The sequence below is a fragment of the Rhineura floridana genome, chromosome 2, assembly GCF_030035675.1.
Source record: "Rhineura floridana isolate rRhiFlo1 chromosome 2, rRhiFlo1.hap2, whole genome shotgun sequence".
Classification (NCBI taxonomy): domain Eukaryota; kingdom Metazoa; phylum Chordata; class Lepidosauria; order Squamata; family Rhineuridae; genus Rhineura; species Rhineura floridana.
Window position 1 is genome coordinate 37,825,078 of NC_084481.1, and position 66,389 is coordinate 37,891,466.

General features: G+C 41.5%; 1 protein-coding gene across 2 annotated transcripts; it reads left to right on the forward strand.

The window, feature by feature from the left end:
• Nucleotides 1-11,479: 11,479 nt before the first annotated feature.
• On the forward strand, nt 11,480-55,915 carry CWC22 (CWC22 spliceosome associated protein homolog). 2 transcript variants are annotated; one of them, XM_061608300.1, is made up of 21 exons: nt 11,480-12,005; nt 12,211-12,351; nt 14,934-15,057; nt 17,034-17,101; nt 18,828-18,944; nt 19,127-19,360; nt 20,398-20,526; nt 23,959-24,127; nt 25,690-25,743; nt 29,250-29,385; nt 29,473-29,679; nt 29,783-29,845; nt 30,685-30,792; nt 33,127-33,208; nt 37,129-37,189; nt 43,064-43,141; nt 44,205-44,357; nt 45,214-45,341; nt 48,555-48,656; nt 49,276-49,460; nt 53,751-55,915. In XM_061608300.1, exons 3-21 carry the CDS (start codon nt 15,031-15,033, stop codon nt 54,296-54,298), a joined length of 2,649 nt encoding a protein of 882 aa, XP_061464284.1. In that variant the 5' UTR covers nt 11,480-12,005; nt 12,211-12,351; nt 14,934-15,030; the 3' UTR covers nt 54,299-55,915. The 2 variants fall into 2 exon arrangements, with proteins under 2 accessions (XP_061464284.1, XP_061464283.1); XM_061608299.1 differs by lacking the exon at nt 12,211-12,351.
• Nucleotides 55,916-66,389: the final 10,474 nt, after the last annotated feature.

The window sequence follows — 66,389 nt, forward strand, 5'->3', positions numbered from 1 at the left end:
CAACCCTGGACTTAATCCTCAGTGGGGACCGGGACCTGGTGCGAGATGTAAGTGTTGTTGAACCGATTGGAAGCAGTGACCACAGTGCTATTAAATTAAACATACATGTAACTGGCCAATTGCCAAGAAAATCCAACACGGTCACATTTGACTTCAAAAGAGGAAACTTCACAAAAATGAGGGGATTGGTAAAAAGAAAGCTGAAAAACAAAGTCCAGAGGGTCACATCACTCGAAAATGCTTGGAAGTTGTTTAAAAACACTATATTAGAAGCTCAACTGGAGTGCATACCACAGATCAGAAAAGGTACCAAGGGCCAAGAAGATGCCAGCATGGTTAACGAGCAAAGTCAAGGAAGCTCTTAGAGGCAAAAAGTCTTCCTTCAAAAAATGGAAGTCTTGGTGGACTTCCGGGAAGGGTGACTTCGCTTGTGCCTGCTTTTGAGACGGGCTCCCGCCTCAGAAGAAGCTTATTCAGATATAAATCAGTCAGAACATTTTTTTTTTGACTGATGAAATTTCTCCCGGGCAGGGAGAAACGTAGAGATCAACCTCAAAAGCCTGTTTTTGTTGGGAGGACTGGATTTCATTAATTTATGAGAAAAGGTCCAGCCAGCAATGCCGGACGGACTTCCGAACAAGCTCTATCTGATTAATGCGACACGTTTATCTTTTCTTCAAAGAGAAAACGGACTAACAGGCAAGCACCCTTCTTTCTATTCTTTTTTTTACTTGGTTTAAATTGTTGCAGCAAAAAGAGATTTGTCAAATGAATCAGCTTTAAAGAACTTCTGGGTGAGCTATAACTCTTCTCTGTTATTCACGAAATTAACAGCTTATCTCTGTTTCTATTGCAAAAAGCTGTCCTGGAAGTGCATTCTAAAGATATAAACAGAAGAGGGATTTCTATTCCGAGGAACATTATATTGTCTGGGACTATTCTCTTTTTGGTCTATTTTATTTTGACGAATCTGCTTCTTCACGACGCCACTAACTGTTTTGATGGTGGGAACTAAATTTGTTTTGTATTCTTGAACATAGAGAGATAAGGCAGGCTGCTCTGTTTATACTGTGATGTCATCAAGCCTGGAATATTAACCCAATTGTTGCTGAAATAAGAAGTGGTTCTTCTTTATTTTTGTTTTGTTTTGTTTTCGTGGTTTTAAAAATGGCAATCAAGAAAGTGGCTGAGAATCTGGAAGTAATTATGTTTCAGAAAATAATGGATGAGATTGAGATAACGAAACAAACCCTGCGACAGGGCAGTAAGGAGCTGAAAATTGAACTGAGCAAAATGACGCAGGAGCTTAAAGAAATAGGGGATCCTGTGAGAGAGGAGAATGAGATCAGAGATGAGAAAAGAAAAAATAAAGGGAAGATACAAGCCCTGGAGATTGGAACAAATGTGGAATTGGAAAAAGATCTGGAGTTTATGGATATTAGAAATAAAATCTACTGTTTGGAATTTAACGTTATCTCTGAAGAAATTAATGAAGATATTAGAGATAAAGTTATCAATGGCTTGGATAATCTTCTGGACTGGAATGACGTGATGGAGCTTGATATAGAGAAAATCTATGGAATTAACTGCAGCCATGTGACAATGGAAAAACTCTCAAGAGATGAGCCAGTGCATTTTGTAAAAAAGAAGAACAGAGATATGACTTTACAACAATATTTCAGCAACTTATTCAGAATTGATGGCAAGAAAATATTTGGGATAGAGGAAATTCCCATCAGACTCTTATTATATGACTATGGTTATGACAGCAAGATTATTATGGAATACTGATAATGGAAGATTGGACACTGAAATTACTGGACTTAACAGGACTATTGAAGATGGAAGATGGAATTAATATGGATAATGGAATAATGGCTATTGAAATTATTGGACCTAACAGATTTTGATGAGATGGATTAATCAATATGTTTATTTGGACTATGGTTATGACAATAAGATTATTATTATTATTAACGAGATGTATTAATCGACATGTTTATTAGGAGAAAAATTGATAGATATATTTCTTAAAGAATTGAAACCTCTCTTTGACTTTTTGTGGAAAGAATAAAGTAATGTTTATGAGATTTGATGATTAATTAAGATAACTACTGGAGGAAAGTGATTTTATAATATAATTTAAGAGACAGGATTGTTATATATTGTAGACCTATAACTGATTTGATCTGCAAGAAATGGGAAGTCAACATTTTATTTTTTTTGTTTAATCATTTTGTTTTGTTTTGTTTTTTGTCTTTGAATGTTTTATGATTTTGTTTTGTATGTTTTATGAAAATTTGAATAAAAATTATTGTAAACAAACAAACAAACAAACAAACCAGGGCATGTGATTAAGCTCTCTCCTCACTAACCATGAACTGAAATCAAGGTTTGTTCTTGGTTATACTATTTGTTCACATGAACTGTTGCCTCCTGGGTTCGAATCCACGTCTCCACTCACCAAGCTACATTGGCTCTATTTAAAAATAACATCCTGTAGTTGGTTAAAACAAATTTGGCTAACAGAATACCCTAAAAGCCTGATAGATAGTATTCACCCAAAACAAAGGTGTGCTGCTGTTCTGGAACAGAAAAGCCTGGATTGTCCCAATGCTTCTTACGTTGCTGCTGCAAAGGGGTTTATTGCTGCTTGCACCAAGCTCCTTATATAAGCACCCAGTACAACACCACCCATGGGTGCTGAAGCATCAAAATCAATAGTCTTTGGCAGAGTGACCAGTGGTATTTTTACACCATCACATGGGACCCTTGTTTTATTTACTTATTTCTCACATTTATATCCCACCTGTCTTTCATCACAAAAACCAAGGCGTGGTTCTCAGACAGTCTTCCCTCCAGACACTGATCAGATCCAAACTTGCTTAGCTTCAGCAAGGTGGTGGCCTCATATGTCTTCAGACCATGCCCTGGAACTGGTCTTAAGATCCTTATGTGTCATCCCTGCTTGCTCATAAGCTCCCATTTAATTCAACAAGAGTGAACCCTTTATACAGAATTACGGATACTTGTTTATCCATTTACAGTCTTTATCACATTCTCTGTAACTGCCCCTGTGGCATATGTGATTTCCCATTTTATAGATGTGGTGCTGTAACCTCCCTGCTTCCTGCTACAAGAGATGTTATTCAGCCACCCAAAGCTATTTTAAAATTACACAGAAGCGCTCTCTTCCTTTTAAAAATGCACAAGTCAGTTCTGCCTTGAGTTACATCATCATAAATCAGGGGTAAGGGCATTACTCTGGTAAGTCAGCAGAACTACTCTGGTATAAAATCAGCAGAAAGAAAGGTCCGAAACACTGGGATTAAATGACTCAAAGGACTGAAGATAAAGAATTGTTTTAATTCCAGGGCACCATTTCAAAACTAGGCCATCAACCATCTAACTGCAGTTCCACAAGCCCATGGGAGTGACCTGATATTTCATGAAGGACAAGCAAAGTCATTTAGGTGCATTTCAAATTTATTTCAAACAATTTTGGTTAAAGCATCACAGTTAAATACAGTACTGAGAAACAAAGTAGCAGAATGTTACATTTGATGCTGGATATGGAAATGGACTGCCTTCAAGTAGATTGCGACTTATGGTGACCCTATGAATAGGGTTTTCATGGTGAGCGGTATTCAGAGGGGGTTTACCATTGCCTTTCTCTGAGGCTGAGAGGCAGTGATTGGCCCAAGGTCACCCAGTGTGCTTCATGGCTGTGTGGGGATTCGAACCCTGGTCTCCCAGGTGTTAGTCCAACACCTTAACCACTACACCACACTGGCTCTCTTACATTTGATGTTACAGAATGTTATTTTAATCTGTTCCAAAAACATCTGTCTATGCTGAGTAACATTATGTCCTGTCAGTACATTTGATTTGACATGACAGAGTATCAGGTGGTAGGATCAAACTTAATACAACATGATTTAAATAGGACATAAAATTAATAACCTACTCACTCCATAGAAGCTTTGACAGCAGATAGCAATGTTATAAAGAAGCAACATAGTAGTATAGATGTTAGTAACATGAGATGAAAAATTTAAATTTTGTTGCAAAGAACTATACAGCTGATTGGAACATAGACACGTAGTAGATGGAAGCCCCCATACTAAGAAATGGGCGCATACACCTTGTCTCTAGAACACCTACATCTGAACTGGAGATGGGGAACTTGTAGTCCTCCAGAGTTGGACTATGGCTCCCATAGTCTCTGACCATTGGCCATGTTGATAGGAGCTTATGAATCCAACAACATGTGGAGAGCCACAGGTTCACCATCCCTACTCTCAATGTGCGTACATGGTATCTTATGGTGCACAGCTTGTCATTTCACATACTGCTGTGGCTGAGATATATATTTTCGCTAATGATGATGTACTGTGGAATAATTACATTTTTCTAGTATTCCTTTAGACCAATGAAGAAACACCCTTTTGGCTTTTACATCAATGGAGGCCAGGTTTTTACAGAAGAAAAGAATCCAACATACAGCAGAAAGAATAGGGCCTTCAGCAATTAAGAATGTTAGGGGTTTGGGCTGTGATTCTCACTTTATGCTTGAAAGGTCAGAAGGCATGACTAGCAGAAAAGCTCGTGTAGGTTTAAAAACAAACAAACCCAGAGCTTATTAAAATATGTGGTTAAGCAAGACCTGTACACTTCTAGGTGCTGGAAAACATTTTGCTGGTGCTGACCTCAGTAAAGTGAATAGTGCTTGTACTGGTAAAATGATATTAGGACATAGGAATATAAGGAAATGCACATTTTAGGCCATCTGCTGCAGCAAAAGAATTTTGCAAACAAATCTTTCCTCTCTCTAAACCATATCTCTATAGATGGTTATTGTATCTACCCACAGCATCTTTGGTCTCACTTTTCAGAAAGAAAATGCAAGGGATAGCATTCCTGCAGTGAAAGTGCTTGCCGCTTACTCAGCAAAATGGGTTATAGCTATAGCATCCAAGGACGTATGTGTTACATTTCCTCCTGTGTGATAGGTTTTAAAACAGTTAGTACTTCTGAGGCTATTGAATTGGGGTAATTTCATCAACATCTCACTGCCTTCAAATGAACTAGCAACTCCAGCATATTCACCAAAGACAAGTGTTGTGTGAAAAATAACTCCCTGAAAGGACATACAGTTATCATTGTTTTACTATCATACTTTTATATTCCTGTTGCTTTTCAGATGCGATTTGGGACAGACCAGCAGTCTGGTTGCAAAATGTTAAGATGACAAACTTTTAGCTTTTTTACTTGAAATATATATATTATTATAAGTAGGAAACTTCTTAAAAAGGAGACTGCTGATCTCCTTGTTAATCCAAATCCCACCCCTGGAAGGTTTTACATGCTGCCTAAAATCCACAAAGCCAACAATCCTGGTCGCCCAATTGTCTCAGGTAACAACAGAGCTGCTGAAAGGATTTCTCTGTACACTGACTTAAATTTACAAAACATGGTGCAAAACCTCTAATCATATATCAAAGACACCAAGGACTTCTCGCTTAAAATTGAGTCTTTAAACAAGCAGTATCAATTCCACAACAATACTATACTAGCTACTTTAGATGTCACATCTCTTTACACCAATATACCATATAATGATGGAATTCAGGCTTTAAATGAGTTCCTTAACACCAGGAATATGAACAATCCTCCAGCAGAGGTTATCTCAACTTTAGCTGCACTAGTCCTGACTTGCAACAACTTTACATTCAATGGAGAACACTGCCTGCAACTACAACAGCTTTGGGATCTCATGGCTCCATCATATGCGAATCTCTTTATGGGTAAACTGGATTACTGGCGATACATTGATGACATCTTTATGGTGTGGACAAATGGCAAAGAGAGTTTAGAACAATTTAAAAATTACGTCAACCCTATCCATCCATTAAGTTTACATTTAATAGTACAAATGACAATCTGCACATCCCTTTTCTTGATGTCCTTCTCACCACTGAAAACAACAAAATAGCCACTGATCTCTACAGCAAACCCAGTGATGCCCACACCTATTTAAACTGAAAATCCTGCCATCCTATGCATATAAAGAAAAACATTGCGTATAGCTTAGCTCTGAGAATCAAACTTATTTGCAACATTGAAGATAAATACCAGAGAAGGATCAGTGAACTTAAAGAACATCTTCTTCCGAGAGGATATCCTCCACATATCGATTGCAACATCCACTGAGCCTCCGTTCTGTCCAGAGAAAACCTCCTCCTTCATACTGAGGTGTCAAAGAGCAGAGGGCAACGGATTCCATTTGTGGTGGATTTCCATCCAGCATCTCCTATCACCGAGCAACCAGGGAAAGCTACCCATTGCTGGCAAACTCTGAACATCTTGCTAGAGCCATCAGCAGGCCTCCTCTTGTAGCATTTCGCCAGCCTCCTAATTTGCGCAGACTGTTAGTGAGAGCTGTGCTTAAGCCACCTATCACCAATCCAGGGTCTCATCCTTGTCACTCCAAATGCTGTATCACCTGTGTGTACCTCAGGGAGACAGCTACTTTTACAAGCACTAGGACAGGCAGGACATATTACATTAGGGCCCCACTAATACAGTGAGTTAGCTTCCAGACCCCCACTGAAAAGCGAAAATCGCCGTAAAGCAGAACATAGCCTTTGCTTACTGACAGGCCCCTCTCTTGCTATTCAGAGATCACCTTTACCTCAGGAGGTAGCCGGGAGTTGTCCCTGGCCCCTCCTTTGCTCCCCAGTGGCGGCAGACAACAGTTCCTCAGTGGAGAAGGTAAGAACGGTGATCAGGCGGGAGGTAGCTGAGAGGCGTCCCAGGCTCCTCTGTTGCCTAGGCATGGTGCTGACATCTCAGCTGGCAGCGGTGACACACAGCTATTATTATTATTATTATTATTATTATCATCTTTATTTATACCCCGCCCTTTTTCCAAACTAGAACTCAAGGCGGCTTCCAGAGAAAAAGTACACATAACTAAGAACATACAATAATCTGCATTAAAATATAATTAAACTATTGAAATATTAAAACCATTTAACAACATTTAAAATACTGCAAACTCAGTTTAAATAGCCATGCAGGTAAAACAATGACAGTACAGCACCCACTTCAAGCCCTGTCCTTAAGACCTTCAGGTCCCAAAGCCTGTAGGAAGAGAAAAGTCTTTACCTGCCAACGGAAGGACAATTTGAAGAAGGCACGAGGCTTCACAGTGCCATCGCACCAGCCATCCCCTTTATCACCACAGCTCTTGGTCTTCGATGGGGGGATAGCCGGGAACTGTGCCAGCCCCCCCCCCGCCCCGGTCGCCTCGTAGCAGTGGTAGGAGTGAGTCAATTGGACAGATTGCCTCAGGCGTCGAGCACCCGGTGAGGTGCCAGAAACTGTCCTTGGCCCCTCATGGGGCGTGTGTGTTGTTTTCCCGCCTTGTCAGCCATGCCCGCCCCCTGCTCCTGGGGAAGCTTCTTTTTCTGCTACCACGTGTGTGTGAGTCTGGGCCACTGACACCCAGTGGGGACGGCCTCACTGCACCAGCCACAGCCCACCCATCCCAGGCCTATGGGGAGATGTTTTTTTCCCCGCCATCGGTGCTCTTTCTCAGAGGCGGGAAGGTACTCCTCTATTTAGGCAGGAAAGGAGAGAAAGGACTGCAGCAGGCTGCAGCTTTCCCACCGATTTCCCCAGGAACACAGGCACAGAGCGTGTTAAGGGGTCTTGACCTTGCCCACCTTGCCCCCCCTGGGGGCGAGAGGGATAGAAACCACCACCACCACAAACTCCAAACTGAATCAAAAATGGCGCCCAACGCCCTTATTGGACACCGTATTAGCGGAATGCCAAAAAGCGGGGTGCCGAAAAGTGGATCCCTACTGTACATCAAACAGAACATTGCAGGTCCTGCAATATAATTTATGTCATTGAATGCAAAAGACCAGGATGTCATATCCAGTACGTAGGAAAAACCACAACTGGCCTACACACATGCTTCAGAAACCACAAATCGGCAATCTTAACAAAAAAAAGTGGAGTAACCAGTTGCAAAACATTTCAACATTGAGGGTCACAGCCTGTTGGACTTTTCTGTAACAGCTATAGAGATGCCAACAGATCCAGCAGCATTGACTAAATGGGAGAACTTTTGGATATACTCTCTAAACACATTGGCACCACATGGCCTGAACCTGGAGGACAGTACCAGCACTACTTAGCTTGTGCAAAGGAAGTTCCTCTGAGTATTCCATCCTCAAAGCTCTATAACTGCCACCTTGGTAACAACATTTGTATGTTAGCAGCTGATGAAGGCAGAAGCTGAAGCGCTTTGGTATTACAATAAAAACCTCTGTTTTGTTAATCACAATTACGTGTGTGTGTGTGTGTGTGTGTGTGTCTGTAAAGAGCAAAAGCAAAGACAGAAGTTGTAACATCGACTAACTTTACTTTTAAACATTTCTACAGCCCAGTGTTGTACAACATCTCTGTGAGGTAGGAAGATTTCTGCTATTCCAATTTCACAAATAGGAGAGCAAAACTCTGAGGTTGCTGTCCTTCCTAACAGTGCAATCTTTAAATGGGAGTAAGCCCTATTGAATGCAAGGGGTCTTACTTTTAAGTTTGGGGTTGCCAATGTGATGTCGGTGGGCACCCTTGAGGACTTTCTCTGGTACCTACAAACCACACATTCATTGCTCCCTTTTGACACAAGGTAGTGAAGGTAGTTGAGAGCCAGTGTGGTGTAGTGGTTAAGGTGTTGGACTATGACCTGGGAGACCAGGGTTTGAATTCCCACACAGCCATGAAGCTCACTGGGCCAGTCACTGCCTCAGAGGAAGGCAATGGTAAACCCCCTCTGAATACCGCCTACCATGAAAACCCTATTCATAGGGTCACCATAAGTCGGGATCAACTTGAAGGCACTCCCTCCCCCCAGTGAAGGTGGTTACCTTTCCTCCCCTCTTGAAATATCCATATAGCTGGGGAAGGGCTGTAGCTCAGTAACAGAGCATCTGCCTTGCACATAGAAGGTCCCATGTTCAATCCTTGGCATCTCCAGGAAGGACTAGGAGAGAATCTTGTCTGAAACCCTGGACAGCCACTGTCAGTCAGCGTAGACAATGCTGAGCTAGATGGACAAAAGGTTTGACTCAGTATAAGGTAGCTTCCTATCCTATGATGAAGTTGGAATAATGAAGCAACTGATGGGAGAGAAATAGGAGTGACTGGGGGAGGAATTGCAGTCCATAGACGTCAGGGGAAAGAGATAATAAGGGGTGCTGGTGAGAAAGTACACATGTACACACACAAACATCAAATCCAATAGATCCCCTTGAAATTACAGTTTTGTCATAGGTTTCCCCCACCACCACCAAATCACAGATCACATTTGTCTCTATTAGCCATAAAGTCATAGATCTGGTGCTTTCCAGCACTGCCATGACACAAAAACACGCACCTGTAGCACAGATCCTTATGAATAATTTTTACAAGGAATCCCCTCAAAACCACCATCAAGCTGTAAGTTGTCTCTATGTCTACAGACATATTCTGTAATTTGCTGGTGGCTTGCCATCCTGTATAAAAATCATGAAGATCCATGATTTGGATCAATGTTTTTGTGGTGGTAGGAAGCACCAGATCTGTGATTTTTACTGTGCAGTCTACTCATGTAAGCTTTAATTTGATAGTGTTGGAGGGGAGACAGACCCACGGGAGGGGGGGAGTAATCTGGGGAAGGAGAAAGAGGGGATAGCTCCCACAGCACTCTTTTAAAATTCCAGATGTGCCCATAAAGGTTGGCGACTTCTGCATAAACATGCATAGGATTGCACTGCATACATTTACCTTGAAATACATCCAATTTAAATCAACAGGGAATTTCCCAATTAACATATCGAGTCTGAGATCTTCCAAGCCCAATAATCAACCTCTGAAGCACACTGGTTGAATACAGTCAACTATTTTGCTTGCCATTTAAATGTTTGAAAACATGGATTTTTTTTAAAGAGAGAGAGAGCCATTTAGTCATTTTCCACTCAAAAATATTTAGGGAACTATTAACTATTCAATGACCATGATGTTTAATTTCCAATGGTCAAGATTTATGCTAATTAATGGAGTGTACTCCTGAAGCCAGTTATTTCAGCATTTTAAAGCTCATGGTTTAGCCTAACATTCCTTAGAAGCAAGTCCACAGGTGTCAAGGAAACAGATTTTCCTGTAATGTTTACAACTGGAGTGCTGGAATGGATCATCCAGGAATGGATCATCCAGGAATGGATGAGAAAACAGTTGAAGATGCAGAGATGGTTAACCACTGAAACTGAAGGAGACAAAGATCCAGGAACTGATGGCAGAGCTGGACTGGAATCAAGAGGTGAACTTCTAGGAGAATATCACTTTCTTGGGTACTTTAGCAATGATTTACAACAAAGCTTTGAATTCTTAAAAGGAAGCTGTCCCAAGCAGGGTTAGGTGTTTTGTTCTGGAATTATACCTCCACAACCAGTTTCATGTCCAATAAAATTTTAAGTTTTGTAAAGTTTGAGAAATAGTGGCACATAGCAAAGTGTTGTAGAAAAGATAGCATAATGAACAAAAAAGGGCAAGAGGAACGTCAGGAAATATAGAATTCAGTTGTGTGCCATATAAGAAAAACATAGTTGGAGGCAACAGCCCTCAGGCATTCGTTTATGTATTTTATTATTAATCATAAATCTGTCTAACCGCACAATCCAACTCAGTTTCTCCTAGGCTGGGTGGAGCTGGATGCAGCAGACCTCTGGCTGAGTGGGCAGGCTCCTTGCGATGCCGGGCTCTGCCAGCAGAAGTCCTACGTGAGGGTGCCGCCAGGACCCTGCGAACAGAGAACTTGTGGAAACCTCAAAAATGGGGTGTTCCGGGGGCGTGGCGGGGAGGAGCCACGGGGGGGTTTCCGCGACTTCCAAGCCCCCCTCGGAGCACTCTCCCAGGTCCCGATCCCCACAATAATTCCGCCGGTAATAGGCTGACGCAATAAAAAAATTACAACGGTGGCTTACTCTCTGGTAGACCTTTTGTGGGCGCCGGCTCTTCGATGGAGGTGGTGCTCAGCCAGGCTAGCGGCTCCCAGATGGTAAGTGGATGCCGCGGAGCTTTCCACCGGTTCCTTCTTCGCCGGCTCCTTACCATTTGGATTGCTCCGTGAGCTGCGTGCACTGCTTGCTGCAGTATTATGTGTGTGCTATTTTGTTTTGGCCATAGCTTCCGTGTATTTAAAAGTCGTGTTAAGGCAGAAATTCAACAGGCTAAGCTATGCATCCCTGCATTGCTGTTTTTTTAAAAAAATCATTAATAGATTTTAGTGTCATAAAATGTTAAGAAAAATCCCGAGTCCTGCCAAGAAAAAAAAACACCCTCAGCAACCTTATTCCGCACTTGTACAAGGCTTTACTGTCATAGGTAACCAATCTCTGCTTACCCCTGCTGTACAGGTCTGGATTTATTATTATTATTTATTACATTTGTATACCGCCCCATAGCCGAACCTCACTGAGCGGTTTACAACAATTTAAAACATTAAAAACAAATATACAAATTTAAAAACACATGCTAAAATGCCTGGAAGAAGAGGAACTGGCTATTTAGTCACTTCGTGGGTAACAACCCAAGGAACGCTGGGAAACGTGGTCTATTTTGGCGGCAAGGAACGCCGGGAAATGTAGTTTGTTAAGAATCAAGCACAACCCTTATCACCATTAGCCGCCGTTTTTGATGACGTCAGAGGGCGCTCTCCCCTCTCTCCCGACGGCTACCGCGCAGAGTGGGAACATTTCCTGAGAAACACGGCGCTCTGATTAAACGTTCGCTTGTTTGAGAACAGGACTCGAAGGAAATTAATAATCTTTAGAAGAAAAAGGATAGCCGGACGGCACACATCTTTCCGGAAGTCTCATCTCGGATTGGGGCGCGAAGTAGCGGAAGTGGCGTCGTAGCCGTATATGGGCGCATGCTATGGCGGAACTCGGGAGGTGAGTTAGAAAGGGAACGGAACAGGAGGGAGTCGGACTTCTATTTCGAATCTTTGGGTCTACTCCTTTTCCCCCTCCCATTCGATTTCTCCTGCGGGGGGGGGCGGTCTTCTTGGTCGCCTGGAGAGGAGCGCAGCTGCTGCTCCTTTGGCCTTCCTGTTTGATGTTGTAATATGAGGGTGCTTTCTCCTCCCTTCGACTCCAGGCGGTGGCCTCTCCAGTTGAAGGTGGTGGAAAGCACTTGGAATTTGCGGGCTTGCTTGATCTTTGCAACACGTGTATACACAGGAACATGGCCGGGAAATTGGGCCAGGCCTCCTGCCCAACGAGGCTGGATTCTGGTCCTGTGAGTAGGTGCTACCTGCCTGTCTTGTCTCCTTTATCCCTGGCTCAATAAATTGTTTTCGTAGCGCCTCCCTCTTTCTTGTGTTCCCTGCCTCCCCCATTTTCCCCTCTTCTGTGGGCTTCTAGACTGCTGGACTCTCAATTCCGATCAGCCCTGATCAGGGGTGATGGGAGTTGTAGCCTGCCAACATCTGGAAGTCTGAGGGCTACAGGCTTGCCCCTATCCCGGACATACAGCCCCCCCCTGCCAGTTCTGCGTACTAGCTGAGAATGAACTGTAAGTTGCTTTGGGGGGGGGGGATACAGCGGTTGGTTATAAAGAGAGACCTTCAGCAAAAGCTGGGCCAGCAACAAAAGCATCATTCACTGGAGAATGGCTTCCCAAGAGTCAGTATCCCACCTACCCTGCTCCACCAGCCACAGGAAACCCATGCTTGCTAACTTTGTTTTGATCACTTTGCTGAGTTTAATGACTGTTCTTAATGGCTGCTTCTGTTATTTTGCAAAAGTTATATACACAACACAAACAATTTCATTGTTTTATATTTTATTGTACTTGCTATTTATTATTCATAGGAGGCCTACAACATACAAAGGCATAAAATATGAAAATGATAAAAATATACTTAAAAACGATAATAAAAGCATCCGTAATACAGTAGGGCCCTACTCATATGGCAGGTTAGGTTCCAGACCCCCGTCCAAAAGCGGAAACTGCCCAAAAGCAGATCAGCTGTAGCGCGGAGGTCTGGAACCTAACCCACTGATCGCACCCGAGGAGGAGAAGATCAGATCTTCCCCTCCTCGGGCGCGATCAGCTCGAGTGGAAGTCTGATCGCGCCAGAAGAGGAAAAGATCAGCTGTAGCACGCTACAGCTGATCTTCCCCTCCTTGGGCGCAGTCGGGAAGCTCTAGCTCCCCCTCCAGCTGATTGCCCCGCTGGCACCGCATTAGCGGAATGCCAAAAAGCGGGGCGCCAAGAAGTGGGGCCCTACTGTACTGTATTAGTTTGGGGGGGCGGTCATGTTAAAAAGCCAGTTTAAAACTTTGGTTTTCAGGAGACACCTGAAAGAAAAGAAGGATGGTTTTTGTTGAACCTCTGTTGGTAAGGAATTCTACAGGGCAGGGCCTGCCACACTAAAGGCTCGGTTCCTGATGGAGGCAAACCAAACCGCAGGGGCGTGGGAAACCACGCAAAATGTCCCATCAGAAGATCTCAGTGACTGAAATGGAGCATAAGGGAATCAGGCGGTCCTTAAGGTACATAGGGCTCAAATTGTTTAGGGCTTTGTGAATTAACACAAGTAACTTGAACTTGGCCCAGTAGCGAATTGGCAAGCAGTGCAGCACTTTCTGCAGTGGGGTTATTTCAGACTTTTATGTTGTCTTAGGCCTCTTGTATGGAAAGGTGGCTTATAAATGGACCAAATAAATACAACTTTAGTTCAGTGCATACCTCATCTTAGAGTTAGCTCTAAGAGTCTTGTTGTGGCAGTAAAAAACAGTATTTTTTTGGCAGAGACTTTTAATGATCTCATCTGCAGTGTTCAGGCATTCTTTCTGTCCTCTTTCCACTTGGTCCCCAGATCCTGAATTCCAAAAGGAAGCCTGGGGCAGCCTTGGGACTCATAACTGTTAGGCATAATTATTGTGGCAAAATATCTAAATTTAGGGGAGACTTTTTTGCTGTTTGTGTGTGTCTGAAATAACTTGTGTGGGACATGGCATACACATTAGTGATCTAAATAAGAAATGTTCCGCTAAAATGATGAGTGACTGCTTGCTAGGGAGGGAGTTTGTTACCAAGGAAATTGGAGAGTGATATGCTTTTTTAAGTGTTTAATTGTTGTGGTTTTTAATAGGCTTCTTTTGTTGTATATTTTAAATATGGGCATTTTTAATGTTTTGATGGAATTGTTTTATTGTGTATTTTAATTATGCATGGATCTTATCGATTTTGTGCTTATAAACTGCTTATAAGCCATTATAATATGTAAGAGGTATATACATCAAATAATAATATTGAACGATGAGCCACCTTTCTTGATTTGTCCTGATGTTTTCTTGATGTAGTTTTTCGTGGTGGTGACTTTTAACAATATTTTCTTTGAAATATCATAAAATTTTTAAAATGGTAGTGTCTTGGGAGGCAGTAGTTACGATTCTGATTCTGGATTCTGAAAATTTGCATCTTCCAAATCTATATGTACTGATAAGAATAGTTGATATGGCTTTGTGCTCTGTGTGTTAACATGTGGCCAAGCATGTCCCATTCCAGTCATTCTCATTCTACTCAGGTAGCATGTAATAATGGGGGTGACTAGTGGAATAATCTCTGTTGTCATAATTTCCTGTAGGTTAGTTACCCAGAATAATTGTTTAGAAGATACACATCATCTGAGAAAACTTTGCTAAGTGATAATGCTAGATTTAAAAAAGACACTAACCAAATTCAGTAGCCATATAAAGCAGGTTGTTTCATTTTTGTTAATAGAAATATTAGCTTGTTGTGGCTGCTTTATTTTCAAAATTTTCTTTTTCAAAAAGCAATTTCAGAAAGTCTTGTTTTTTTTTTCTTTATAGATGAGCTATTTTTGTTGGAAGACTAGCAACATATCCCCAGATTTATTTCTGTACATTGATATTAGTAATTCAGAGCTTGAAGTGGATTAAGGAAAAAATGAAGAGTGGAGTAGCACAGATGAATGTAAGTATTTTTAAATAAATATTCTGTGCTGGCTCCAGGATTTTGGGGATTCTCAGGCCTGACACTCTCAGGGAGCCCCCATCTCTTAGTCTGCATGGTGATAATAAAAAAATGACTGCCTTCAAGTTGATTCGGACTTATGGCGACCCTATGAATAGGGTTTTCATGGTAAGCGGTATTCAGAGGTGGCTTACCATTGCCTTCTTCTGAGGCTGAGAGGTGGTGACTGGCCCAAGGTCACCCAGTGAGCTTCATGGCTGTGTGGGGATTGAACCCTAGTCTCCCAGGTTGTAGTCCAACACTCTAGCCACTACACCACACTTTCTCTCTTAGTGATAATAACTCCTCCCTATATCACCCAGGAAACTGCCATGAACCAAGTCAGAACATTTAGTAAAGCATTGTTTGTGCTGACTGGCAGTTATTCCAGCCCTACATAGATGTCAGGGATTGAACCTGGGACCTTTCGCCTGCAAAGCATGTGTTCTGCCACTGAGCCTGGTGCTACTGAGCTGTGGCTCTTTCCCCCCAAAAGAGCCACATGTATATGTAGCCAATACACATTCTACTTTCACACTTAATGGTGTGAATGTTTTCACCTACACTAGCATATTCCTCTGTATGTAAATGGTCCTGTGTGAAGCTGTCTGGGCCAATGAAGGGATGCAGCATAGGAACAAAAATCCAACCATTAAGTATTTTCTCTGCAAAGGAGTCACATGGTTGGGCCCAGACCTTTGTCACTTTGCAGAATACAAACATGGCATTTTGTGTGTATAATATGAAAAGATATTTTGTGGAGAACAGTTAAAATCCTCAAGGGGGTATCCAGGTGCAGGGGAGAAGGGGAAATCACAAAAAATTGCCTCCATCCCCTGTTCCATTGAAGGTTTCCTTTTGTCAACAGGTGGACAGCAGTGGATACTGCCCTTTCTGTTTGGGACTTGGTGAATTGTGAGAATACAGTTGATTTCAGATATTGTCAATACCTGAGTGTGGGGAAAAATAGGCTGGTACCCATGCATCCCCAAAATCTGTTCTTGGGGTTCCTCCACTCTGCAGAGCAGTTTGGGGGCGGGTATAGGGAGAGGAGAGGAAGGAGAAGTTTCATGGCACAAACAGAAATCCTTTCGCTAACAGAACTACTGTGTTGGATACTGTCCATAGATGTTTTGCAGAAACTGGAAACAATGTGTCCTGCGTACCACCACATGTTTTAACGTAGTGGCTAGAATCCAGACAGCTCTGTATGTGAGTGGAAAGTGCATCTGTCTCACAATGGCAGGAACTGCCAGTTTTCTTTTCTAGCTGAAATCCTTTGGCAGCCTTCACATCTTCCTCCAGAGCATCCCCCAGTTGTCAAGAGCAGATTTACAGTAGGGCCCCGCTTATACGGCAGGTTAGAGACCAGGCCCCTGCCGTAAAGCGAAACCCCATTGATTATAATGGGGTGCGTCGCACAAAAATGCCGCAAAATTGCAAAAACGGCTTTAAAATGGGGAATTTCCTGCCGCCGCATTAGTGGAACGCCAGAATGCGAAGCGCCGATAAGCGGGGCCCTACTGTATTAGGATGTTGAATATGGAAAAGCTTTGTTCGGTATACAGAAGTTGCATATATATTTGTTTAGTTTATATGCAAATTAAGGTTTTTAGTGCAGTGGCACCAGCACTTTGGGACACTGTTCCCATTGACATCAGATGGGCACTAGAATGTTGAGATTTCATTGCCCACCTAAAATGTGTTTTTTTTGCCAAGCATTTTTAGAAAATTAATTTGATTCAGTGTTAGTTGTTCCGTATTTTATAATTTTACTGTATTCTCATGGTTTTATTGTACACTGCTATGATTTTTTTAATGAATTGATAGTTTAGAAATGCACTTATAACTATGTAAAATATTGTTATTTGCATCCTGACTGGTATCTTTTTTTCTTGAAATATCTAATTTTATGTGTACTATCTTTGCATTTAAAGTCTGGTTCTAGTTATGAAAGAAAGGAAGCTTACAGTCCTCGCCAAAGAAGTTCCTCTCCAGAAGACAGGTAGAAACTATTTTTATGATTAGCTATGTAGTTAACATTCAGTATAAACTGCAACATATTGGGGTATTTTCATTTATTAGAAGAGTTGTGGCCTTCATAAAACGATAGCAATATTTGGTCAGTGGACTCTTTTGGGAATGAGTATCAAATGTGTTCTGTTTTAACTAGTAAAAACTTAAAATTGCTACCTCAACAGGCAAATAATTTGTAGAAAGTCAATTGTATGTTGCCTATATAGGACCTCCCTCCTGTCACACTGTCTTAGGAACCATGAGAGCAGCAGAAGTGGGCTGCATCTCTTGTTGCAACATACACAGAGACCTTTCCTGCTGACCAGATGATCAACACCAGTCACCTTGTGGGAGAGAGGGAGGAGCAATGCCTTCACAGCAAGTGTTAAGAGATGACAGCAGCAGAGCAGTTGCAAACTCAGACAGTAGATGTTGGGAGTCTTTTCTCTCTCTTCCCAACTCCCCCCCCCCCGGAATAGCCTTACGCATGTGCGCTTTAGCAGGATCTATGTGTAAAAAGCTGTGTCCATGCACAGCTCCTCCTCACTGAGCCACAGCTTGTACTGTGATGTTTACGCATCTGCGGGAGGAGGAGATATGTTTATCGTCCAGTTAGGCATTTATTCTGTGGCATGAAAAAACAGTGGCTACAGGATATATATATATAGTGCACGGGTGGTCTCCAGACACTGTTGGCTTACAGCTCCCATCATGTGTTAGGTTTTATTATTGGTTGAGATTTTAATATTTTAATGTAACTATATGTTTTAATTTTGTACGTTGCCCAGAGTGGCTGGATTGCCAGCCAGATGGGCGACTAATAAATTTAATAAATAAATAAATAAATAATATTCTCTATCCAGGCTTCACATGCACCCATTTAAATCAATTTCTATTTTTTTAAAAAAAGAAAGCACAGAGAAAGTGTCCAGCTTAATGCAGTAGATCTGTTATGTATGTCCATCCGTTTGTGGACATCATTTTCTCTTCATCCTAGGTAAAGTTCTTGTTAATAAAATTAGATAGGCTTGCTGAATTTACATCTGGCTGATGCAAAGTTTGGATTTTTTTTCTTTCTTACAAGGCTTGAGTGGGAAGGGCTGGATTGAATGGCAGGATTGGGCTTTGAGGGCACTTAAGACCAGGTTGAGGAACCAAGGGGTGACTTAAGAAGATACACAGAAGCTCCAGTGTTTGAACGCTAAAAGCCCTCTGTTATGGTCAGTCTTTCTCCAATGGCTTTTGTACCACAGCTAGACACTGCCCTCATTTTCAGATTGTTCTACAGAACAAAGAAGTTTAGAAAAGATGGAATATACAAATACAGCATATGTATTTGATGAAAGTTTATTTATTTATTTATTTATTTAGAGATTTGGCATCAAAGCATAGCTCCCAAAGTTTGTTTATTTCTTTATTAAAATATTTATAAGTCACAGTTTTCTAAAAAGTATATCATGGCAGCATTGCAACATATTAAAAGGCCTGTTTTAAAAGTTCAATTTTCAGGAGACTCTTGAAAGAAAGACGAGATGGTTCCTTCCAAACCTCTATTGGTAGGGAGTTCCACAGGGCAGGGCCACCTACGCTAAAGGCTCGGTCCCTGTTGGAGGCCAACTAAACATCCACCAGGGCCAACAAATACCATGAGGTGTGAATGAGCTTTATATTTAAAAGTAGTTACTAACAAAATGTTGCTCTCAATCTTGACATAGGTACGTGGAGCGTAGAAGATCTCGGTCACCAAAAAGCAAAGGTAACTCAGATCATAGCAGATCTGACCGAAAACATTCAGAAAAGGGACATTATGGAGACAGATACCCAGCATCAAGGTGAATGTCAAGTGCTGCCAAAAATAAATAACTCATTCATATAGGAGTTGGTTGTTTTTGTTCTTTCTTTTTTTACTTGCGCTTAAAAATGAGTAACATACTTCATGCTTACATTGATGATTGGCAACTTTTTCTGTGCTTAATAAATCTTGTAATAAGTGTCATTTTCTTTTCTTGAGCAGGAGAGAGAGACAGGAAAGAGAAAGGGAGTCTGACTGGAGAAAGTACAGAAAGTCCCCTTCACCCAACAGAAGAAGTGCAGAGAGAGCAACAACACAGAGCTCTCTTTCTCATGATGAACCCCCTTCAAAGAAGAAGAAAGAGGATTTGGATCCAATTCTTACCCGCACTGGGGGTGCATACATTCCTCCAGCAAAGCTTCGGATGATGCAAGCACAGATCACTGATAGAAATAGGTGGGTCATATTTCACATCTGTCATTAACTGATAAATAGCATTTGGCAAGATGTTACACAAAGGGGAGGGGCAAGGGAAAAAAACAAAAAGTACAATAATTAGAACTTTTCTGTTGGTTTTGGCTCCCCGTCCCTTTCTTGGGGGTGACATCTTGCCCAATGAAAAGTTCTGGAGAATTCAAAAGTTTACTACAATTTTGTGACATTTTGATTGGTCCTAATAAAGATATTGCTTGCTGTGGATTGGGGAATTTTTAATAAAACAACCTGCATAAATAACTTGTAGAATTGGCTTGCCAGAAGCTGGAAGAGACGCATTTGGGATACAGGGTTGGATCCAGATTTGGTGATTCTCAGAGCAGACCCACTGAAATTAATGAGGCTTAAGTTAGCCATGAGTAACTTTTGTCCCATTGACTTCAGTGGGTCTGCTCTAAGTAAGTCTGGATCCAGCCCTCAGGAGTGAGTGAGGTGTGAACCTAGCTACAGGTTGGCATGAGTGGTGACAGAAAAGTTTACTGTGTAGACTCTTGAAGTGCAAAACATTGCTAAGGCAGTGTGGGTTTATTTGAAGATGACTTCAGAGTTAAATCTCTGTATCTCCAAAATTGTCATGCTTTGGTTGATGTGTCATCTTGACATTCTTCACATGAGAGTATAACCAATTGCTTAATCAGGTTTGGGAGCCCTAGATTTGTTCTGGACATGCCATCCTTCTGTGAGGGATGCTGGAGCGAGATGTAAATAGAAAAAGCTGCCCTTCCTGGTTATTTCTCTTGTGGTGGTGGTGATTGCAAAAAACAGATTGCTAATTCAGTGTTAATTTGTTTGGTGTCGAAACTATTCTGAAAGTCATTTGCTCTTGTAAACCTGAAGCTGGAAGAGGCAGGTAGATGTGCTTTTACACACTATTCTCTGAATACATTTCCAGAAAAGTGCTATAGTGTGTTTAGTATTCAAGCTGACTGAGCAGTATATTTCTATCTAGTTCTTTTTTATTTTTATCCATAAGTAAATTTGTAATATTTTAAAAACAGTTTAGCATATCAAAGGATGAATTGGGAAGCACTGAAGAAATCCATCAATGGTCTCATCAATAAAGTGAATGTTTCAAATATCGAGAATATTATCCATGAGCTCCTTCAAGAAAATATTGTCAGGGGAAGGTAAGCATTAAGTTTTTTAAAATACAGTCTTCTGCTCATATGATAATTATGGATTAAATCTCAAGCCACTTGTTAGAAATGGTCTATTATTCTCTTGATCAGATTGAGACGTGTTAAGATTTTCAGTTTAAATAAGAATGACTTGTTTAGGGTTTTGAGGGTCTGCAAAAAGATTAAGGTGTAATCCTATGCAGACTTATCTGGGACCAAGCCCCACTGAACTCAGAAGGTTTTGATCATGCTTGTTTTATACCCTTTTAAATTTGTGTAAAATTGGCGTATGGTTGAAACTAGGCCTTCCAAAGCAAACACAGTAAGCAGTTTCTATTTGTGTAGTGCATAATTATAAGAAAATGATTTTTTGGGTTGGGGAAGACTAGAGGGGTCTGCACACTTCACATGGATCTAGAACTGGCAAACATGTCTACAAGAATAGGCTACAGCAGTCTGGGCTTTTAGTTAAGAATATAATAAGCTGCCTTACATCAAGTCATCCTATTCGTTTGTTGAGCCCATGGTTGTCTGTTCTGAGTGGCAGCGGTCTCAGGCAGGGTCTTTCACATCACCGGTTACAAAAAGAAAGAAAAGTGGAGTTGCCAAAAATGAACCTTTGACCTTTGGCATGCGAAACATGTGCTCTGCCATTTAACTGTGTCATCTTGGGGCATAATCCACTGCAAAGTTTGCTTTTGAAATTACTTTTGTTAAAATGCTTTGAGGCTTCTTTTAATATAAGCAATCTATTACTACTACTAATACATAAACAGAAGTTTTCCTCCCCAAAAGCATGATAGTGCTTTTGCACAGCTTTTTTTCATTTAATGGGGCTTACATGGGCAAAGTTCCCGGTGCGCTGTTTCAGAAGACAACCAAGTGCAACTTTTGGGCCAGAGCCACAGTAATAACTTGTAGCCTGAAAGAGCCCAGCTTTGGTAAAGCTTTTCTGCATAGAAGCAACTCTTAGTTACTGCAGCCACCCATGTAAGTGAATATTTACAAAGTTGGTTTTGCTGGATTCTGTCTGTCATAACCATCTTTTTCCAATAGTCATTAGGCACCTGTGCATGGGTTGATAAAAGCAGCATGTTAGGGACTTCACTTGAATCACTACAGATTTTTGTACTTTATCCTACAGAGACCAACTGGTAGTATGCATGTGTAAGAGAGAGAGTGGAGGATCACGGTAGAGGATGGATTGAATGTAGGCAAGAGTGCTGAAATGTATGGATATTTTTTCTCTTGTATGTCAGCCTAAGGTTTTAAAATAGGTCTCCTAACAAAAGCCCTTGTTAATTTGCATGTCTTCAGGTCCATTTAAGAAATTGTTGCTCATACATCTGAATTGCAGCCTTGCAGAGAAAGGAGGCTTGTCCTCTGGTGCAGCCACTCCACTCTTTACTTCTGTATGGCTTTACCCAGAAGGTAGTGATAGCAGAAGGGAGCCAGTCCCTTGCACACTTCTCCCTTCAGAGAGAGTGTCAGATACCAAAACTGGTTCCCGGCCGCAGCCTGCCTTGAACCTCCACCAATTGAAAGGCTGCTGTGCTACATACAAAACTCCGCTCTTTGCAGCTCCTCAGCAGAGCAAGTGTGGTATAATGACTACAATGGCCATAGAGCAGGGGTCGCCAACCTGTTGCCCTTCAGTGGTGCCCCAGTGGGTAGCCCAGAATCTGATCTTTCATTTTTTTTGAAAAAGTAAGTCTGTAGGCTATCTAGAAAGAAGGTTATGGAACAAAAATGTGAAGGTACCCTTAAGCGATTTATGTGAAATGAGCCAGCCTGGCTGCTCCTGCTTGTCAGTGTCATTACCCAATGAATGAAACCAGAGCTGTGATTGATAAGTGAGTTGTTTGGCAGCATAGGGTTTGGTTTAGAGTTGGCATTGGGGAAAAGTTCTTGTGCCTTTAACAGCTATATGCTAGGCAGAAGTTCAACAGGTCAAGGCTATTTTCTAGTCTAGAAATACAGTTATGGGAAAAGCTTCACCATGGCTACTTTCTAATTTTTTGCCATGCCACACAACCCATGGCAGCCATTTTGTGTTACGGCACATCCCCATGGCAGCCAGTTTGTGACTGGTACCCACACACTCTGTCAAAATTTGAAATGTGCCCTCTGGTCCAAAAGATTGGAAAGCCCTGCTCAACCATGAAACTGCCTGGATAATCTTGGGCCAGTCATCCTCAGGCTAATTACATTCTCAGGTTTGGGTTCCTTGGAGGAAGAGTAAAATACAAATCTGAAAAACAGAACTTCTGATGAAATTGTCTGTCTCGTGTTCTCAAAAAATCCTTCCACTGTTTTTTCCAGGCAGTGACAATTGAATTGAAATAAGACCCATGTTCCATAACATTTGCTCCTATAATGTGACAGTTGGCCATTTGAGCTCTTGCTCTCTTTTAAATCATGATTTAGCAGTAAGGGGAGGTCACTGTTCTGTCAGAGTTATTGCTTCTGTACAGGAGTAAACAGTGGCATCAAATGAACTCCTAATCCGTGAAGATTCTCTTGTGACATGTTTCCTAAGTACTGTAATTTATACATAATTGTCAACAAACATGTTTCTAAACAGTGTCAGTGGCTTTGTAAATATCTAAGATTTAAATACAGTCATGAAAATAACTTTATGGTTGAAATAGGGAGCAAATTATATTTGTTGTAATTAATTTACTCTTGCATCTTTAACATTCATGCAAACTGGCTTTCAGATTTCATAGTTCTCTGAGAAGCTGTGTGTGTGTGCGTGCACACTGTTTTTTAATGGATCCATAGAGCTGGATTATATCATTACAAGGGCAGTAATTTGTTCTTTTTATTACCTTTAATTTTAAAGAGAATATTTTAAACTGTTTTTCTCCAGTGGAATAGTGATCATGTTTTTACAATGGTCTTGCTCCAGTTGGCCTTTACTAGGTTTGTATTTCTGAAAAATGCAATAGATTGTGACACAAACACAATCTGCTAAATGGGAACACTAATGTACTCTTGACAGACAAGAGAGCAGTTATCAAGTGATTAGGGAATACTTTCCACTAGGATTTCCTTGTCACTTTGGTTAGGACTTGCTTATGAGGGTGTTTTTTCTTTTTAAAGCAAAAGCTGTTTGTTGCTGTTACTTTCTAAAACAACCTTGTAGATTAATCAGACCTACTCAAAGAATAACAATTGAGCCTTTGAAAGGTTAATTGCAATACAGACATTCAAGAGTGATAGTGGAGCAGAAAAGAAGGAAAGCCAAGAACATTATTAGTGATTATTCTGTAGTTATACATAGTGGTTCACTGTTGATCATGTAGGGTTCCAAAATAATGATGTCTAGAAAAATCACTGGTCATCCTCAAGGTGTTGGGATGTATGCTGCCATATGAATCATATAGTAAGGGGTTTTTTTGTAAATGTGCTTCAGAATGTCTGTATTTTCATTTATAGGGGATTGTTAGCAAGATCTATTTTGCAAGCCCAGAGTGCTTCACCTATCTTCACTCATGTTTATGCAGCAGTTGTATCAATCATCAATTCAAAGTTTCCAAATATCGGAGAATTGATTCTCAAGAGGCTTATTTTAAACTTTCGCAAAGGATATAGAAGAAATGATAAGGTGCGTATTATTAATGTGCAACTGATACGGTTTTTTTGTATTTCTCTCTTGCTTATATCCTTAATACTGTTATGGGGAAGTGTCATTGTGTTCAATGAGATTAATTTTTATATCAGTGTGTTTAGGAATTGGGTACACGTTATGTGGGCATCAAGAGAGCAGAGAATCATAAAATTACTGGAAATTTTGAAGTCATGGGGGGGAAAGGTCCTATTTGGGGGAGAAATAAATGGAAATTTTGGGGAAACCTGACATGCAGTACTTGTTTCCTTACTGGTTCTAAGTTTACTGCTTTAAGAACATAAAATTGATTGGCTTGGGTCCAAAGGTGCCTTGCACTAACAGAAAGGTACTTACACTTGTGCAAAACAGATTCTTAGAGGATGTTTGCCAGAAGAGCTGGAGGCTATAATGAGGTGTGCAGAGGAGCCAAGAAGGTTCTGTTACATTAATGGAGTTCTATACCCTTTTTTTCTGGATTCAAGCCATTATGTATGACATGGCACAACTGTTTTTACTTTTTGCTATATTTGTTACATTTTAAATGATAAATGCCTTGATTTTATTCAAAATCATTGCAAATACACCCAGTGTAGAGATGGAGTAGCAAGCTCCTTCAGTTAGCATTAGCCAGAAGCAAAAGAAGCCATACAACCCGTTTCCCCCCCCCATAATTTGATGAGATGACAGTGGGATGACTATTCCCACTGCAAGCAACAACTCTACTTTCAAACTGTTTCCAAGTCTCTCATAATAAGTAATCTCTAGCCTAACAGATCTGTAATTGTATTAGGCATGTCAACCATAGATTGTAATGTCCTCATGCTGATGATTCTCTTGCACAGTTATTTTAGAAAACATTTTGAGGGAGTAAAGGAAAAACAGTATTTGAAAAGCCTGCATTAACCCTAGCTTTCCTCTACATCTAGCAAAAAAGGTTTTCTGACATCGTGCCTACATAGCACAATTGCAACTGACTCTATCCTGATAACAGAAAGAAGTGATTTTCAAAACACGGCAACTTTTATTCAACGAGTAAAGATGCTTTCACCATAACATTTTTATTGTGTGGATAGGGAAGGTCTCTACGTTCTGTGTAGCATGTCTTCTGTCTCAAAATTGCTATTTCATTTGGTCTACTGAATAGTGAGAATTCAATTGTACTAAATCATCTAAACATTTCCTGGGCCCTCATCTGCAGCAAGCTAAATTCTTGCAGCTTCCCCACAACTTGGTGGCAGATGAGATGTTGCCTGGTAAATATCCTGAAACAACTTACTTCCACTTAATCTTCATAACCTGTTCATTGCAAAGTAATCATGTATTTGGAGGAAGAGAACCAGTCATTAGATCCAAGTGAATGGTGCAAATTGTAACCTACCCCGAGAAAGAAGGTTTGTTTCTGGCACATCTCTTCCTCCCCCCCAAAAAAAAAGATTAACAGCAAGAGAAAGACCTTTTAAATATTTATACAAGTAATGTGGAACCTTTGGGGTAGTGTCAGATGTAAAGTAATAGAAATAGAAATTACTTGCAGTAATATGTAGCTTTATGTTTTGCAGCAACTTTGCCTGACAGCTTCCAAGTTTGTGGCACATCTTATGAATCAGAATGTGGTAAGATACTCTGTCCTACTAATAGCATACTTGCAGGAATTCCAGCTTTTGATATTAAAGAACATGTAATGGAACGTTGCACTCGTATATCTAAGAAATGTGATGTTGTGATTGGTTTGCATTGTAGCATTTGTATGCTGTCCCATAACGTCAAGTTGTCTGGGCAGCTTACAATAAATAAATAAGAAAACAATATAATTACAAAAAGAAAAAATGCCCAACTCATTGCACTCCCAAAGCTGTAGCACATTTAAAAACAAGAGACCCAAATGATGTCATCTACTTAGATGCCTGGAGTAGACATTAGTATTCAAGAACACAATCTTGTAGCAAATCCTCCGTTTAGTGTCTACATATGTGCACACATGGGTAAGCTAAAGACTGGGCCCTTTAGTTATCATGGCAGAGCCAGACCTAGTAAGACTTTTAAGTATTGCACTTTAGCAATCAACTGTCAAACATAATCATGTTATTTGGTAGGGTGACTGATAATGACTGTTTTCATAGAATAGTAGAGTTTAGAGGGCCTATAAGGTCACCAACTCCAACCCCCTGCTCGGTGCAGAAATCCAACTTAAAGCATACCCAACAGGTGGTTGTCCATCTGCCTCTTGAATGCCTCCGGGGTTGGAGAGCCACGCCCTAAGTGATTGGTTCCATTGTCGTACCACTCTTAACAGAACTCTGGGATGATCGATAAGAGATCCTGGCCCTCCTCTGTGTGACAACCTTTCAAGTACTTGAAGAGTGCTATCATATCTCCCTTCAGTCTTCTTTCTGAAGACTAAACATGCCCAGTTCTTTCAGTCTCTCCTCATAGGGCTTTGTTTCCAGTCCCCTAATCATCCTTATTGCCCTCCTCTGAACCTGTTCCAGTTTGTCTGCATCCTTCTTAAAGTGTAGTGTCTAGACTACTTTACATCTTTTTACCTGTCAAGGTTTCTGAGGCTACTGTTAATGAAACTGTGAAATGACCTGTATTCTTGGTTTAATACATATTATCAATTAAAGCTATTTCTGATTTCAATTGAATAGATTAGAATAGTCCTGCTCTTGTGCACAAGCAAATGGCAACTTTTTAGAGAAGCTCTAGGCAAGAGGAGGCAGGGCACTTAATCTCGCATCTCCAGGGTTGGTCATCTGGCCTCTGATTCCAAGGGCCACCTCCTCTTTCATCATGCCCCCCCCGAACATCCATTGCTTGCTCCTGGGTTGAGACCCAGGGCTCCTTAATTCTCACATTCTAGTGTGAACAACAAAGGTGCATCTCCCCTTATGCACCTCAAAAGCCGATCCTTTTGTGCGAGTCCAGTTACTTGCATGTAGCAGTGTACAATTTAGGTGCACAATGGAAGAACTCTTCCAAAACCACTGGAGAAGGAGGGGTTAAGGGAGCCTTTTACCTTTATCTTTGTTATGTGAGAATGACTTAGTGAATAGAGTCGATGTTGCTGGCTCCAGACCTCACTTCAAACTATAGCTGTTGCTAAAAAATTACCTGCCAGTTATTGATCCACAGCAGCCTTGCCCAACTTGGTGCCCTTCCAATGTTTTTGAACCCCCTCCAACTCGCCTCAGTCAGCTTGACCAATGGACAGGGACTATTATTATTATTTATTAATTTATATACCGCTTAATCACCAAGATGACTTCTAAGTAGTTTACAATAACAATTATACTCCAACAATATCTAGAGGACACCAAGTTAAGCAAGGCTTGTCTAGAGAACTATTTCAGGCACACCCAAATGCCCATTGAGGACTAGCATTGAAAAGTAAATTATTTACCCAGAAGTGCTCTTATAACTCACCTGAGCTAAAAGTTCGTTGGAGAGCCTGCTATTTGAGAAACATGTCCAAAGCTCCTCTTGGGGCTCTGAGCTTGTGCCTTTCTCCAGAGTTTATATTTCAGATATGTGCAGTCAGGGGTGAGATGGCCTTGAACCATCTCAGTCTGTGAATGAACGGGATTGAGGATTCTTGCATCTCCCCATGGTCTGTATCTACCCAAATGCCTTACATGACAAACTTAGTGGTCACCTGAGCTTCCACAGTTTTTGCAAGCAGTTAGGTCTGACCAGGTGAACCAGCTGGACAAAGATCCTATTTAAGAACTTCCCTAGGTCTAGGGATATCTCAAGTAAATAATGGAAGATAACAATGGAAATCCTTACCAGTTTCTATTTATAGTTAATACATGTAATTTAATATACGTTGTGGACACAGTCATATACAAACAGTCGTCGCCGGGACCACATCACGCCAGTGCTGTTCGATCTACACTGGCTTCCGGTTGTTTTCCGGGCCCAATTAAAGGTGTTGGTACTAACCTATAAATCCCTATACGGTCTCGGCCCAGTTTATCTAAAGGAGCACCTACAACGCCACCAATTATGCCGCCTGACAAGATCGGCCACTCAAGGCCTTCTCTCAATCCCGCCAACCAAAGCAGCTAGATTGGCGGGAACTAGAGAGAGGGCCTTCTCAGTGGCGGCCCCCACCCTCTGGAACGCCCTCCCACAAGATCTTCGGCAGTCTCTTCCCTGAATATGTTCCGCAAGGCCTTAAAGACCTGGCTTTTCCAACAGGCTTTTGGGACTTCTGGGGAGGTTTAATGTCCTTATGATTTAAATACTGCCTACCATATATTGTTTGTTAGCATAATTTATACTGTTACACTGTATTTTTGTATTCTATTTTGTTGTAATTTATTGTATGTACGTCGCCTAGAGTGGCCAATGGCCAGATAGGCGACACATAAATTAAATTTTATTATTATTATTATTATTATTATTATTATTATTATTATTATTATTATTATTATTATTATCAGAACAAAGGTCTTACACAGCACATACACAGGAGATGTATACTTACATGTTACAGTTCAAAGGACAGCATACATCATGTTACATTTCCATCTGAAAAGGAGTAATCTTATCCTCGTTGTGTGTGGACCTTAACACTCAGAATAGATGTTGTCTTTGACCAGTGTCAGGGACAACTGGTAAAAATCCCTAAGGCTAACTGGCTTTTATAGCTTTTGTTTGTATATCTCTAGACTCTGTAAGTGCATGCTCATATTACTTCTATACTCTTATTTCTATCTTTTAACTTAAATTTGAACTCTCATTCTAGCCCTGCATCTTGATGCTGATGTTATATTCTAATAAGTTCCCCTGACTCACCCCTTAATAGCTTCAGCCATACATAGACATGGTCGTTGGTTGAACGCCCTGACTCCTCATCAAATGTTGATACTTTATGGGGAACATTTATTTTAGAACTATAGTAAGCAAAACTCAAAGGAAAAAAGATACTTTAACTGATGGCTTGTCTTTTTACTCTCATTTCGGCTTGTATTATTTGCACCACTTTTTCCCACATAAATCATTTATAAAGAATTCAAAATGGCCAATTTCTATAAATATACACGGCCTGTGACAGGGGACTGCATATTTTGTTAATTTCTAACAGTAGTGTTTGTGTTTCTCTTTTTCTGCTAAGGCTCACGAGGTTTTATGCTTGGAAATGCTTACATTACTTCTGGAAAGACCTACAGATGACAGTATTGAAGTAGCAATTGGGTTTCTAAAGGAATGTGGCCTCAAATTGACTGAAGTCTCTCCTAGAGGTGTTAATGGTACGTATGTATTGCGACTTCATTTTCTTCCTGATTCCTATAGTTTTGTAGGAATTAACAAATCTCCGTTGTGTTTTTAAACCATAGCCATCTTTGACCGCCTTCGTCATGTTCTGCATGAATCTGAAACTGACAAGCGAATTCAGTACATGATAGAGGTCATGTTTGCTGTGCGTAAAGACGGGTTCAAGGATCACCCGATAATTCCAGATGGACTAGATCTTGTGGAGGAGGAAGATCAATTTACCCACATGTTGCCTTTGGAAGATGACTATAATCCAGATGATGTCCTTAGTTAGTATGATGTTGAAATGACTTTTCCAGTCTGTATTCTTTGTAAGATGATGATAATCATGATATCATAATTTTAGTAACTTTCTTTTCTTTTTCTGTGAAGATGTGTTCAAGATGGATCCTGATTTTATGGAGAATGAAGAGAAGTACAAAGCTCTGAAAAACGGTATGTAGGTCAAGCTTATGTTAGTTTGCATAGTTGTTGTTCTAATGCAGGGATGGGGAGCCTGAGGCCTTCTAAATGTTGTTGAGCTGCAACTCCCATCAGACCCAACCAGGATGACCAGTGCTCAAGGATGATGGGAGCTGTAGTCCAGTAACATCTGGAGGGCCTCTCCCCTGTGCTAATGAAACCCACAATAAGCATGTAAGACAGTGTTTTATAGCTAGTACTTTCATATAGTACTAGCAGAAACCACTTATAATCAAGGCAAAAGGGTGTGATTTTGAATGTTTATTTGTCTCATGCAGGTTTCAGAAAATAATTTACTTATTTCAGAAAATAACGAAGTAGTTCTATTAGCACAGGGACTTATGGATGCGCAGTGAAACCTCTCCTCCCTTTCCTCTCCCTGCACACTACCCATACCCTCCTCAGATCTGCTCTAGAGGGTTGGGGGAACCCTCAGAACAGATTGTGGAAGGGTGCACAGGGAAATAAGACTGAGGGGAAGTTCCGTTGCACTACTTTGTCAGATACTGTCCTAAGGTTATATTTTGGTTGAAAGCTTATTTTGCTGGTCTAACAATTCTCATGGTGTGTGTATATATTTTTAAATAAACCCATTACTATGTGTTAAAGTGTGTTAAAGTTCTAATTCCTGTTTTTTGGAGAACCTACTGTGTAATCCTGTACATGTCTACTCAGATGTAAGCCCCATTGAGCTGAGTGGGACTTTATCTCAGGTGAGTGAGTGAAGCATCTTCCAAATAGGGGAGTGCCTGATACTGAATGTCTCCTCTGCAGGTCTTAATGATGACTTGAACTTTGTTCTTAACTTATAGAAATTCTTGATGAAGGTGACAGTGACTCAGAAGGTGTTCAAGATGCTGGAAGCAGTGAAGAGGATGAGGAAGAGGATGATGATAAAGATGAGGAAGAGGATGGAGAAGGTAAAGGTGCAATTTAAAGATGTAGTTTATGGACTACTTGGAGCAGTGGAAGTTTAGTGTGACAGAACAGTTAACTAATTTTAGTCAGCATTAAAACGTTACTTCCTTTTAATATATTGCTTCTTTGGTTTGGCCATTATACAAATTGTGCACACATTTAGATCAGCCTCTGTCAGGCACTATTTTTGTGTTTGATTTGTTAGCACCAGCAATGCTTATTAATTGCCCTTACCATTCTAAGTCAGGGCATTTCCATCCTTTTGTCTGGGCAGAATCCTTCAATTCAGTTATTGTTTGCTTAAATTTACATCCAGAAAGTTTCTTTAGGAGGCCCAGTGGGATTTTTTTTAGCTTTGCCAGTCTGTTTCTGTGCCATATCACAGTCTGCTTTTTGAAAGTCCTCTCATCTTCAAAAGTGGTTTGCCATTTTATGTCAGGCGCTGATGTTTGAGAAACACAAACCCAACACCCCCTTGGGCATTCAGAACTACTGCTGTGAGTTTTTCTATGCTAGGATTTGACTTTCTACACATTTCAGCAGTAGGTTTTCCTTTCTACTTGCTTGTATCATTGTAAAGAAAATATGCTCTGTGTTTTTTGCCTTGAATCGTATTAGCCCCCTCGCTGCCTTTCCCACAGTGAATTAATTCTCTGTATAATCCTTAATGTCAGTTCTGCAAGGCGCTGCATTCTTTTTCCTTTCACGTGTGTGTGTGTGTGTTTGCGCACCCCTTTCCTCCAATGCATGGGTGTATGATGTGCTTCTTTGAGGTTCTTCTGGGTCTCTTGTTAAATGTTTTCTAAACATATTTTAGTTTTAATGACTGAAATATAACAAGCAGCATAGAATGCCAGTCAAGAACTGATAAAACATAGTATTTTGTCTTTTAAAAAACTTGTTGCAAGCAGAGAGTGGTTGGATTGGGTTTACAAGCAAACTTTGTGATGGGTTTCTAGCATTTTCAAGCTCTTCCAGAGTGCACTGTGTCTTCAGTAATACTGTTGGGAAAGGAACATAAACTTGTGTTTCTAAGCAACAAATAATAAATGAGAATTACAGAACCCTGTCATCACTTGCGTTGCTCATATGGAAAGTCTGAAGTCCACTCCCATAAAAAGTACGATATTAATTCATTTCAGAGCAACTAGTTTAGGCCTTGGGTCCTGCATGGCCAATCAGATAGGTTCTTCTGCTTGTAGGTCTGAACCATGGAAACAGGATATTTATTTTATTTATTGTTTATTTATTTAAAATATTTATACCCCGCCCTTTCTCCAAAGACTCAGTGCGGCTTACAATTAAAACATAATTAGACTAAACCAAAACAATTAAAATCAAGCAAGAATACAATTAACAGTTAAAAATACATTAAATCCAAAATAGATTAAAAATAGATAAACATTGTTAATTAAAAGCCCGTCTAAACAAAACAGTCTTCAGCTGAGTACGAAAAGACGATAACGAGGGAGCCGTACGAACCTCATTGGGGAGAGAGTTCCATAATCTAGGGGCAGCCACTGAAAAGGCCCTATGCTGTGTCTGCGCAAGAAAAACTTGCGAAGAAGATGGAATGGAGAGAAGAGTCTCACCAGATGATCTCAAAGGCCGAGCAGGTTCATAAGGAGAGATACGATCTAACAGATAGCCTGGACCTAGGGCGTATAGGGCTTTATAGGTCAAAACCAGCACTTTGAATTGTGCCCGGAAACAAATTGGCAGCCAGTGGAGCTGGTACAATAGAGGAGTTGTACGTTCTCTAAGTCCAGCATCAGTTAACATTCTGGCTGCAGTTCTTTGTACCAATTTAAGTTTCCGAGCAGTCTTCAAGGGCAGCCCCACGTAGAGTGCATTACAGTAGTCTAATCGGGATGTAACTAGTGCATGTGTCACCATAGTCAAGTCTGACAAATCAAGGAACGGGCGCAGAGAGAGAATTCTCTCTCCTCTTCTCCCACTTCCTAAACTTGCCAGGGGCTTTTTCCATGCAAAACCAGATTTGCATGCACAGCTCATGGCTCCCTTTGGAAATGAATGAGGCAAGGCTAGTTAAATAGTATATTGGTTTCCATGCATGAGAACATTGATAGGTTTGATGCATTTTTGTTGTGCTGATGCTGGTGAGGGAACAGTGGGTCAGCTTTCCTATTGTGCTGGAATTTAAATATTTTTTTTAAAATGTGAAATTATATAAATACTGCAATTTATTTCTTCGTAGATAATTTATTTGCAGTTGTTCCTTACACAGTATGTTAGTAATTTTTTAAATAACCTACTCTTTCTGAATGTGTTTACATAAAATCTATATGTCCCCCCTCCCCCCCCCAATCTTCAAGGACAAAAAGTGACTATCCATGATAAAACAGAAATTAACCTGGTCTCCTTCCGGCGAACCATTTACCTTGCAATTCAGTCAAGGTAAGATCAAATATAATTTTCAGTTGAAATGTGATTCCCTTGCACTATAATTGCGAAGACTTTTTGGAAGCTAGCTTGTTATTGGTGCTTAATATGAGGACTGAATTCTGGATCTGGAATTTTTAGAGCTAAATCTTTAAAGCAGCATATTTCTCCTTAGGAAAGATGTTAAAAGGAATCTCCAAGTGAAAAATAAGATGGTGAGTTAAAAATGGGACATTTTGGCTTGGTTCACATATGAAGTTGAACCATGATTTAACACTGTGCTGATGAGCCTAAACAAGACTGTGTGATGCATCTACTTCTCCCGCACAGCTGGGAGTTTAGTTTTCCTTTTTAAAGAGTCTTGACTTAGTGTACATTCAAACCAAGGGTCTCGTCAGTTTCATAATCTAATTTCAGACTCATTTATGAAGGTGGTTTTTAAAACCAGAGGATTCCTGGTTTGAACATAATAAGGATTCCTTAAAAAGTGAAATTGGAGGGCGGGGGAAGAGAGAAGCCCATAAGCTTCTAAGTAATATAGGTCCCACCCATGTAGCCGGCCATACTATTGACCTTGTGTTTGTCTCGGGAGAGAAGGGAAGTGATTTGAAAATGGGGAATGTTTTTTCTAGCCCTGTGTCATGGTCAGATCACTACCTGGTGAATATGGATCTCTCACTGCCGCATACCCTCCGCAGGGGACAAGGACCTACTAGGATGGTCCGCCCCAGACGCCTGATGGAGCCCAAAGGATTCCTGAATGCGCTGGGTGATTTGGAGCTTACTGAAGGACACCCGGTCAAAACCCTGGTGATGGAGTGGAATGAGGAGATCACTAGGGCAACAGACCGGGTGGCACCGAAACATCCTCTTCCCCTGAACAGAACTCAGACTGCACCCTGGTACACACCACGGTTATGCGGTCTGAGACAGGAGGTGAGACGACTAGAACGCCGATGGCGGAAGTCGCGCGCTGAAGGCAATCGAACACTGGTTAGAGCGGCAATAGCGGCCTACCAGCGGGCAACAAAGGCAGCAAAGAGGCATTTTTTTGCTGCCTCTATTGCGTCGGTAGAGTGCTGTCCCAGGAGGTTGTTCCAAGTGGTCCGAAGCCTGGTCGGTCCAGCTGCGCAGGAACCTATGGAACACTCAAAAGCCTCCTGTGACACATTTGTAAAACACTTTGCCGATAAAGTCGAGCGCCTAAAGGGCAAGATTCCGTACGTCGTGGTTACAAGTAGTGGTCCAGAGGCGGCCAGTTGCAGTCTGGTCTGCTGGGATCGGTTTCAGCTTCTCTCTGATGACGTGGAGAAGGTGCTCTCTACTGTGAAACCAACCACTTGCTTGCTTGATCCTTGCCCTTCATGGCTCATTGTAAGCTGTAAAGAGAGACTGGGCAAAGGGATCAGGGCAATGGTAAATGCATCCTTGGAGGAGGGTGCAATGCCATTAGCCCTCAAGGAGGCAGTGATAAGACCTATTTTGAAAAAGCCCTCCTTGGACCCCCAAGATTTAAACAACTTTCGCCCAGTCTCCAATTTACCATTCTTGGGCAAGGTGATTGAGCGTGTGGTGGCTAAACAGTTACAGACACACTTGGAGGAAGCAGATTATTTAGATCCTTTCCAATCGGGCTTCAGGACTGGACAAGGAACTGAAACAGCCTTGGTCGCTCTGGTAGATGATATGAGGAGGGCGTTGGATAGGGGAGAACATACTTTCCTCGTCCTCCTGGATCTCTCAGCGGCTTTCGATACCGTTGACCACGGTATCCTGTTAAATCGCTTGGAGGGATTGGGAATGGGAGGCACTGTTTTACGGTGGTTCCGTTCCTATCTCTCCAACAGATATCAGCGAGTAGCGTTGGGGGATGAGGTTTCAGACCCTTGGCCCCTTAATTGTGGTGTGCCACAGGGCTCTATCCTCGCCCCCATGCTATTCAACATTTATATGAAACCGCTGGGAGCTATCATCAGGAGTTTTGGGCTGCAGTGTCACCAGAATGCGGATGACACGCAGCTCTATCTCTCGTTTAAATCCTCACCAGAGTTGGCTGTGGAAACCTTGTCCAATTGCCTGGAGTCCGTAAGTGGGTGGATGGGAGAGAACAGGCTGAAGCTGAACCCCGACAAGACCGAGGTGTTACTGGTGGGGAATAAGGGAAGGTTGGGAAACTTTGACCTGGTGTTTAATGGGGTGAGATTGCCCCTAAAGGACCAGGTCCGCAGTCTGGGGGTCATTTTGGACTCTCAATTGTCCATGGAGCCCCAGGTATCTGCAGTAAGTCGGGCAGCCTGGTACCAACTTCATCTGGTACAGAGGCTGCGACCCTACCTTCCTATACATCTGCTTCCACGAGTGATACATGCCCTGGTCTCCTCTCAATTAGACTACTGTAATGCGCTCTACGTGGGGTTACCCTTGAAGACGGTCCGGAAATTGCAGCTGGTACAGAATGCGGCGGCACGCTTAATAAAGCAAAGCCGTCGCCGGGATCATGTCACCCCAGTGTTGATGGAGCTACACTGGTTGCCAGTTGTATACCAGGCCCAATTCAAGGTGTTGGTATTAACCTTTAAAACCCTAAATGGTTTTGGCCCAGTTTATCTGAAGGAACGCCTCCAGTATCACCAAATATGCCGCCAAACAAGATCGGCCTCACAAGACCTTCTCTCGGTCCCACCGGTGAAAACAGCTAGGCTGGTGCGGACCAGAGAGAGGGCCTTCTCGGTCGTGGCCCCCACCCTCTGGAACTTGCTTCCTTTTGACCTTCGACATGCCTCCTCCCTGATGGCTTTTCATCGAGCCTTAAAGACCTTGTTATTCAGGCAGGCCTACGGGATTTCTGGGGTGGGTTAGGCTATTATGTTGTATTACTAACGGGTGGTTTAGATGTATTGTTGTTTAATATGGTGACTGTTGTATGAATATGTTTTAAATTGTATTTTATATTGTGTAAGTCGCCCAGAGTGTCTGTTAAGTCAGACAGATGGGCGACTAACAAATAAAATTTTATTATTATTATTATTATTAAGCTTCAGGCTCATTCGGTCTCCAACTAGTACTCAGCCATGATTTAATGTTATGTGTAAATGCAACCAGGTAGTGTGTGTCTCTCTTTTTCTGGTGGGATGGGTGGAGGCACTGAAGATGTTTTGGTGTAAAGATACTTTGTTAATTAACAGGATATTTTTTAATGTCCCCTTTACTTCAAACATTAATAGTTTTTATGGAAGGGCATTCTGAAACAACATTAAGATTCTTCAGAGGTGGACATCATGTTCTCATATGTTTAATTACCAGGCTTTCAACATTTCTGTTTAACATGATGTTAGAGCAATAATGACTCACAAATGGGAGTTGCCTTGTTTTTAATCTGTCTGAAAAACTATTGGTTTTGGCCATAGTTCATATAAAAATGTTAAATGGCTAGAACATAATTGTTTCTCAGCAACAACAAAATTGTTAAATGTTGGTTTTTTAATGAAATGTCAGATTTAAAAAATGCTGTGGTAGATTTTCAATTAACTGCCATGACAGTATTGATTTCTGCAGTTTTCTTTTTAATGAACTTCTTGCAACTGTGCCTGTGTTAGGATGGTTACTCCATCTGAATCATCTGAAGTCCATGGGAAGTGTTTGCTTGTTGGGATTTTATCTGTTAGGTGGAAATTGGAGTCAGGGTGCTGTAGTGGGAGATTTTGGAGGTTCTTGTACTCAGAGGGATTCTCACAACTGAGACACTGGATAGCTGACAATGTTTAGTTTGGAAGAGTATCTAGAATTACCATTGCTTGAGTATTTTGACGCAGTCTGTTTCAGACCCCCAACATTTAGTCTTTCTAATGCAGAAAATACTGTTGTCAGCACAGAAATGTTTGAAGCTACTAATGGTTGAAAGGCAGTTTTGGATATACTTCTTCTCCCTTTTACAGTTTAGACTTTGAAGAATGTGCACATAAATTGCTGAAGATGGATTTTCCTGAAAGCCAAACGGTAATTCTCCTCATTCCTTTTTTGATTTTCTATTTCTGGAAGAAGCTTTTTTTCCCCGTTCAGATATTGACACAACTAATCGTATTACATAGTATATGGGCTAATGCATAGCAGATCAGCTAAATTGCAATTAAAGCTGTATCTTGTCCAGAAGCTTTTTTTGTATTTATAATAAAGCCAGTAGTAGTTAAGGTGGTTGTTTTTCCTTCATATCAATAACATGCCCTCAAAATAGATTGATGAAAGGTAATGCTGTGTTATGCTCTACATAAAAATGTTTGATATGCTGAAATGCAGTTTTGTAACAAATGAAAAACAGAGGCTGAGCAATTCTGTTTCTGAGGCCAAAATGAAATAATCCCAGAAAGCAGTTGTGTGTGTGTTGCTTTGCTAACACAAATACTAAGTTCCACCCACCTGGAAAGAGGCGAGGTTCCCCATCAGAAGCATATGCATACTTTCTGCCTGCCCTCCTGATAGGACAGAGGATGCATGCTTGTTTACACCTGAAGTGAGAACTTCCATGGAGCCCTACAGCTTGTCCTAGTTCGTCTCTGACCTTGTGTCCTTGATGAATCAGTGGCCTATTTCAGATGTATTGCTAACCCATTGTTCTGCAGTACAAGAGTGAAGCTCCCCTGTCCTCTGGTACAGCCATAATAAACAATGGTTTATTGAAACAAAGCTGTTTTTTTATTATAATAAACCATAATTTAAACTATCTGCTGTTTTCCCATTTGGGATGTAGCAATAAACCAGTTAGTGAAAAACAGGAAGTGGATGCTTCCAGCCTCCTTTTTGAGAGATGCACTCAACTTCAAGCAGTGGCAGCCCTCATAAAGAATGGGTGGCCACAGTATCTGAGAGCTGTTTTTCCTGCTGTAAAGCCTTTTTGGTCTGTAAAGGACTATGTTGTCAAGATGACACTTTATTTGGGAGACAGGGTGGTTATTCCTGTGTCTCAAAGACAAAGTATCATCCCGCAACTTCATGTCTCTCATCAAGGTATTCAGAGAACTAAAGCTAGGGCAAGAGGATTGATGTATTGGCCCAGTATGTCTAACGATATTGAGAAGATGGTTGGAAATTGTTCTGTTTGTGCTCGGTTTGCTCCACATATTCAAAAGGAGCCACTTAAACCACATGAGATTCCTGAACTACCATGGGAGAAGTTTGGTGTAGATATTTTTTAATATGGTTCTTCTCCTTTTCTTCTTGTGATTATTTTTCAAAGTATCCAGAAATATTGAGCTTGCCTGACAAGACAGCAAGACCTGTGATTGATAAGCTTAAAACTATGTTCGCTTGGCATGGAATTCCAAGGATAGTTGTGAGCGATAATATGCCTTTCGCTAGTAAAGAGTTTCAATGGTTTGCTTGTGATTGGGGGTTTGAACAATGGTTTAGTAGTCCAGGGTATCTGAAATCCAGTGGAATGGCTAAAGAGCAATCCAGTCTATTAAATAGCTTATTAAAAAGGCAGAAAATGCTCAGGTGGACCCACGTTTGGCATTGCTGGAATATCATAATACACTAGTTACTGGAATGCCATATTCGCTTGCTCAGATGCTGATGGGCAGGATGCTTAATAGTAAGCTTCCAGTAACAACTAATTTATTATATGCCAAGATACCCATTTGTGCCCTCAGGGACCTTCAGAAAATACAGGATAGACAAAAACATTTCTATGATCATACAGCAAAGCACCTTAAGGCCCTAGAAGAAGGAGATCCAGTATTGGTAGAGTCTAACGAAGGCTGGCTTCCTGCTACTGTTACAGAGGAACGTGAGCAGCCTCGTTAGTATCAAGTAATGACACCAGATGGTTGCAATAGAGTATCGGTACAATAGACACCATTTAAAGCTTCAAAGGTAGACATCTGAAAAGTGTGGTGATATATGTTCAGGGCAGGATGAATCTCTTGCCATGGAACAGGATGTTCAACTGGATTATCCTCTTGACAACTTTGTAAGTGATGCTAAAGATGCTAATGAGGATAATATTGTACCTCAGGAGATAAGTGCTTTTCCTGTTAAAGAAAGGCTTCCTGTATGTGTAACATCTCAAGGCAGACCTGTCATCTTACCAGCAAGATTTAGGGACTATGGCCCTTGAGGAACGATGGTGGTAAAGACCATCCTCAGCGGTGGGCTAAGTACTGGTGACCTCTTACCCCGTTATAGTAATTTGTTTTGATTTTCTATTTTTGTGTTTTGATATATGCTAAATATGATTTTATTGTTTCTATATGTGTGTGTTCTTGTAATGAAACGGAGATGTTGTGTAATGTCTTTTTAAGACTCATGAATTGCTTGCTAAGCACAGGTGAGAAGTATTCAATCAGCCAAGTGCTTTGTCTAGCATTCCTTATTTAGATGTATGTTTTGAGCTTTTCATTAAGCCTGTTTCCAGTATGTGAGACTGGAGTGTTTTCCTTGGAGTTTGTCTCATAGGACCTTGACAGCCAGGCATCACACTGACCATACATAGTTTTGTTCTTTCTGTGACGTTGCAGCATACAGTTCCTTGCAGCTTCTTCAAAATATTGTGGCTCCTCTATTTGGATAGATGTACTGGCTTACAATAGTGGTAGATATTTAGTGGAATTGAATTAGCATTAAGAAAAGAAACTGCTCCTACTGTTGCCTCCACTCACTCAGTGCAAGTGAGATAACATTTGCTTGAGGGTTTGAGATACAGGTTTTGTCCCGTTTGCACTGCAGTTTGGAGAAGGTAAGAAACTACAAACCTTAGCACAAGCAAAAGAAACATCAGAAGCGGCAGGTGAGAAGATTCTTACCTTCTCTTAAACAGCAGAGAGAACCTCAGGGAAGCTTCTCAATATCCTCAGAGGCGAGCAGAACCTGCCCTTCTTGAGTGAATGCCTGGCTGTTGCTCAATAATCAAGGTATTGTGCACTCCTCAGTTGCACCACACAAGCACAGGGATCTGCCTAGGCTCGGAATTCAGTGACTCAAAAGTCTCAGCATTAGAAACGTAGGAAGCATTGGTCTATTTCACTCAGTATTGTCTACACCGACTGGCAGCAGCTCTCAAGGATTTCTCAAGGACTCTCTCCCAGCCCTACCTGGAGATACCAAGGATTGAACCTGGGATTTTTCGCATGCAAAGCTACTACTGAGCTATAGGCCTTCCCTCTTCTGGGCCTTTCATTTATCATTTGTTTTCTTTTTTTTAAAAAGCAAGTTTCAAACATACAGTGCCTTGCAAAAGTAATCAGACCCCTGACCAATGCTCTCATATTACTGAATTATAAATGGTACATTGTAATTTCGTTCTGTATGGTATTTTAATTTGAAACACAAACTCAAAATCCATTATTGTAAGATGACATTGGTTTTATGCTGGGAAATGTTTGTAAGAAACATAAAAAACTTGAAACATGGTGCTTGCATAAGTATTCAACCCCTGTGCTGTGGAACCTCCCAGTTCACACACATGAAAGAAAATGCCCTATCGAGGACACAGTTGCCTTACCATTGGCCTCCACCTGTGAACCATTAAAGTTGCTGTCACTTTGTCAGGATAAAAACCCAGCTGTTGGAGGATCATTGGTCAGGCTATGGATCTTAAGGAAAATGAAGACCAAAGAGCATTCTACAGAAGTGAGAGATGATTAATACAAATGCATAGATTAGGGAAAGGGTACAAAATAATATCCAAATGTCTGGATATCCTAGTGAGCACAGTTGGATAAATAATCAGAAAGTGGAAGCTGCATCACACCACCCAGGCACTGCCAAGAAAAGGCCGCCCCTGAAAACTCAGCACTTGAACAAGAAGATTTGTGAGAGAAGCCACAGAGAGGCCAACAATCTCTTTGAAGGAGCTACAGAGTTCAGTGACTGGGAGTAGAGTAATGGTGCACACCAGTCAACCATATGAAGAGCTCTGCATAACACTGGCCTGTATGGGAGGGTGGCAAGAAAGAAGCCATTACTCCAAAAGTACCATCTGGAAGCATGTCTGGAGTTTGCCAGAAAGGATGAGAGTGCCCCAGCTGCGATGAGGGAAAAGGTTTTGTGGTCAGATGAGACCAAGATAGAGCTTTTAGGCCAAAACTCAAAGCGCTATGTGTGGCACAAACCTAAGACTGCCCATGCCTCAAGACACACCATCCCTACAGTGAAGTATGCTGGTGGCAGCATCATGCTGTGAGGATGCTTCTCATCAGCTGGGACCGGGCATCTTGTTAAAATGGAAGGAAAAATGGATGGAGCAAAATACAGGGAAATACGGAAAGAGAACCTGCTTCAGTCCACTAAAAAACAAGCTTGTGAATAAATTCACTTTTTAGCAGGACAAGGATCCCAAGCACAAGGCCAAACAACATTGGAGTGGCTCAAGAACAAAAAGGTGAATGTCCTACAGTGGCCCAGTCAAAGTCCTGATCTCAATCACATCGAGAATCTGTGGCACTCTTTGAAAACTGCGGTCCACAAGCAACGTCCAACCAACCTGAACGAACTGGAGCAAATCTGCCAAGAAGAATGGGCCAAAATCCCTCTGACACTGTGTGCAAAGCTGGTACATACCTACCCCAAAAGACTTAAAGCTGTTATTGCAACGAAAGGTGGTTCTACCAAATATTAATGTATGGAGGTTGAATACCCCCACAAGCAACATGTTTCAGTTTTTTATGTTTCTTACAAACATTTCCCAACATAAAAACAATGTCATCTTACAATAATGGATTTTGAGTTTGTGTTTCAAAGTAAAATATCATACAGAGCAAAATTACAATGTACCATTTGTAATTCGGTAATATGAGAATATTGGTCAGGGGTCTGATTACTTTTGCGAGGCACTGTAAGCTTGAACGAATATGGGCAATACCTGCTGAAATCATAAGAAGCCAGAGTGAAGCCTCTAGCAGACAGGGAAGTAGCTTTTGGAAAATAGTTCTTTGTCCCTACATGTGACTGGCAGAAAGCAAATAAGCCATGTAACATAAATATATGCTAATTTGCATCATTTATACTGAGTGTAGAATTTGGTTTAAAGTGATTGACTGTAACATTACTGTAATAGAACAATGTAAAAAGTTAATATACGTTTTAATATATTGAATTAATGAAATATATTAGAAAAGAAAGCTTTTAAGGCACCGATTAGTTAGCCTTCCCCACCATCATTCACTCACTCACTCTGTCTCTCTCCCTCACTCCCTCACACACACATACATACACACACACACAAATCTTTCTGAATATATAACCATGGATGTTTTAGTCTTGTTTAATACAGTAGGGCCCCGCTTATATGGCGGGTTCTGTTCCAGACCCCCGCCGTAAAGCAGAACCCCATTGACTTTAATGGGGTGCGTCGTGCGAAAATGACGCGAAAATGCCGCAAAAGTGGCTTTAAAAGGGGGGAGGAAAGCCGCTGCATTAGCGGAACGCCGGGAAGTGGAGCGCCGGGAAGCAGGGCTCTACTGTATAGAATAACTGTAAGAATAATGGATGTTTCAGTCAGCCATATTGTAGCAAAAAGAATAAAAAGACTAGGTCATAACCCTTTATTGGTGGGAGATTAGAATGTCTTTTTTTAGAATAATTTCCTGTTCTGAAAGTAAGTCAGAGTAGGTCGGTATATTTGGAACTGCTATTATTGAATCTAGTAGCTTTGTCTTTTTATCTATGATTGATTTATTTTACCTTTAATGGGTTTCATTTTTTTACCAGCACACTTTAATTTTCAGGGTTGTTTTTTTTTAAAAAAAAAGAATAAGTCTCTGACTTCCAATTTTTAGTATGTGTTGCTCGATCAATGATTTTTCAATTTTAGAAGTTAAGGAATTCATTTCAGTTGATCCACAGAATTTTCTTACAAGTTTTTCTCCCCCCCAACAGAAAGAACTGTGCAACATGATACTTGACTGTTGTGCTCAACAGAGAACATACGAGAAATTCTTTGGTTTACTTGCTGGGGTGAGTTGCTTTCTTCATAGATAGCACAGCATGCGCAAACAAGCATTTCAGCGTTTGGCAGGAAGGGCTGTTTCCATCACAGATCAAACATCACAGACAGAAGTTGCATATCACCAAACTTCATCTCAGCCAAGGCTAGAGTCATTTCACACTTCAACCATTGCATCATCAAAGAGTAGATGGTCAACCTTAAAGCTGTTTATCTCAGATAACAGACAACATTAAGCAGGTTAGACTAGTGTCCTTCATTTGCATGCCTTATTAAAACTGCAACAGCTGGCATAGATTGATTGGGCTGTAGTGTTGTGTTCTCCCAGATATTCAAAGAACACATTTCGTTTCAGGATTAGTTGGGAAATCACACTGTTTAAAAACCTGCCAAGATGTGTTGCCTTTTTTCCTTTTCATTTCTGAGCCAGTCAGATGTGTTGACATCACTGCCCACTGTCATGTGCCTTTGTTGGACTAGATGACCTTTAAAGGTACTTTCCATTTTTTTCAAGCCTTACCTTATTAACCATGAGCTTAAAGCTTTTCCATACTTAAAACCTGATTCTTTGTACGGTCGGCTACATTCCGGCCATGCAAACTTAAGAGGTTTCTAGGCACACACCACTCTCCATCCACGCAAGCAAGAGGCATTGTTACAGTTCACTGACACATTGTAGCCAAGCTAAAGCATGTGAGGAGGGGAGAAGCCTTAGCCTAGGAAGAGTCCCAAGGAGTGACTAGAGCAGCCTGCAGGGTCACATTCAGGCCTCAGTCTAGGTCCTAGTTTCCCACCTCTGCTGTTCTTGAAAGGAAGGCATTTCTGCCCATACATGATTTTTGGGGATGGGAGTGTTTCTCCAGCCACTCGCATTTCCCATAATAACCCTCAAAGCTCCACCCCATGCAAGTGGCAGAAGTACCTTTCTTTTGCCCCAAGGAATTTTTGGATCCGAGCCAGTATTTGAAAAGTCAGACTTTTACAGTCTTTTCATTGTTTGCCCATGTTGTTCCAGCATGCCCCTATATTCAGTTTTTTTAATGTATTTTTCTTCATTGTGCCCTGCATTTTCAGCGCTTCTGTATGTTGAAAAAAGAATACATGGAAGCATTTGAAGCTATTTTCAAAGAGCAATATGATACGATACACCGGTTGGAAACAAATAAGTTGAGAAATGTTGCCAAGATGTTTGCGCATCTTTTATATACAGATTCGCTTCCATGGAGTGTAAGTAGAAAAAGTTTCTAGGCTTGCAGTATTCTGAAAAGGCAAAATTGTCTGTTATTTGTTTTGCAGTACTTAAAAATGGAGGTGCAATCGGTTAAAAGTCACCCTGAGCTGAGCACCACCATGGATTGTATTCAAGTAATACCAGGCTATGGTCTGAAGGCACATAGGGCCAGCACCCTACTGAAGCTAATCAGAGTTATGTCTGGTCAGTGCCTGGATGGGAGACCGCCTGGGAACCATATGTAAGCCGCCTTGGGTTTCTATCATGAAAAAAAAGGCGGGGTATAAATGTAATAAATAAATAAATAATAAACTAATTTGTACTCAGAGGAGCTCCATTGAAATTGCTGAACCTAAGTTAGTCATGTATATTAACTTCAATGGGTATACTCTGAGTAAGACTAGCATTGAATACCATCCCATGTCTATTTTGGCACTGACAAGGGTTATGAGCGCTTTGAAGCTTCACCTCAAATAGAAGAAGTTCAGATAACCTATTTGGAATAGAGACCTAGCACTTAAATGAATGGAAAGTGTTGATGCATGTGATGGTAGATCCAGATGCCACCATCTTCAGATGGAAAGATTCCTTTTGCCTGTATAAGGCTTTTAATCCAGCAGAGGGACAGGGTGCAACTTTTGCCAGTTCCCCTGTAACTCCCCCTGTCACTTTCCATGTACCAGAACAGGGTATTACTGGGTGCTTCAGGTGGAAGAGAAAATAGGCAAAAGTGAAGTCAGCAAGAGTGAAGTCTGAAACCAGCCCACTATTTTGGGAAAAAAGAATAAACTGGATTATTTTAAAGGGCAAGAATGGATGTTTGGCATTAACTACCACTTCTTTAATTTGTAGGTACTTGAATGCATAACTCTAAGTGAAGAAACTACAACATCCTCCAGTAGGATTTTTGTTAAAATATTCTTCCAGGGCCTTAGTGAATATATGGGACTTCCTAATCTTAATGCAAGATTGAAAGATGAGTAAGTAGAAACTTCAGTTTTGCCGTGTCTTTATGTGCCCTGTGTATTGTACTTGGCCCCCACTGTTAACCTTTTAAGGTGAGCCATGCATTGGTAATCTCCAGACTTGGTTATTGCAGTGTGCTGCTCTATTTGGGGCTGCCTTTGGGACTGCAGCTGGTGCAAAATGCAATTTTCTCAAATTGTTCTGTGGAACCCTGGGATTCCCCGCAACAGTCCAAGGACGTCCTCAAAGAAAAACCTTGCAACGGCAGACAAGCATGCACAGTGTGTGATTTCCATTGAGCTGTAGCCATGGAGACTGAATGCGCTACTCAAGCAATTGTCCTAGGCATCCCTTCCCCTGCCGCGCTCTCCAAAGGTTAAATCAGTAGCGGCCAGCAGGGTAGCGTAGGCAGCGCAGTGTGGGGCTTCCCAGTGCTGCGCATCGGTGCCAGTTACTGAGAGGGGGACAGGCAAGGCAGTAGGGAGCTGGATGTGATGTGGATGCAGCCAGTCCAACACTCCCCTCCCCCTCTTCCTCTCAGTAACCGACAGTGACACGCAGGATTGGGAAGTCAGGTGAGCAACACCTGTTGTACCCTCTCATGGGCTAAATGTGCTGTTCAGGCACTTGTCCTGAAAATATTTAACCCAGCAAGGGTTAAATATGTTGCTCCTTTAATGCTGCTGCAGAGATAAGAACTCTCTGGTAAGAGCTGAAGCCTTAAGGATGACAAACAAAAGAAAGGCTTCTCCCACCAGAGAAGATCAGGAGATCTTCAGCAGAGTTTTTCAGTCTCAAAGTTGCTGCTTTTAAAAGTTTCCGTTGTGGCTGGCTCCCCTTTGCTTGCTCTCCCAGTGATCGTCGTCTTCCCCCCACCCCCATTAACTGAAGGGTTCTGCCACTGCAAAAAGTCTGAGAACCACTGAGGTTGACTGTTGACAGGGGCAGACTATCACTAGCATATAACTGTTGCTTGAAAGCTTGCAACGCTACTAGATCAGGTTCAAGTTTCTCGTATTAATGTGCTAGGCCCTACATTCAGAAGTTGAGTAAATATGGAAGACACCTCCTTAAAGCAAACTAAGACAGGTGAAAAGTAACACAAACCCTTCAAACCAGGTTCATCCCAGACTCCAAATACTAACCCTTGAGAGAACCACAAGCCTTGATAGCCATCATTACTTCAGTGGTATCAAGATTCTGACTCGCCCATATCCATGACCAGACAACAAATAAGTACTGACTCAGCAGGACTTCAGACTAGTCTGTTCTCATCCTTAATTACATCACAAATGTCTGATGCTTACCACTGGTCTGATCTGGAGAAGCACAATAAACACCCCTTTTTCTACTTTATTCTTTATTGTCCCTTTATAGTCAGATAACATACTGTTTTTTTCTCCTCTGCACTCTTCACTTCAGATGTTCATATTAACACTTGTTCCAAAATTGTCATTAAACCTCTGGCAAAGCTCTTTATTGGAGCATCTTTTAAAGAGTGGTAAATCATGATGAATATACAGTTGTTGCTGTGTTGATCCCAGAGAAAGATGCAAAATATATAAAGAACCATCATTTATTCAGAGATTTCGTGCAGAGATTTGGATAACTGCAAAATGCAGATAACTTTTGATTGAGCATACTGGATAGCTACTAAAGTGCTGGTTCTTGTACTTTTGACCAGTGCTGTCTTAAGGCTGTGAATGACAGATGAATTTCAGAATGTTTAAATCAGGGGCAGGGAACTTTTGGCCCATCAGGGAATCCAGTTTGGACCACGAGGCAATTTTCCCTGAACTATGCCCATCTGTCAATCAGCTGACATCTCTCATGATGTCATCCTGATTTGGCTACAAGTCAAAACATTTTTTTACTTTTTTTTTGCAAGTTTTGCACTCACAGCCAAAACAGGATTTAACACCACTCCCAGTTGTCTGCTGACATGCTGGGAGTTAAATGCTGCTCAATTTGGCTGTGGACATGCACAACCAAAGCATGTGGGTTTTTTGTTTTTTTGTTTTTGCAGGCATCAAGTGTAAGAGGGACTTCTGCTGTACACAGCCAATGCTTGCAAAACGCAGGCTTCTTTCTCCCCTCTGTATTACCTGATGGGTGGGGGAGAAATAAGGTTTGCCAAAGCACCAAGCATAGGGCTGGCAAAACTTCCTTTCTCCCCTCCATGTTAAGTGATGTGGAAAGGAGAAGGAAAGGTGCCGCTTGCAAGCATTGGAAAGGGATGGGAGAATTTCTACTCACTGCAGATGCTTGTAAAATGCTGGCTTCTTTTCCCCTTCCCCATTACTAAAACACAGAGCGTGGGGCTGGCAATGACTCTTGTGCTGTGGTTCCCAAGCAGCCAACCACCAGCTGGAACCCTGCACAAGGAATTTTAACAGGTGGGTTGTCCTGCCCACCTGTCAAAGTTGGCCCTCATGGTGGCCAGGGTTGGCCCAGATATAGGTGTATGTGCATAGTTTGTTTTGGTGCTAGGATGCTTTGGGAAAAACAACTTCTGCCAAGCCAATTATTTGGCAGTCAGAAAAGACATTTGTATAGCCAGTCTCAAATCAGAGCAACTATCAGGGATTTTAAGATTGTTTGGGTAAAAGGTACATTGAAGATTGTCCTGCTTCCATGCAGTATTGGTTTTGCATGCAAATGTTTTAGTCACAAACATCTGTTCACTTTTGACTGAGCTAATGTACTGACTAGCTTGAGACTTATTGTAATAAAGAGCAATACCTTGATCCAAGTCCATTATTTTTGTACTTAAAGCATTTAATTAGATCAGGGGTAATTAAAATTAATTTTGTTAGTTTGATACAAAGGACAGTTGTCTACGGAGCTAGCTGCCATCTGACCATTTAATGTATGCTTACATGTTAAAAGTTCCATATACTGTTTTTGTCCAAAGTAACAACTTTTTTACTGTCCATTATTGAAGAAAATGGACTGTCTAGTTTCCTGTGAAGAAAGTAGTTGCTGTGAACCGCCCAGAGAGCCATTGGCTAAGGGCGGTATAGAAATGGAATGAAATAAATAAATAAATAATACCTGCACCTGTTGTATAAATAGACCCATCTTGTTTTTGTTTCCTTCAGATTAACTATGTTTGGAAGTATTTTTTTAAATGATATGTGGCATTTCTAAATCCCTTCTGGATAAAAACTGAAATTTGTGGTGACCAGAAGCTTGAAGTATTCTTGCTATATTTCATTTTTTAACAGAACTCTACAACCATTCTTTGAAGGATTGTTGCCTCGGGATAACCCAAGAAATACTAGATTTGCCATTAATTTCTTCACTTCAATTGGCCTTGGAGGACTGACGTAAGGAAATCCATTTTGTTACATAATAAAAAGTAACTTCTAGGGTTCTGTTACTGGGCTGAATCAGATGATGACTGTCCCTGATCTGGCCCATATACATAGTAGATAACAAACTGGTGGCTTCTCTCTCTGCCTGCCCTGGCTTTGATGTCCACACAGAGGTACATCATTCAGATAAGGCCTCCATATATGAAATCCAATGTACATAACCCCAGATTGTGCAGTTGATATACCAGGGAATTCTGCAGAGAAATATAGTGACCATCGGTGCAACAGTCTCTTGTGTAGGCCCTATTCAAACATAATGCCCCTATGTGGACATCCGGAGATGTTGGAAAAGGGGAGGGAAGGTGTGTGCTCAGTCTATGCCATGTGTATGGGTCAAATCAGAGACAGAAGTCATACAGTGCAGCCCATACTTTAAGTATAATGCTCCAGCATCTCAGCAAGAAATAAGATCTGATATGGGGCTATGCAGGTAGGGACTGGCACTTTGATACTTGGTCCCTTCTGTGGAAGAAAGGGGAAACAGGTGGACATTTGGAACACAATTTAATGGAACAAAACTTGGCCTTCACATCAGGAATTAAATTATTGTATGTTAAATCTATTTAATTAGGGATGAGCTACGTGAACATCTGAAAAATGCACCAAAAATAATAATGACACAGAAGCAAGATGTGGAGTCATCAGATTCATCTTCAGAATCTGATTCATCTGGTTCAGACGATGATAGCAGCAGCAGCAGCTCAGCGTCCTCTAGTGAGAGTGAATCTTCTGACAGTGAGCGCAGCAGTGACTCTGGTATTAAGCTCCATCTTTTTTATTTATTCTGCATGCTCTTATGCACTTTCATAGAGGGAAAAGTGATGACTCTTTATTCATCCTTTGTTTCCTGTATGCTTAGAAGTGATTTTAGTTATTTGCAACTTATAGGTATCTTAAGTCAATACATTGTCAGCCTGAAGACTTAATAGACAGTACATATAAATCTTTTCAATAACATCTGGATAATTTTAGTTATAGAGATCTTATTGCAACAAAAGAAAACCCATTTATTAAATTGGCAAATACAAATGTTCACAATTTTACCGTAGGCCTGTGTGATTTCATTAAGTCAGATCATCTGTTTGGAGGCTGATTAATTATGCATTCTTCACATTAATTTCCACATGTGGATTTGTCAGTTTGGAAGTGAAAAGGGTAAGAGGAAATCTTGAAAGCTAGCCCTTTTCTGATTTTGTTTGGAAAAACGGAGGGTTTCATCCAGTGGTTGTATCCAAAGGAACCTGTCAGTGGAACAGGTAGGGAAGCAATTTTGGTGATTTCCGCCTTACTCCTTTCCCAAATCTTCCCTGGAGAATTCCTCAGTCCTCTTAAGCAGATTTGGAGGGTGGGGCTCTAAAGGGGAAATTTCAAAAAATTGCTTCCGTCCCCCATTCTGTTCTGCTGACAGATTCCTTCCATCAGAGGAGCAGCCCAGAAGCACAGTCTGGGGGGGGGAGGCAAATTATCTCTCCATCGTGAAGCTGATGTGGCACAGCCCCCTCCCCCATTGGTGAGTGATAGAACCAAATGTAAAAACGTGAATCTTCCTGGGCAGCACAGCCTTGGGCATAGTAAGTCCTACTATGTTGAAATGGGTCATACTGCCTAGCCTAGCGTGTTTATAATTGCAGCTTTAGTGGACTTGTTTGAGTGGCTAGCCTGCCAAAAAAAACACACCACCCTAATCTGAACAATTCTCTGACTTTTTTACACAATCAAGGTGTTGATCACAAGTTGAAATGTGAGCACCTGGAGAATTAGAATGCCTTATTTCACCTCCACTTCATCTTGTAATAAGTAGGCAAACAAAACCTATAGCATGGTTATCTATACAGCAGGATTCATTTTAAGCCATTCAGTGGTGAGATACTGACCTGCTCAACGTGGGCAACACTGTATGTGTGTGGCTAAAACACCAAGGTGTGCTATGCCTGTACCTGGGAACTCTTTCTCTCTTCTCTCCCCACCTTCAGCATTGCTGGTGTGTAAACAAGCTATTTTCTCTCACGGTTTTGTCAATTTAAAAAATGAGAAAGAAAGTAGCTCTCTCTTTTGTAACTTCTATTTTATCATTAGCATTTTTGAGTGAGTCATCCTACTGATTTTTCTGTTCCACCTAGTTGATATGAAATATAATTGAAGTTTGTTTCAGCCCAGTAATGTCCGCTAGCCTAGTCTGGATCATGCACGCAGTTAGTTGTGAGAGCAGATGATAGCCCAGCGTGAGCTTCTGCATGCAAGAAGCATGCTGACGTAATGTAAATTAGATTTATTAACGGTTTTATGAGCAAAAGTCTTCGAATTCACAAAAATAGTATAAATTAAGAATGCATGAAAAAGGCCCTCGACAAGTTGTGGTAAGTTTTCTTTTTGCTGCAACTCACCAGTAACACGAAAGTACTAAAGGAAGATGATGGAGCAGAAGGTATAATCAGAGAAGTGGCATTTCAGCAGAGAGCCAGATGGCTCCTACATAGACAGCTGTAGCTGGATGGGAATCAGGAAGGTCCTCAGTGACAAATTAACAGATTCTGCTAGAGCAAGTGTAGCTTTCTTGCTCTTTGGCTTTAATTTTAGTACATTCTGTTTGAATGTTGTATCCTTTTCTAGAATGAGGTGATACGATAGTCTCAGCTGTATGATTTTTTTTTAACACTGCAAGCAGAAATATTGCCAAAATGATGAATGCAATGATGCTTAGATGGTTTGATGTGAGAGTCAGCTTCTGTTTTATTTGCAAAGTTTTGTGAAGAGAACATCAGGCTACTTGATAGTTGGCATTCAAAGCGTACTCTTTCATCATCATGTAGTTTTACAACAATGAAGACATCACATTATTCAGATGAGGTTTCTTAGAGTGCTTCAGAATGTCTAGCAGAAAATGTCTAGAATGTCTATCTAGCAGTTAGAAGTAGTGTGTATGGAGGGGGACCCTTTAGTTTTAGCAGTATTCAGACCTCAGTGTTGTACCAGAAAACTGAAGGAGCTATTACTATAAAATTTGACTATTGTTCTAAAACTATATTAAGCCACTGTATCCTTTTGTAAAGGGGAATGGGAGGCTTTATATTTTAATGGATAATGAAGGTTGGTATGCGCCTTTATACAAATGTCTTCCATATCTCCTTTGAAATCCCATATTTTAAATATTCAAACTGTATCTCAAAATGCCCAGCATATTAAATTTGTACTCTGGGGGTAGCAAAATTACAACGTCTAATATTAACTTACAGTCCTATGGTATAGGGAGAACTGAAAACTTATGTTTGTGGGGTGAGAACACTAAAAGTAAATATTTTGAATGATCTTTACATTTCTAAAACTTCAATGTGATTTTCAGTTAATGGACTATGGGACAGTTACTGAAATTTTATTTGTCATATCACAGCACAGAATTAAGGCTACTGTGTTGGGGACATTATGGTCACGAACTGATCATTTTGTTGATGAAGCATAGACGATAAGAGCATGATAGGAAGCCCCCCATTCACATCTCAATTCAGCTATGAACTCACTGGATGTTTTTAGGTGAATAGGCATATCAGTGATGTGGGGATAACAAAACTGTTCTACTTTACAGCTTTGTTGAAAGGATTATGGGCATAATTTACAGAGAGATAATACATATGAAGCATAATGGTTTGGATCCAAAGTAATGTGAGATTCTTTATGATCGTATAAAGGGGCTTTCTTGCCCCCCCTTCCTGAAGCAGACATTGTGCCCCCCCCCCAGCTTCTCCAAAGGCAGGTGGCCCAACATTGTGTCTTAACTTTTTACTTCAAGGAGAGCTTTTTTGCCACTGAATACAGATCAGCTAATTCCTTGTTGCCTAGGAGAGGAAGACGGATCTGGTCAGTATGTTGCACATTATCTGTAGTAAAAAAAAAAAGAGGCCAGGTTTAGTGATGTGCTGCGTAGTCATCTTTTTTTCCCAGCAGTGAGTCTATTTAGCATATTCTTGCTGATGGTGAATATGCCTTGGCAGCTCATCTTTTAAGTCCGATTTCTAGTTGCAAATTCTTTAAATAGTACTAAGAAAGAACCGCAAGCCTATCTGTTAGTGTTGGGCACATGCAAGTGATCTTGTTGCAGCACAGGAGTATCTTGAGTACTAGTAACTTCAGTAAAGATGGACAATATGCTTCTTAGATACTTTCTTGAAAAATGAAATGGACTGCCTTTAAGTCAATTCTGACTTATGCGTGATCCTATGAATAGGCTTTTCATGGTAAGCAGTATTCAGAGGGGGGTTACCATTGCCTTTCTCTGAGGCTGAGAGGCAGTGACTGGCCCAAGGTCACCCAGTGAGCTTCATGGCTGTGTGGGGATTTGAACCCTGGTCTCCCAACACTCTAACCACTACACCACACTGGCTCTCAGATACTTTCTTATGTGGTCTTTAAATTGTTTGATACATTCATGTTAAATGTGTGGTATCCACTTACCTACCTGGTTACAGATGGAGAAACTAAGAGGCTTTAAGAAGTTCAAATTAATATTTTGACTCTCTTGTTTTTGAGAGAATCTGAAGTGAACTATCTTTTCTGGCCTTTAAAATGATCTAGTGATGTCTGTAGGAAATGGTAGTATGAGCAATGTTGGCATTACGCAGATTTTTTCTCAGAATGATTGTCCAAAAAAGCAGAGCAAGCTAAATATCTTTAACAGGTCTTGGAAAACCTCCCACAAAGAGAAGGAAACAAACACATCTGCAATTATTAACTCCAGCTCAGTGGCCAGAGTACCACTTGATAATGTGGGTTGTTTTCGAAGTATCTGCCTGTAGCTTGGATCCAAAGATCTCACTGTGTGAATGAAAATACTCCTTCTTGCGGAGGTGCAATGTGTGGGGTTTTGCCCTCCTGTCTGCAGCTCCTCTGCTGCCACCCCCCACCCCATTTGCTCCAGAGGGATGGGAGACCCTCCAGAATGGCTTTGGTGGTCCTCCCCCTGATTGTGGGATCCTTAATATGTTTTGATGCATGAATTAAGGCAACTGAATACATTATCTTAAAAAGTAAATTCTATGTTTTTGATCCTTTCAGATGTGAAAAAGAGGAAGTCACAAAAGAAGAAAATATCAGACAAAGATAACAAGAGGAAACAAGGAAATAAAAAGAAACAGGCTGAAAAGAAAAAAGAAAAGAGGCAGCCAGAGAGGGAAAATGGTGCTGAGAGAAACTCGGAAAGAAATGCTGACAGAAGTTCAAGAGACTCAAGTTGGAGAGATGATGCATCACAGAAACTGTCTTATGACAGAGATTATTCCAGTGGCAGAAACAGTTACTGGAGTGGAAAGGACAGGGAGCAGGAAAGAAATATGCCTTTAGAAAGCAAAACTAGCTATTCCAAAAAGAAAAGGGCAGAAAGAAGAAATTCTTTTTCTGATACTGAAGAGAGGGACAGCTGCCGTACTAAAGATGGTGAACTTCACCGACGAAGGAAAGACAGATCAAAGTCTAGAGAGAGACCCCGTACCTATCCCAGTCCCAGAGAGGATGAAAACAGCCGATATCCGGACCAATTTAAAGAGTCAAGGAAAGATGAGGGCAGGCGAAGACACGGGGGAGATTCCCCATATAGGCGCAGATGAGCCCAGTAGATGGCTTTTGAAATACAAATGAGTTTACCTTATGTCAAAAACTGTATTTTAACGATATATTGAACATTTTTTTAAAAGGACCTTTTGTACAAAATTCTTGTAAACTTCATTGGAATTTTGAATGGTTTCCATACCCCATCTTTTTATGGTCACTGTTACTTGTTGAATCTTTCTATTAAGCTGCTGATCAGAGGTTTTTTACTCCAGTTACAATCAGATTAGTTTATTTTGTTAATAAAACAGTTCAGACATTTGTTTTATTGAAATATTAGTGTTTAACAAATATTTTTGTAAATTTTATTTATGTTCTGTAAAAGTGCTAGACATTCCTTAGTTTTCTTTTGTTAGATAATTTTCAGATTTCAGTACAGATGTTAAAAGGTTTCACAGAAAGAGATTCCCTGTATGTGCATGAATTGCAAAATAGAATTGATGGCAGTTTTTGTTTATTTTAATAAGAAAGCCTCAAACTACTTCTTGGAAATGAAAACTTTTTAGAAATCTGTTGCATGTTATTTGATAAATCTGATAGTCCCCAGCTTTCTGTGTTTTGTTGAAATTTGTTTAATCAAATCTTGGGGGGGGGACATAAGCTATGTTAAGAATTTGTTAATGGATCAGGTTCTGTTCTTGGGTGAATGCAGTGTGAAAGGATGCCAATAAAAAACTGGCCCACACAGCTGATAACTATATTTTTTTCAGAGCTTAAAAATCTGCAGTTCAATTAGTGCCAATACCAGAGTTCCTTTTTACTTAAAACAGTGCTGTAAACATTTTCAGCACATTTTGAGGAGGATTGGATAAATCCATCCTCATTTGAATAAGGACTAAAGTAACCAAAGATTGCTTGATATTTATTTTACAATTGCCTGCTACAGAAGAAAGAACCTGAAGGTTAGTTAATTTCTTAAAATAAAAAATATTTTTAAAAATATGGATTCATGGGTTAGGAGGAATTTATATGAAAATGGCATGTGAATTTCTATAATATTGTTTTACTTCTGCTGAAAAATATTTATAATTATGAAAATGAGCTACAGTCGATACTTAAAATTGTTATTATCAAAGGCCTGATGTTATGATTAGTGGGTAATATTCAGTTGTGGTGTTCCTCTTGCAAAACAGACTTTCTCTTCCTCTCCTTCCCCCAGCAGCCCTCAAGCATCCTCCAAATCTGCTGGAGATGGTTGGTAGACCCTCCTCGAGGCATATGGGGGTGTGGGGCTGTAGAGGGGATCAGAGAAAAAGCTGCCATTGTTTCTGCTCACATGATGTTTTCTTCTCTAATTTTAAGATGTCATTTGGGGGGGTTATTAATGGGGCTTGGATGAGAACTTTAACTGTTGCATCAACATCAGAATTAAATACATTAAAATAATGAAAAACTTTGTTCTGGAAACTAGCCATATAAATAATGGTATTCTATAATCTCTTTGAATAATTGACTGTTCTGTCAAATAAATGTGAACAATTACTTTGACTGCACAACACTGGGGGTGGCTCAAAGCAAAGCCACTTTGGAAATTGGTTAACCTCTGTCAAACATAAATGTGAATTTGTAGAAAATAATCAGTTCTTTCCAAATACAGTGTTCTTTTGTTACTCAGATTTTGAAGCATTTCAGTTTCCTTCTTTTAAAAAATAAAGCCTTGCATAGTGTTGTTGTGAAACACATTGTGAAGAGGGCTCTCAGGAACCAGTCCAATTTGTCAGCTCTTCCACATTATCAACTTTTGTTGCGACATCTGCCTCAAAAGGTGTCTTAGAGAAGCCTAGTTTAGCATTAAGCAATATATAAATTCTATTTTTCTGTACAAGGAATTCAGTGAACTGCAAATGTCTTAATAACATTTCTGATATTAGACCTAATGATTGGTGTTTCACTAGTTGCACCATAAAACTTGCCATTAATCTATATGTATAGTGGCTTGAAAGTGAAATCTGTGCAGAAGCAAATATTAGCTCAAACCAAGCCTGGTGGTTGATGCTTATTACAGACCTCATTACTTCAGTTCAGTAGCAGCAAATTCAGTGGAGCTAAACTAGCTCATTATGTGGGTTTTCCAGTGTGTTTTTTTATGGCCTGATCTCATAATCCTCCAAAGTTGGTAATTCAGAACAGATCAAGTGAATTTTATTTATTTATTTTAAATATTTCTATCCCGCCCTTCTACCCTATCATAGGGCACTCAGGGCGGCTTACAAAAATAACATCAAACATATAATAAAATTGTAAACAGTAAAATCACAAAAACATTAAAATAAATTAAAATACATAAAACAATTAAAATACATAAAATACAATATATATATACACATACACACACACACACATATACATATGTATTGGGAGTGATACTAAAGGGATTACAAAGGTAAAATTTAATGCAGAAGTCATAAAATCAGTGTCAGGCTCTACCTTCAATCCCTCCCAAAGGCTCTCCGAAACAAGATCATTTTCAGAAGTCTCTGGAAAACCAACAGGGAGGGAGCAGAGCGGACTTCTTGGGGGTAGGGTATTCCAAAGTTTGGGGGCCACAGCTGAAAAAGCTCTCTCCCGTGTGCCTGTCTGTCTAACATCTTTTATTCCAGGCATGCAGAGGAGACCAGAAGCAGATGATCTTAAATCCAGGGCAGGTACATATGGGAGGAAGCAGTCCCTCAGTTTTTATTTTATTTATTTAATTTAATTTATATACCGCCAGAAGGCTCTCTGGGCGGTGTACAAAAAGATAAAAAACAAGCAATATATAAATACAATAAATACAATAAATCAAAAACAAAACAAACAACAGTTATATTGGTCCAAGGCCATTTAGGGCTTTAAAGGTCAGAACCAGACCTTTGAATTGGGCCCGGAAACAAATAGGAAGCCAGTGGAGTCAATAAAGCACAGGGATGATATGCTTACTGCACCGTGCTCCAGTTAACATTCTGGCTGCTGCATTTTGAACCAACTGCAATTTCTGAATGGTTTTCAAAGGCAGCCCCACATAGAGTGCTTTACAGTAATCAAGCCTCAATGTCACCAATGCATGTGTCACTGTGGCCAAGTCAACTGCTTCCAGGAACGGACGCAGCTGGTAGACCAGTTTGAGTTGGCCAAAAGCACTCCCGGCTACCGCAGCCACCCGATATTCAAGCAGCAGGGCAGGATCCAGGAGCACTCCGAAACTGTGGACCTGCTTCGTCAAGGGGAGTGCAACCCCATCCAGAATAGGTTGCAACCCTGTCCCTGGTGCAGTTTTCCCCTTGACCAGCAGTATTTCTGTCTTGTCTGGATTAAGTTTCAGTTTGTTAGCCCACATCCAGCCCTTCACAGCCTCCAGGCACCGGTTTAGGATGAGCACTCCCTGCAATCAGGTGGTAGGGAGAGATACAGCTGAGTGTCAGCATATTGATGACATTATACTCCAAATTTCCTAATGACCTCTCCCAGCGGTTTCATATAAATTTAAAGAGCATGGGAGACAGAATGGAACCTTGCGGTAAGCAGTAGTCTCCCAGCACCACTTTCTGGGTCCTGTCCGTCAGGTAGGACTGAAGCCACTGTAAAACAGTGCCTCCCAAGCCCATCCCAGCTGGACAGCCCAGAAGGATACCATGGTCAATCATATCAAAAGCTGCCAAGAGGTCCAGCAGCACCAACAGGGATGCACTCCCCCTGTCTGTTGCCCAGTGTAGGTCATCAAGCAGGTCGAGCAAGGCAGTCCCTGTCCCATGACCAGGCCTGAAGCCTGATTGAAAAGGGTCTAGATAGTCCGACTGATCCAGGAAAACTTGGAGCTGAGCAGCCACTACCCTCTCAATCACCTTGCCCAGAAAGGAGATTAGAGACATGGCGGAAGTTGTTAGGATCCTCAGGGTCTAATGAAGGCTTTTTTAACAAAGGTCTTATCACAGCTACCTTCAACAATGTTGGCATAGAACCTTCCCATAGAGAAGTGTTAATTAAATATGCCAACCAGTCAGCCACTCCCCCTCTGGCAGATATGATTAACCAGGATGGGGAACGGTCAAGGGAACAAGTAGTGGTCCTCGATTCTCCCAGAATCCCGTCCACATCCTCAGGCTTTACAAGCTGAAAAGTATCCATAGAAAAATGACCAGAGGAAGCTTCGGGGACATCTGGCACAACTGTAGTTAATTAGTCCAAGTCAGTCCGAATGCAAGCAATTTTATCTGCAAAGTGCCTCGCAAACATGTCACAGCAAGAGACTGAGGGCTCAGAGTCTAATGTGGGGCCAGATCCCCAAAGACCCTGGACAATCTTGAAAAACATCACCAGACGACACTGAGCAGACTCAATGGTGGCAGAGAAGTGCACTTTCTTCGCTGCCATCACCGCCACATGATAGGCTCGCAAATGAGCTCTAGCCTGTGTTCAATCGGAAGCAGACTGAGTTTTTCTCCATCATCGTTCTAGCCGTCGTCCCTGCCGTTTCACCAGGCCTAAAGTTTGAGTAAACCAAGGTGTATTACAGGCCTTCCCTGGTGGGCGCTTGGGAGCAATAGTGTCCACTGCCTGGATCACCTCCGTATTCCAGAGATTGACCAGGGCTTCGGCAGTATCACCAGCCATGCTGGGAATATCCCCCAGAACATTCAGGAAACCTTCTGGATCCAAGAGTCTCTGGGGGTGGACCATCTTAATCAGCCCTTCACCCCTGCAAAGGTTACTGGGGGCACAAAGTCTAAACCTTGTCATGTGGTGATCTGTCCATGACAACTGAGTCACTAAGAACCCCTCCACCCTCAGATCACCTTCTTCCTGTCCTGAACAACACAAGATCAAGTGTGTGTCCTGCCACATGCATCGGTTCAGATGATATTAGAGACAGCCCCATGGTTGTCATGACAGTCATGAAGTCCTGAGCTGGACCTGTGAGTCTAACCTCGGCACAGTGTGATGTGGCCGCAAAAAAGGCAAATGCTATATTAGGCTGCATTAACAGAAATATAGTTTCCAAATTGTGTGAAGTATTAGTTCCCCTCTATTCAGCACTGGTTAGGCCTCGTCTTGAGTACTGTGTCCAGTTCTAGTCTCCACACTTCAAGAAGGATCCCGACAAACTGGAACAGGTTCAGAGGAGGGCAACAAGGATGATCAGGGGACTGGAAACCAAGCCCTATGAGGAGAGACTGAAAGAACTGGGCATGTTTAGCCTGGAGAAGAGAAGACTGAGGGGATATATGATAGCTCTTCAAATACATGAAAGGTTGTCACATAGAGGAGGGCCGGGATCTCTTCTCGATCGTCCCAGAGTGCAGGATACGGAATAATGGGCTCAAGGTGCAGGAAACTAGATTTCAGCTGGACATCAGGAAAAACTTCCTAACTGTTAGAGCCATACGACAATGGAATCAATTACCTAGAGAGGTAGTGGGCTCTCTGACACTGGAGGCATTCAAGTGGCAGCTGGACAGTCATCTGTCAGGAATGCTTTGATTTGGATTCCTGCATTGCGCAGGGGGTTGGGCTTGATGTCCTTATAGGCCCCTTCCAACTCTACTATTCTATGATTCTATGTATGTTGAAGTCATCCAGGAACATCAAGCTGGGGAATTGCAACACCAATGTCGAGACCAGCTCAGAGAGGGAGACTGTTGGGCAGAGGGGGGAACGGTACACCAACAGAATCCCCACTCTGTTTCCCTGACCCAACGCCAGGCACACACACTCAAAGCTGGAGGTGTTAGGGACAGGGTACCTAATTGCTGCCCCATCCCATCCGCTGGATCTTGGCTGCTGGAGTGCCACAAAACCTGGTGGCCAGAGCTGAGAGAAACCTACTCTGCCTTGGTCATTTAGCCAGGTTTCGGTAGTACAAGCAAGGTCAGTGCTTTCATCCAGGATTAAGTCCTGAATTAAAGTGGTTTTATTAGTCACTGACCTTGCATTCATCAGCAGGACAGTAAGATCCAGGGAGTTCCCAGCATAGCTACCAGTGTCCTGAGGGTTGGAAGGGGGACCAGAAGGGATGCAAGCACGAAGATGTCTTATATCCCTTCCCTTGTAACGGCTTAACTGAATTAACTGAAACCTGTCCAGGAAATACTACAATAGTCAAACACACCTCAAGAATACTGAAATGCTACTTGTAGTGTGTACTTCATTACATTGCTATGGGCTATTAAAAACTTAATTCTTTTGTTTTATACGTCCATCAGAAGTGGCTTGTCTGGTGGAGCAAAGTAGCAGCCCTAACTTTGATGTGGTTGTGTTGCTGGCACTTAACAGGGAAGGGGAGGGCCAAGGAGGTTGACACTTCCACCATTGTGCCTGTCCTATGCCAGCCACTTTGTCCCTCTCCCTCCTGGTCAGCAACAAGGACACACCTGCCAAGAAGCAGGCATAGCAGTTTGCCCCCACTGGGCAAGCCGCTTCTGATGGCCCTGTTTTATTCAAAAACGAATGAGCAGAACAGCTGTTAGCAGAGCAGAAGTCCCTTTGATTGCCCACCTGTCTACATATGTTCTGGGTTGGCTGTTTTGATTCTCACCCAGAATGCCAATTGTTGGGCTTCATATAATGAAGTTGTGATTAAATAGCATATTTAGCATTAGCTAGGGTAAATGAGATCCCAAGCACTTACATGACTGAAATGACATACTCTCTTGTTTACCTGCTGGTTGTTTGTTTGTTTTTCCTCCCTCTCTTTGTATTTTTTGTATGTAGATATATAATCTGCTAAATGAAAAGAGCATTTTTTTACATCTGACACAGTGGGCTCTAGTCTATGAAAGTTTCTGCTGCAATAAATGTGTTGGCCTTTGAAGTGTTGTAACGGACTAACACAGCTATCCCTCTGGGACAGAAATCACTGGGACTTCTTCCACATCATGTCTTGGACTGCAATGCAGACAAGTGTCACGCTAGTGCACCACAAGTGATGCCTGACACAGACCAAGATGCAATATTGGCTGCCACAAAACTGGCTTGTCATGTGCCATGCGGGCTTCTTTTTAAAGAAGAGACAGCCCAAAGCCCCTTGGTGTTGTGTAAAACGGTGTGCAGTTCAGCCACTGTATTAGCGTGTGTTTCCACTTTCCCTCTGAGCCTATATTTAGTTTAGGATTTTAAACCTCTAATTGGAACATGAGCAAATATTTATCTTGTCTGCTTATCAGAATAACTATTTATTTAATAGGATTTGTAATATTTTAATAAGGTCCCAAGGCAGGTTGCAACAGTTTAAAATGCAACATTAAAAAGTTTAAAAATAAATGACAATCACAAAAGTCAGGTGGGTCCTGAAAATACACATCTCAGGTGTCAAAGGTCAAATCATCAAAACCTCTAAGCTGTTTATGGAAAATACACATTAAAAGTACCAATAATAAAATCAGATGATAAAAACAAGTTAAGCTAATTTTAAAAAATATAATAAAATCAGTTTTGAAAACACTTTGTAAAATAAAATTACTTATTAAAAGAAATGTTAAATGTATGTGTCTGGGTAGGGTTGATGTAATGTTTTTAGCAGGCACTGAAAATGGTATAATGAAGGCACCTGCCTAATCTGGGATATCCTTTACCAGCCACTAATAAAGCAACAAAAAAGTTCCTATCTATGTGTCCTGCCCAGAGCCGAAGGATTCAGACTGAGGCCAGGTGATGTCCTTCTTTTTATTACAGTTATGGTTACATCCAAAGCGATGAGCTTCATTCACCTGTCTACTCTGTCTCACTACTTTTCCTAACAATCCTAACTAAGCAGTCTCTGCAGCGTTTGGGGAAAGTTGACTCAGCACTTGTGCCTCGGAAGGCACCGACTTAAGTAGGGAAGGGTTTCGTGCGCAAGCAGCGTCTCCACCTGAGTTCCACCTTTTGAAAGTCTCCTTGCGCCTTGTGCGAGGTGGGGTGGGGGCAAATCTCAGATGGCACATCAGACAGGGGGCTTCGCTAGGAGATAGTGTGGGCTCTGGAAGCTGAACGCTGATTGGCTGGGAAGTGTTTGAAGTGTCTGGCAGGGATTCCTGCGCAGTCGTGGATGGTGCAATCGGGGAGTCGCTTCCCAACTGCTCTAGCGTTGGACTTGCAGGAGGGGCAGGAACTGCATCCGTGGAAGTGCTGGGCATGGGAGTTTGGGGTCTGCCAGAACCCTCCCTGCTACTGTCCCTTCTTCTGCTTCCCAAGGAACCTCGTCTTCATCTAATTCCACTCCCTGATCTAGCTCTTTCTCAGGGCACAACATCATCCCCCGCTCCATGCTCCATTTCTCCCCACCCCACGGGCTTGGGCTTATCCGGGTAGGCTTCGTGGAACTCTCTCACCAGATCCGGCGCCTGGACATTGGTAGCTGATTCCCAAGAACGCTCTGCCTGATCATACCCCTTACAATGGATCAAGTACTGCAGTCGCCCTCTGCACTTCCGCAAGTCCAAAATCCACCTTGTACTCTTCTTGCCCATCCACATCTATAGGTGGCAGTGGCACCTCTTGCATCCGATGTGGATCAGGGGCTGCTCCAGTGTAAGAAAAGAGCAATGAAACACTGGGTGAATCTCAATCAGAAGGCTACTGGATCGATCTGGGCTTCAACTTCGAAGGGTCCCAATTTTCTGGTTTCCAATTTATGACATCGTGCTCAAGTCGGCAAATAGCGTGTGGATAGCCATACCTTGTCTCCTACATGAATTTTGGGTCCCACCTGCCGATGTTGATCAGCTACTCTCTTGTAGTCGGTCTTCACTGTCTCCAACTGTTCCTTTAGTAACTGCTGCATGGCCTGAAGTTCCTGTACTGTATGTCCTATTCTGAGAGTGGGGTGAGGAGAGTGCAATCCTCATACAGTGTACTGGGACCAGAAAATCCTGTTGATACCCCTAAACACCATTAGAACCCTGCCCTTATCTTAAACACTTATCTAGAATAAATAAGGCTGCAAACTCTACTTACCTGGGAGTAAGCCCCACTGAACTTATTTCTGAGTACACATGGCTAGGATAGGACTGCCCTAATGTATTATCTTTAAGGTGGCGCAAGACTCTTGTTTTTAACAACTTGATATAAACAAAAGATCCAGCCACCTTGAGCAGAGTGATGGAGATGTGAACAGATAGTTACTACTGAATTGTTTTGAACTATGTATATTTCATGCAGTAAAAACTATTTTTATGAAAAGAAAATTGCCTTCACTACATTTATTTCTATCTTACAAGTTTAAAATGCAGGGTTTGTGTTCTGCTTTTCATATCGAGGAACCCTCAAGAAATGCACCTTCCAATATGATGTGATATTTATATTAGCTGGAGTTGTGCTGTACATAAAGGGTGATATTCAGTGTTGATCATACTCAAGAGCAGAGATTAACAGACGTAAGCACATTAATTTCAATGGATCTACTCTTGGGTATGATTTAGTTGGCTATCACCCATATTGCTGAAAGAAACACATGGCATAGAATGCATTTTTATAGTGACTAAAGGCTGCAATCCTACGCACTAGGGATGCTGATCTCAGGTCCAGAGCCCAAATGTTGCCTTCCAAGCCTCTCTATTTGACCCACAGGACTCTCTCCATACCAAAACTTGAGTGCTTTTGCCTGGCTGGAACATGTCTTTGAACTGTGATTGCACAGTTCAGGCTTTGAAACACTGCCTCTTTTTGCAAAGTGTGCATTTCTCTCTCGTTGGCCTCCTGCTGCCTTTGGATATTTTACATGCTGCCCAGGAGTAATCTAAGGCTAAAGTTAATTGCAGGTGGATGCACATGTCAAGATGGAGCTTAGTCTTCCACATACCCATGGCAGTGTATGCCACATTCTACAATCTGCATTTCCTTTGATTATAAATGTGGAGGTAATTACTGGTTTAGGTAGAAAGGGCAGAAAATTATAAGTAGAGGTTACTTTATTTTGTGAGCCTGTATAATCTAAATTGCTCTCAATTTCACACTATTTATAGCAGATCTTATTTCCATAATTGCAATGGTTGTAGTTTTGTTTAAAAGAAACATGTACACGTATACAGGAAAAAGCCTTGAAGAGAGTTGCAAGTTGTCCTGGTTGAAACAACCATTTTCAAGGTCAGCTGCACAGTCGTTAAGTTTAGAGAAGTATTATGGAGCAGCCTTTTTGAAGACAAGATTTATGTCTATTTTAACTTTAGGTCAAACGTTCAAATCCCACTGTAAAGGGTACAGTGCTAAAAGGAGAAAAGTGGTCACCCAATGGTTAGAGGAGCATGTTCTGCCCATGTCAGGGGCAGTGAACTTGTGACCCTCCCAGATGGTGCTGGACTGCCATCATCCCTGCCCATTGCTCATGCTGGCGGAAGCCGATGGGAACTGCAGTCCAATGGCAGCTGGAGGACCACAGTTTCCCCACCCCAGCCTGTTTGGTTGCCTTTAGTACTTCATTGACTAAAGGCTTGTGAAGTGCGATGAATGGGGGTAAGGTGCAGTGTTCCAGGACGCCACTCCTATTTCCTATCTGGTATTGGAGAGGTCATGGGTGGAGCACAAGTTAGGTTGCCCTATATCAGGTATAGGGAACCTTTGGCTCTCCAGGTGTTGCTGAACTCCCATAATCCCTGGCCACTGGGCAAAAGCAGCAGTTGAACTTAATTACACTATGTGCTTGGGTGACTAGCAATGTAATCCCAAGTACTGTATCATTCCTCTCAGGTACTTAAGAAATATATAGCTAAAGCTTACTTATACAGAGCCCTCTTGGCACAACCCTGCATTTCAATTAAGCAGGAGGACTTGTGTAAGCAATGGAGAAACCTTCATTTTCTTTACCTCATAAAATTATGGATCCAGTTGCTTTAGTTTTTATTTACTAACCATCTTGTGTGTGCATGGGTTCACACGTCTAAATTATCTCTGTGTGAGAAAATGGATTTGGCCAGAGTAAGAACTTTTTAAAAGGACAGATAAAAATAGTGCCCATTTTGTCCTCACAGCCATGAGCCGAGCTCCAAAAGGCATGCAACATCATCAACCTGATTCAACCTATAATTCAGTTGTCCTTCACTTGATGGCCAAGAGGCTGCATTCGTCTTTACTGTGTGAATAAATATGTCTGAGAACCAGGGCTGAGCAGTGACTGGAGGGCTGGATTTGAACAGGGGAACACCAGTTCAAATCAGTGCCAGCTCCAGGAATATTTGGGGGGGGGGTAGGGGCTGCAAGACACCTTCAGTAAGCCCTCCTCACCCCCAGTTCCTCCTCATCCTCCTTTTCACCACTGCTATCAGCTGCACACCAGAGCTGGCAAGCAAGCAGTTAGTGGTAGCTCCACCTCCCCCCTAACCACCACCTTTATTCACACCATCTGAGCGAGGAGGAGAGGCAGCAGTGGGTCCACACAACCTTTGACAGGGGGCTTCCTACTGGGGCTTGCTCCACAACAGGTGCCTAACACTGCAGTCTCCTGTGATTGGCCCTGGTTCAAATTCCTCCTTGGCTGTGAAGCTTGCTGAGTGGTTTGGGGAGAACAACTCTGTGTGTGTGTGCGCAGGGTTTTAGGCTGAACGCACTGGTCTCCGTCCCTTGGAATTTATTTGTTTGTTTTGAAACTGTATTTGTATGCCACCCAATTAGCATAAAGTTATCCAGTTATCCAGACAGCTTACAATAAATAAGTATAAAAACAATTCACAGACAAAATAAGACATACGCAGTATAAATAGTGGAAGCTTTTCCAACAGGGGCAGGAATACAGACATCCCCTCCCCCCAGACCATACAGCTTTTCTGCTTAGAGACACATGGAAGCCCTCTTTGCCATAGCTATACTTTTTGATTTGAATTGGCTGAGTGGTGCACAGACCTGGTTAGCCAGAGAATGGGAGAGTAATGGAAATGCCTTCCCAAGCCTCTGGTATAAAATGTCTGTCGCTTGGTGGGGGGTGTTCTTTTTTTTTTTAATGCTTGACTTTCTCCTTGGGAGGGATGTGCCCAGGAGCCCTAGTAGACCAGCCTTCACTTCATGCATGCACATGGACACACACACCCTGCATGTACAAAACTGCCTTGCCCATTAAAATTGATGTTCTGAATGTGTCCCCCGCACATATGGGAAAATTACTAAATTAGGGATTATTAGTTCATCATAAAATCTTAAAATAATGCA

Coding starts and splice junctions, on each gene's coding strand:
- CWC22 (XM_061608300.1), top strand. CDS start 15,031: ATGAAGAGTGGAGTAGCACAGATGAAT. Junction 29,846..30,684: donor GTACAAAGCTCTGAAAAACG/GTATGTAGGTCA, acceptor CTTAACTTATAG/AAATTCTTGATGAAGGTGAC. Junction 37,190..43,063: donor ATTTTCCTGAAAGCCAAACG/GTAATTCTCCTC, acceptor CCCCCCCAACAG/AAAGAACTGTGCAACATGAT.